We start from the raw sequence: 72,089 nt of genomic DNA, 5'->3' as shown, positions 1-72,089 counted from the left end.
GTACTACGTTGTTTCATGTGGCACACGGAAGATGGCAAACTTGAACGACGCTCTCGGTGGGAATCAGCAAAGCTTGTACTGCAGAAAGTGACACCATTTTATGGCAAGGCTAATATTCCTATCATCTCTGAACGCAAGGCTATTGAGAAAATTATCAAACTTGCAGATGATAATTCCAAGCTTAGATCAATCCCTATCAACCGAAGAACAACTCCAGCAAGCATCACAAAGGTGAATCAAATGGAGATGAAATTTATGGAGACATTTCCCTTGTGGCCCAATGATGCTAGTTCTCACATCAAGAATCCTGAAGACTTAGCATTCCTGGAATCTATGAAGACAGATCGCTGTGCAACATTTGGCTGCCAAGATAAACTGTTGGCAGATAAGATGCAGCGTAAAGTGAACCGCGAGGAAAAAGAATCAGAGAGGCGAGCAAGTATGGAGCTGGAGTTCAACATAAATACTACAACCACTGTGTATAATATTAGTGACAGTGATGAAGAAGTAACTCTTGGACTTTCAACAAGCACACCAACAACCTCAAGAAGTCATCATCGTTTAGTTAGACCTGGCACATCAGTTTTCATTCCACATGACATCCTGAAGAGGCCCAGTCTTGTTTCACTGGCAACAAGGATGAAGATGACACCAACCCAACAGGCTGCTTTCACAGAAGCTCTTATTGAAGAAACAGGAGGGGATGTAGCGAAGGTGTCAACATCATTTGCTACAGCAGATAAATCAAGACGCAAAATTGGACAGCATATTACTACTACCTGTAAGGACAAATGGATACCTCCGAAGCTTGCTACGTTGCACTGGGACTCAAAGCTGCTTCCATGCTTAACTAACCAAAACACTTTTGAAGAACGCCTGGCTGTGCTTTTGGGTTCTCAAACTGATATGAAGCTGCTGAATGTTCCATCCTACAAGCCTGGAACAGACCGTAAATCTGGAGATATAATTGCTCAGCTGACTAATAACCTACTTGAACCATGGAACTGCCAAGAGAATGTTGTCAACTTGACATTTGACACAACTGCATCTAACACCGGCCACATCAGTGCAGCTTGTGTAACAATTCAACAACGGCTTAACAAAGCTCTTCTGTGGTCAGGCTGCAGACACCACATTGGTGAAGTCATTCTTACGCACATTTTTACTGATCTTAAAGTTGAAGCATCTAAGTCACCAGATATCTTCCTCTTCTCAAGGTTTCGCAAGAACTTTGAAATGTTTCCACACACATTCAATGAACCACTTTCACGATTTGATCCATCTCAACTAAATGAAGCAGCAACAAGTTTGACAAGTGACTGGCAAAATAATGTTCTCAGACTCTGTCACACCGAGCAATCTCTAAGACGTGATGATTATTTGGAATTTGTTGATCTGTGTACTGTATTCCTTGATGGTGAAGTAGCTGAACATCAAATAACCTTCAAGCGTCCTGGTGCACTGCATAAAGCCAGATGGATGGCGAAGCTCCTCTACTCAATCAAATTATGTCTCTTCGAAAAACAAATCGCTGATCTTCCAGCAGGTACAATTACCACAGAAAAACAAGTGCCAAAGATCAGAGAATTTGTCATGTTTGTCACTCTAGTATACAGCTCCTGGTGGATGACATGTACCTCTGTCACCGATGCCCCATGGAATGACCTGCAGCTCATCTCCAAACTGAAACAGTATGAAGTTGTCAATGCTGGAATCTCAAGAAGTGCCCTGAAAGCCTTCCGACATCTCTGGTACCTCACAGAAGAGATGGTTCCACTTGCCCTCTTCAGCTCAGTTGTTCCTCATGACCATCGCCGTGCTCTGGCAGACAGACTTCTGGAGGTTCAGCCAGATTTTCCAGTAACCAACCCACAAGGACGGTTTGGTACTGGGTTTGGAAAGCCCAGATTTCCTGATGACTTGACTGAGAAGACCACTCTGGCTGATTTTGTTGGACCAGATTCATGGTACCTATTTCATCATCTGAAGCTTGACTGGGCATTTCTAGTTACCGATGTTCAAGAATGGACTAACTCTGCAGCCTACCAGACATCCTGGACTAATGTTGAAGCCTTGAATGTGGTGAATGACTCTGCAGAAAGGGGAGTTAAGCTTAGCTCTGACTTCCTTTCAGCAGCCAGAAGTGAAGACCACTACCAAAATGTGCTACAAGTTGTTGAGCACAACCGCAAGGAGAAACCGAATCTTCAAAAGCGAGCAGCTCAAGACTAAACTGTCAGAAATATCCATGAAAACTACAGTATCTTTGTTTTGTTTCTATTTTCATGTTCATCCATAGTCAGATGTACTCGTATTAAGATGATAAATGCTAAGATTGTGTATATATTGTTGCGGATATGGGATTTGCATCCATCCATATCCGCTTGTAAATATTCCCCTATTTCCTCAATACTTCCCAACTATCCCCAATCCCCCATTCCCTAGTCCCATTTTCTGTAAACAACACTCTGTAGACCCGACCTCCCCCTATTTCCCCCATTAAATGTCGCATCCAGGTCCACCGCATCTCACGTAGACAACTATAGGACATCTTGCTAGTTATTCTTAGTCTATGTCAGTTAAGGACTCGTTTCCATTAATTCTGACCCTTCGTTGCACCAGAATGTGATTGTATGGCACCGTTAGGAAGTTTAGGTCCTCCCAATACCTCCCCGCAGCTCTTCCTCACGGTTCAGCAACAACAACAACAACAACAACAACAACAGCGGCGGCGGCGCGGGGAGTGTGCGTCCTCACTCCGGCTTGGTTGGTAGGGGGTGTTGGGAAGGCACCAGGCCTTTCCAACGAGCCGCCATCGAACATGTGCTCGACGGGGTTACCAAGTAGGGGCTCGCTGTCAGCTCCTCGTCAAGGGCGGAGCCCGGTAACCCCCGCACCCAATAGAAGTGGCGGACCGGTCCCATCTGGGGCGGAGCCAACCAGCCGAGGGCGTGTGACTCCCCGCTGAGCATGCGCAGAAAGAGGGAGGTGACGTGAGATGCGCGCTGAGCTTGGAGAGAGGAGGACGCCACCTCCGAGCGCTGTGACACCTCCCCGCATCTCTGGACTGGACCGCGCTTTATCCTGTCCCTGAGCCAAGGTGCACCTTGTGCTATCGACTGCCTGTCCTTCCCTGCCATCAATCCCTGTGTAAGTCAGCCTTGTTCCGTTTGTCTGTGGTCTGTCTGGGATAGATAAGATTGTATCTAAGTGCCTATCTCTTCTGTGTCTTTTACCTCACTCTACCTTGTAATCTACCCCTTTTCTCCACCACTAATTATATCCTCCTCCGGAGGTCTTGAGAACTGTACCCCTTGCGTCGTTTCATCTATCCCAGTCGTTGTGTCCTTTCCAATCATTGATTTAGCATAGCGCGATTTGGTCAACGTCGGGTGGAATCGGGTGAGTTGGGGGTAATCGGGTAAACTGTGCGAACACGGCGGCCATTCCTCTCGGTCAAGCAACATCTTTAGCCGTGTCCGTAACAATTGGTGTCAGGAAGTGAGATTGGAACCGAAGCGCGCTTCACGCGCTCGAAATTATTAACGGTGAAATTTGTTTTGTTTTAAAATAAAAACCCGAATTTTGAAAGTCGCGCTATGGCAGATCAAGACGGCTGGGTTCCGGTAGAGGAGAGTGAGGCAGGGTCGATCCAGGACCAAATTGAGGGACAAGAGGAGAGCAAAGCAGTGAGGGCGGCAGGTTCGCAAAATGGCGTCCTCGCGCACGAGGTTACGGGCACGCAAAATGGCGCCTCGCACATGGCTACGGCGGCCGCACCCGCTGCACAAGTGGGAGGGATGGCCCAAATGCAGGCCCTCATGGAGCAATTTATGGTACAAATGCAGGCGTCCCTCAACCTGCAGAAGGACGAGATGAGGGCTGATAGTGAGCGATTGGGTGAGCGATTGGAGGGCCAAATGGGGGTAATGGGGAACCGGATGGATGCTCAGGGTGAGCGATTGGAGGGCCAAATGGGGGTAATGAGGGACGAAGCGAGGGGTACCGGTGAGGGGTTAGACAATGGGATAAAAGAGGTAAAGAATGGGTTAACGGGGGTAGAAAACAGAATGGCCGCTCAAGAGAATCAAATGGAAGGGATGAAAAAGGGGTTAGAGGGGTTAGAAAACAGTATGGAAGGCAAATTGAGGGACATGAGGGACCAAGCGGAAAGGGAAGTTAAAAAAATGGGGCAGCAGATAGAGGGGGTCAGAATGGGGGTAGAAACTAAATTGGATGCTCACAGGGAGGAAATGGAGCAGATGAGGGTGGCATCTGGGCAGGAGATGCAAGTGATGGGAGAGGAGATCAGAAGAGGTGTGAGTGAGGAGGTCGGAGGAGTGCGCGAGGAGGTGAGGCACTGTAAGGAGCGCATGGAGAAGGAGGTGAGAAAGGGGACTGTAAAATTGCAAGGTGGCAAAGAGGAGTTGACGCTGGGAGTAGAACAACTGACAGTGGGACAAAAGGAGTTGGGGGCCAGGTAAAGAAGAACACAGCGGTAATAGAGGGTTTAAAATCGACACAGAAGGAGATGGAAAAGGACGTAGGGGTAATTAAAAAAAGAGTGTCAGACGGTACATGAGGACCTGACGAGGAAAATGAACAAGGTGGTAGAGGTGATGGAGACGAAGGACCGGCAGGTGAGGACACACATAGAAACGGTCAAGGTGGCCTTAGAGGACGAGCTTGAGGAGACGCACCGGGAAATAAAAGAGGTGAAGCAGAAATTAGAAGAAGTGGAAGAAGGGGTAAGCGAAATTAAGAAGCGACGGAGAGGGGATAAGAAAGAGATAAAGGAGGAAGTAAAAGAATTGGTCCAAAGTCTGTGTTCGGATCGTGATGATGTGCTCATTAACCGGATGAGGGATTCGCAGGTGATGGAGGAGAAGCGAAGAGAAAGAGGACCCGGTGTAAGTGGTGACCAATATGGTCGTGCGTATGATGCGCCAGGTGATTTAATAAGCTTGGGGGTCGAGATGGACCCGGGTGTTCGTGAGAGGCCGTTGGTGAAGTGTGCGACAGGTCTGGTGTGCGAAAAAGGAGGTGTGTGAGAAAGTCCGACTCTGGGGTGTGTGAGGAAAAAGTGCGTGCCAAGGAGTGAGGGTGCTGTCGAGAGTGAGTCGGTCGTAGCGCGTGTGCGAGGGAGCACATGGAAGCGCGTAGTGAGGAGTGTTACGGAGGGTGTAAAGGGAGAATGCACGCCTGTGGTGAGTGTTACAGAGGATGTAACGGGAGAGGGTGCGCGAGAAAGATGTGTGATGGACAGGTGCATGGGGAAAGAGTGCGCTGTCAAAAGTAAGGAAGAATGCACGCCTGTGGTGAGTGTTACAGAGGGTGTGACGGGAGAGTGTGCGCAAGAGTGTGCGCGAGAAAGGTGTGTAACGGACGGGTGCATGAGGAAAGAGTGCGCTGTCGAGAGTAAGGGTGAGTGCGCTGTCAAGAGTGGAGGTGAGAGTAGTAAGAGTGACACGGAGCGTGAGTTGGTTGTGACAGGTGAGCGAGGATGTACACCTGGAATGGAAGGATGCACACCTGGAATGGTAGAGCGTGTGTGGGAATGCACACTTGAGTTGGTCGTGAGGCACGTGGTTGGGTGTGCGAGTGAAAGCACACCTGTGATTGTCACAGAGGAGGTGACCGAGGAGGGGGCGCGAAGAGGTCTGTTGGTGAGGTGTGCGAGCAACGAATGTGTGCCAAGGTGTTCGGTGGTCAGGTGTGTGACCAAGTCTGTGAGTGGAATGAGTGTACCTGGGTGTGTAAGAGAACGTGCAATGACCAAGAGCAGGGAAATGGCTGGATGTATGAGCAAGAAAGGGGTAGCGTATGCGTGTAAGCATGCAGGTGAGGCATCGACGGTAACCGGGTTAGCGGTTAGAGCGACTTAGAGCCGAATCGGGCCCTCGGTGCGTGCCGGGCTTCGCGTGCCGCGAGAACCAGCGGGGATCCGAGCCATGGCGGGTTCGAAAGGACTGCCGTACGCGATCCACGCTGGGCCTCGCTTGGAACGGCCGCGTCCGTGCTCCACTAGGCGGAGCTGGCAGCCCGATAGGAAGGGTCGTCATGGCGACCACTTTTTGTTGAGGCATTCCGGCAGGTCGAGCTCGGGCCATGGGATGGCTCCGTGCCGAGATGGTGCGTGGGACCTCGGCCCGGGTAAACCTCCTTCCCTGCACCGAATGTGGGACGTATCCAGCCGCTGGCACCAAACAACCCGCATTCATGGCTTGGCTGCACGAAGCCGAGCTTTAGAAGTTAATTGGCGCACCGAGAGGCATTAGTAAGTAGACTGTAATGACGAGGATAGTGTTTTGGCCCCGAAATTAGAAAAACAAAATTTGATGATTGGCAAAGGATTGGCAGTAATGATTGGCAGATGATGAGTAGTGATTGGCAAATTTTTGATTTGTTGAAATTTGATGTGCAAAATTGGTAGTGGGAGATGCCCGATGTGGTGGGATGGCAACTCTGTCATCCCTCACAAAATGGGGCAAATGCGCTATAGATTATGGGGTGTATGGCAGTGAAAACTAGCCCGGGTGGGTTAGGATATTGTGTGTAGGGATCTAGCGAAGATGACATTAGGTAACGTTAAGGTTAGTTAGTGACAAGGATACCTGTAGAGGGGACGCAGGTAGATTAGAGTGGATGATAATGACGAGGGAGCGCAATAGTTTAAAGGGACGACTGGGAAGCGCAAGTTTCAGAGGGGAGTAGTTAGATGAGAGGATGCTGTGTGAGAACTGGACAGGTGTGTGGAGCAGTGTATGAGTAGTGAGTGTTGTGGATCAGCGCAAATGCGCTTGGGGGAGAGAAGGGTGCAGGCGGCACCAAGTATGAGAGCACAGGTGTGCAAGTACAGGTGTGTGGAATACATGGAGTAAGTGGTACGGAGTGGTGTGCATGGTGCGAAGGTGTGGATGGGGGAAGAGTGGACCCCTTTTCAAGAGTACCCGGGGAGGGTAGTTTAAAGAATAGTTAGAAGGTATAGGTAAATTGTGGTTGGATATTGGCATTTGTGGTGCGGATGCAGAATGGTATTGTGGATGGGTGCATTGGTGTGGTGAAATTGGCTGGTCGTGTGGCCTGTTAGTATGAGTGTGAATGGTTGGGCACTCCGCCACTGTTAGATGTCGGCCAGGTGAGGCCGCAGGTGGGCTCTGGGAGCCGTTAGTGTCAGTGGGTGCCTGAGGATCCCGGGTGTGGATCGGGCAGGCCGTGCCAGAGAGGGCACTGAGGGGGTGAGAGTGCGAGAGGGCCTTCCCCAGTTAGTTAGGTTAGGGTGAGGAGCAGGTGAGCTCGGTAGGCAACAACAGTGGTGGAGGTGTGCAGGTGGGCGGACCAACTGGGAGCGTCACACGACCCAGCCACCGAAATTGTGCGGGGGCACCGAGTGATGAATCGGGGGAGTGAGACCCCAACTTGAGAAGCACCACAGTTTGGTCAATGGGAATTGGTTTTTAGAACCCATAGTGTAAGTTGGCCAATGGATTGGCAGGGAAAGACCCCGGGTAATGTAAAGTTGTTAAAGTCATTTAGGAAATAGTTAGGATTGATGAACCTGTCGCACCATACGCAGCCACTTACCTGAGGTGATGATGATGACTCCACACCTGTGTTCCTTTGTTCTGTGTTGCAGGAAAGGAGATTTGCTGTGTGGATTTGTGAGACGCATCACGACGTGGATGAGACATTGGGGTGATTCCATCTCTCCCTCCTTAGGAGGGACTGATGATGAATTGGTGATGGCAAATTTTGATGAGAGTTGGAAATGGCAAATTTGATTGGTTAGGAGGGAGAGAAGACGAATTTGGTTTATGGGAGGAACGGGGAAGACAGTAGGGACGTTTGTTGATGTGTAAAGTAGATGTTTATGGGTAGTGTTGTGTTTTGTGGATACAGTAAGGGGTAAGGGAGGGGCAATGTAGGTTACCTGGTGGGGGGGGGGGGGCGTACGGTAGGAACGTACCTGTCTCACCTGGTTCCCATGTGCCCCCAGTGTGCATTACTTATATTGCATGCACTTTTGCGCCTTTACCACCTTACTCACTTGTTTTCTTTTGTCTCCCACCTCCGAGGATCTGGCTTTGGGGCAGAGAGAGAGGAGAGAGAGGTGCTGGCTCGGCAGTTGTGGGCCTGTACTTTCGCTGCTTGCTGCCTGGATCGATACACCATATGGACCGCAATTTTTGTGGCCGCCCACAATGGACCGCAGTTCTTTTGCGGGCAAGCACCACCCGTTGATGGACCTCTGGGTCAACGTGGCACCTATGCCATACAGGTGAACCATTTTTAGTTGGCCCCCCTGAAGGCCACAATTCAGAAATGGACGTGGTTGGCGCCTTTCTTTATTTCTAAAGAAGCCAGAAGGCCAAGTGCGCTCCATGAAGGCAAGACCAGCGGCAGAACATCGGCCGGCTGCGACACCACCGGTGACTATGAACACTTTATTGGTGCACCGGATGGTGCTGACTGTGTGTATGGGGTGGTGCTTTTGGTGCTTGGACGGGGTGCTCTGCACATTATTAAAGGCCGTAGGGCCACAGGGCACTCGTGGGTTGGTGTATCGATGCTGGCATGCGTGCTCTCTCTCTATGCATAACATCTGCATGTGTTCCTCAAAGAACAGGTCCTGGATCGTAGTGTAAATATCAGTGTAGTGTTGTATAAATGATGCTCCCTACCAGCTGTATGTTTAGTTTGAGGATGCTTTCCGCGATTCGGTTATGCTGTGGGTGTGTTTCTGTTAGGAGAAGGGTGCAACGTCGCAGGGGGACATATTTACTCATTTGTGAACATCTGTAAAACTGTCGCACTCAGGGTTGAGTTAATAGTAGAGGGAACTACATCTGAGTGCCACACTAACGTAGGTAAAAATTTATCGGGTCGGGACGCCCCGAGGTAGAGAAGGGTGCAATGTTGCGGATATGGGATTTGCATCCATCCATATCCGCTTGTAAATATTCCCCTATTTCCTCAATACTTCCCAACTATCCCCAATCCCCCATTCCCTAGTCCCATTTTCTGTAAACAACACTCTGTAGACCCGACCTCCCCCTATTTCCCCCATTAAATGTCGCATCCAGGTCCACCGCATCTCACGTAGACAACTATAGGACATCTTGCTAGTTATTCTTAGTCTATGTCAGTTAAGGACTCGTTTCCATTAATTCTGACTCTTCGTTGCACCAGAATGTGATTGTATGGCACCGTTAGGAAGTTTAGGACCTCCCAATACCTCCCCGCAGCTCTTCCTCACGGTTCAGCAACAACAACAACAACAACAACAACAGCGGCGGCGGCGCGGGGAGTGTGCGTCCTCACTCCGGCTTGGTTGGTAGGGGGTGTTGGGAAGGCACCAGGCCTTTCCAACGAGCCGCCATCAAACATGTGCTCGACGGGGTTACCAAGTAGGGGCTCGCTGTCAGCTCCTCGTCAAGGGCGGAGCCCGGTAACCCCCACACCCAATAGAAGTGGCGGACCAGTCCCATCTGGGGCGGAGCCAACCAGCCGAGGGCGTGTGACTCCCCGCTGAGCATGCGCAGAAAGAGGGAGGTGACGTGAGATGCGCGCTGAGCTTGGAGAGAGGAGGGCGCCACCTCTGAGCGCTGTGACACTTCCCCGCATCTCTGGACTGGACCACGCTTTATCCTGTCCCTGAGCCAAGGTGCACCTTGTGCTATCGACTGCCTGTCCTTCCCTGCCATCAATCCCTGTGTAAGTCAGCCTTGTTCCGTTTGTCTGTGGTCTGTCTGGGATAGATAAGATTGTATCTAAGTGCCTATCTCTTCTGTGTCTTTTACCTCACTCTACCTTGTAATCTACCCCTTTTCTCCACCACTAATTATATCCTCCTCCGGAGGTCTTGAGAACTGTACCCCTTGCGTCGTTTCATCTATCCCAGTCGTTGTGTCCTTTCCAATCATTGATTTAGCATAGCGCGATTTGGTCAACATCGGGTGGAATCGGGTGAGTTGGGGGTAATCGGGTAAACTGTGCGAACACGGCGGCCATACCGCTCGGTCAAGCAACATCTTTAGCCGTGTCCGTAACAATATGATTCTACTGTAATAAAAATTATATCATTCTGGTATCTATAATACATATGATTATACCAATAAAATCATGATTTTGACTATTTGTGTATAAGTGAATTATATCCCTATCCCTATGATGATTATATATTGCTACAGAGCACAATAATACCTTTCCAAAGAGCTATTGTATGTAGCAATCGGTCAATCCTTTCATTTTTATTTATGGGCCTCAAAACAGCTGCGTGTCAAATTTCTGACTCTGATACAACCGACTCAAAATCTAATTTGCTGAGGTGGACCCAGAAGATGATATCAAAACCTTACCAAATTTTGCATAGGAACTTTATTTTATGACTGGAACAAAATAAAATTGGGGACAGATTGTTTTCTTGACATAGGGGCGTTTGATGCACCCTAATGGCCGCCCATAGCAACTCGGTAAAAAATTTCCCACGATCATAACTCAGAAACTATTTGGCCTGGACTAGAGGGATGAATGAGGTGTCTTTCCCCACTAAATCAAGGTTCCCTGAGTGATGGAAGGGGGTTTCAAGGTTGCCTGAGGTGTAGGTCACCTGAAACCCAAGATGGCAGCCCATAGCAACTATGTCACATTTTCCCATGGACCACGGTCATAACTCGGACACTATATATTTGTCCGAGACCTAGTGGGATGAATGAAGTGTCCATTCCCATTAAATTGAGAGTATCCTATTCAATAAATGTGTTTGGATGTGGTCTGGAGTCAAAATCAACAGAAATTGATGAATATGATATTTAAAGATATTTATTAAACATTTTTGGTTTTAGAAATATATGGTTTTAAAATGAATATTTTCCATAAGAACCTTGAAACCCCCTTCAATCAATTCGGCAACCTTGAAGCAACAACCCGATTTCATGTTGGTACCCAGGCATTGAGTGCCGAAAGCTCCCACCTGGCCACTGGAAGTCAATGAAGCTGTGCTATTACATGGAGGTATCTCCGTGGATAGCCACTCTAACTCTGCTTATTCACTGCCTTGAATGTTTCACGAGGAATTTGAAGAAGCGAGGTGGTTTCAAGAAAAGACGAAAAGCTGAATTAGGACTAATAAATATCACAAAAAGGTCTGCACAATCAACAGGCAACTACTGTTCACGATCATTAGCTCCACCAGCAAAGGTGGACAAAGGTTACCTTTTCACATCTGTCTGTTTGTCTGTTTGAGTGCATGATATCTGAAAAGTTGTGGACTGATTCGGATGAAATTTGGTGGACAGGTTAGGAGTGCGACAAGGCCGAATTGATTAGATTTTGGTGAAGATCCGGATTCGGATCAGGATACTAGAATTTTAAAAGTGATTCTTCACCATTGAGAGATCCAGCCAAAGCGATATGTAGCGCGATATCTCAAAAGGTTGCGGACGGATTCGGACAAAACTTGGTGGACAGGTTGTGAGTGTGAAAAGGAAGAAGTGATTAGATTTTGGTCAAGATCTGGATATGATGATTTTTTTTACTTTTAAAATAATTTTACTTTTAAAATTCACCATTTGATTGAGAGATGGGGCCAAAAACGATGTGTAGCTTGATATTTCAGAAGGTTGTGGAAGAATTATGACAAAAGTTGGTGGATGAGTTGGTTAGGCGACAAGAACAAAACAATTAAATTTTGGTTCAGGTCCGGATCCAGATCCGGCCTCTCAGTGGGATCCAAAACGTAAATTGTTCAATCTGGCGGAGGTATATACGCTCTACTGAGTGCCGTTTGATTAATGTGTCAAGCAAAGAGTATACTTTACCAGACTTTCAAACTTTCATCTTATTTTCAACATTTTTTTTTCTGTAGAAAAAACTCATCAAAACAGCTGTGAATGAAACGTCATAATGTCCGACATTACAGCTTTCTTGGGTGAATGTCCTCAGACACTCTGATGAGGCCAACACTTTGCTCGTTCCCATCCCAGACTCATCATTTTTCGAAAAAAAACGACTTGAGATGTCTTTACACTTCCACATCAATCTTTTAATGATCTGCCCCAGTCAAATATGGATGCTCTCACCGATATTAACATATTCTGCAACAAGTTGTAAATAAATTTCAACATCCTCAAGGTGTTTATTTTGTTCAGACATGATTACATGGATATTGTTGACCAATGCTGTAAAAACAAATACCCACAAAAATTATTAATCTGCATTCATTACTCAAAGTATTATAAAGTATTATAAACAAAGGTCTGAATCAAATTTGAACCAAAGCATAAAACATTGCATAGATATAGATAAAAATGGATCATGCATAAGCAGCCATGCCGATAGTAATATATTTCTGCTTTTTGAAAAAGAAATCAAGAAATTTTTATGAAGTGAATGAATTAAAGGATTGTAACGCAAAACGATGCAAATTATTGTTGCGGTTTTGAGAACCCACACTTGTAAATATAGCATCATTAAAGATTAAAGGTTGCACCCCATAGGTAGGCCACAAGCAACACGTATGTCACCTTAGGACGGTAGTTATTTCTGAGTATGTGTTTAGATAAGGCCCTGTCCAGTAGTTGCATCTGCGTTGTGTCAAACAAATAAGAGTAGGCCCCCATCCGTCCATTTTTACAACCTCCCTTCCATCGACGCCATTAAGCGCTGTGCAGTCTGTACCCCATCGCCCCTCCCAATTTGCCACACTCCTTGGCCAGCAGCGTTCCCAACCTCGCTGGGCTTCCGCTCAAACCAGCCCAAAGGCCACGATACTGAGATTTCTTTTGTAACCAATACCAAGTGTAAATCAACATTTGTCTGAGATGCTCATCTTATTCAAAACATCATGCATTTATGAGTAGGTATACAATATTTCTCTCCCAAAACGAAGAGATGAGTTTGAAAACAGTAAAATGGTATTTTCTGCATTTGCAACAAATTGAAAAATTGCTTCCACATTCTGTAACATGTATCAGATTACTTCATCAAATAAAAAAATTAAAAAACTCGTGCAGTTCGAGTAAATGTAATCAGTATGTGGGGTGTTGAATATAAAAACGAGTAAGATTGGAAAGATACACAAATAAAGAATCGAGTTGTATATTGTCAAATTTATTATATGGTACTTGTATATGTAGTTGTGTCTAAGACTATTGTGAGCATCACATTCATTGAACGTTATGAACAGGACGTCCAATACTTGTAGTTATATATAGTTATATATGAGGTTATACTAGTAGTTATATACGAGGTTAAATGCGGCCATGTGACCATTGGTGAGTCAGCCCACAGGACGCAAGCAGCAAAGCTACGCCTCCAAGAGAGGGGGAGGGCTCAATTAAGCCACACCCACAAGGCACGCCCACTCTGGGTTATGGGTGGTTTAAAAAAAAAGAAGATTATGGAGCAGTTAAAATACTAATGCAATATTTACTTGGGATACAGAACAGTGTTCCAATGCCAATTGTGTAAAAGTAAATACTTCATTAACAATCTGCACAGGAATAAATTAATAAAAGGAAATTAACTTTGTCTTATATTATCATTAACACACAGGCCTTAGCTGTACATGGGGTTATGACAACATCTAATAAGATAAATGCAAGATTTTTGAGAGGATATCTTCATCCATTGTAGGAGCTGGAGTGAAAGTGAGAGAGAGGGAGAGAGGGAGAGAGGGACAGAGGGACAGAGGGAGAGAGGGAGAGAGAGAGAGAGAGAGAGAGAGAGAGAGAGAGAGAGAGATAGATAGATAGATAGATATAGAGATATATATATATACACATATATGACAATTCACGAAAATTATCTTAGCATATAGAGCAGTAGTGGCAGTCTTAACCACATTCCGTGGCCTCTCTTTTTACCACCTCTTTCATTCTCGCTCTGGTCGATGGCCTTTCTGTGTTCAACTGCTTCCTCACTGCCCTACTTTGTGTTCATACCCTCTGTCACCTAACTCTTCAATGAGCTTCGATCTCCCGTGAGTGGAGAAAAGTTTTTTAAGCTACAATAAAAAACAGCATCAATATATCATCAGTCATAACATGACATTCCCCAACAAGACCAGAGCAAATTATCAAAGAAAAATTCCTCTTTTTGAAAGATTAAAATGGAAAAGATATACTGTTGGTCATGATTATTAAAGTACACAACTACCTCAACAATAAAGAAAAAAAAAGATGACAGAAAGATCTGCCTCACAAACGAAAATAATTATGTATGGAATTTGCAAAACAAAAAATTTCAGATGATTCAGAAGTAGAAATAATGAAACAGAAATGGGTTTTAGCTGCCATTGCCAGCAGAGATTAACCAATTGGCTGCACATCATAAGCAAGAAATCCATCCATAGAAAATCCCATGAAAAAGGAAACTCTCTCGATGCTCCGGCCTCTGCGAAGTTGCCCTTTGCTAACAGGGCGAATTAGGATCTGTAACCGATGGTCTTCACCTGCGGGGAATCCAAAATTCACACAGATGTGCTGCCCTTCCTCACTGGTTACACCATTAACTCGGAGGAGGAGATCCTGAACCTTGCTGTCCTTCAAGATTTCTCCACTTTGCCACAGCTGTTTCAGCGACTTTCCTGACTTTTTCAGCTCTGAAACTTCGTTAATTTTGCTCCGCGGTAAGATTCTGTTCAAGCCCTCTCCTTTTCCAAGAAAAAACATGGCCAGTGCTTGTCTGGTGTGCAATCTGGAGCCAAACTTGAGACGATAAAGACGGTGCATCATCTCGGTGCAGTCTTTGAGGAGAATGATGTCATCCTTCTTTATGGGATGATGTTTGTCTGGTGAAAAGAACATGGAACCAAGGAAAAATGGATCTGGATAACTCCAGTCTTTCTGTTTTGCATCACTCACCACGCTTTTCACCAACGGCACAAGTTGCTGATAAGGAGGCAGGTGTTTTGATTTTTTATTCAAGCATTGAAGAATGACACAAGCAAAAACGTAGTTTTGTTTTTCACGGATCGCAGAAGTAGTAGTTATGCCTATATTTTCATACTCTTTTACAATGGCCTCCACATCTGTTGCTTTCCCAGAAAGCAAGAGCTTGTAAAGACCAGAAAATCTGTCACCACTCATTTTCTCAATTTTGTTGTGGGAAGAGTATTTGGCAGCAATGCCTTTTGACTCAGACAGGTCAATGTCACTGATGAAAATGTCCAGGTACCGACGAAAGTACTTTCTTATTGTGTTATAGTTCTTGTTTTCTTCCAATTCATTTTCACTTTCCCTTGCCTTAGAAAATGTATGAATGCTTTCCAGCAACTCCAGGTTTTCCTTCAGGCCCATCTGTAAGCTCCGCAGATATGATTCATGTCTTTTCAGAACCTGCACAGTTTCTTTCGTTGCTTCCTCCTCATCAGGACCCATAGGGATTCTTGAGAGATCACATTCCCCTTTGAGATACTTCACCAATGTCATCTTCTTAATTGGATTGGTTTTGTCAAACACTTTATTGTAACTCAGCAATTCGATGAAATGCAAAGATGTCTGAACTTCACCGTTAAATCCAGAAGTGTTCAAATCATCATCCTCTTTCTTTGCCAGTTCTTGGGCTTTTTTGAAGAAATGTGATGCTTTTGTTGCCAACTCCAGTGCTCTTTTAAGTTGCTGCGCTGACAGTCCTTCACGTTCAATTTCTTTGAGGTTGCAGGTTTTCTGAAGCTGATGCTTGAAGATTTGTCCATTGGTGTCCATAATGTATGAATTTTGCGGACTCAATTCCATTGCTTTTTTGCCCCAAACCTGGGCTTCTTCAAAATCATTTTCTTCAATGTCACAGTATCTTGCAAGAGCTTGGGCAAGAAATGCATATTTTGGAAACCTGTGTGTAGCAGCAATGAACAGAATTTTGCTTCTGTTTTCATTAATTGGTCCTTGGTAGCTCTTCACCTCCTCAATCAATGGTGAGAACGAAGTGCCGTTGTCATCTCTTAGCTGTTTACGCTGTCTTGTTATCATCATGCGTCTCACGTCGCGCTCAATCAGGCTTCGTCCCATTCCTGATTCAAACAGGCAATCTTCCTCCAAGAGATCTTTCGCAATATCATCTTGCCAAATCGCAAAATCTTCTTCGAGGATCTTCAGGATTTGCAATGCAACCGAAGGATGATTTATCTTCATCGACTCGTACGTTCCGTTCACTTCATCCATCCGAAACCTTATGAGTAGCAACCTGGCCTGGGAAATGAGAGCCTCTTCCAGAGTTTCTTGTCCCCAAAATGATTGCTTCACTGTTGATACACCAAGGAGAGCTTCACACTTGGACACTGAAATGCAGGAATTTTTCACATAGTGGTTTAACAGAGCCAGGTAACTGATCAGTTTTGTGTCTTTGGTCTCTCTTTCAATTCCCTTCAACATGTTGCCAACAGCCTTCCGAATGTACTCTTCACTGAAACTTTCTTTCATAATCAAGAAAGATAGAAACGTTTCGATTTCTTTATGCTCCTTCTTGATTTCTTTCAGTTTTTCTTCAAAAATGTGTTTCTCATTTGCTGACAGCTGCTGCTCCAAATGCACACTCTCCAAAATGCTTTTCTTTTGGCTTTCAATTGGGTCCTGTGAGCGCATGCAGTTCAGTATGATCACCACAGGAGTCTCAAAATGGACTTTGCTCTCGTAAACGGATGATCGAATGTGATAGGCCAAATTATTGACATTCTCCAACTCTTCCAAGTCATCAATGAGCAGCACAACTGGAGTGTAAACATCTGGATCAGATTCCCCAAATGTAAGCAATTTGACCACATGCTTACTGATCTCTTGGTAATCATGTTCATTGTCTTTCACAGCAGCGCACCTGTACTTCTTTTTCAGATGCCAAAGAACATGCCATGCCAGCGTTGTTCCCCCACATCCTGGGTGATGGAAAAGATTTACCGTCTTCACTGCAACATCACATGTCATTGCTGATTCAATACACTCCACCAATGAATCAAACTGGTCTCTTTTAATGAATGCCTTTCCAGTTTTCTCTGCAAAGTAAAAATTCCAAGGACTGACCTTATCACCTCGATAAAAGGCCTCTTCACGTGTCCTTCTGAATTCCTCAAATTGTTCTTTCTGCAATTCTACTGCTGTGCCTTCACACTCATTTGAACACAAGATTTTTATACTTGATAAAAACTCTTCATCTGCCGCTTTCAATGTGCAATCGGTTCCAGAAGATGTGCGCAAGTAACGCTTGTCACTTCTTGTGGCTGACTTTATTTTCTGAATTGTACAGTTCACATGCTGCAAGCTTGACCTGCTTATTGACCTACATTGTAACTCTTCTTTGGTCAACCGAGGCTTTGCAATGTTTGTCCAACTTTGAAAAGTCTCAGCACTCCCCGTTATGACCAGCACATCTTCCAGGCCACCCAATTCCTGGAAGAAATGCATAAATATTTCCATAAAAGGATCAATTGGGTCCTGGACTTCAAACAAGACAAGAAACACCACAATAACTCTACCACTTGGTGTAATATCTTCATGGCAAAGAAACTGCACGAGGTTCCGGAGCTCCTTGCTGCGTTTCTTCAAGAACTCCTTTGGATCCATTGGCTTGTCTCTTGTGTCAGTCATGTCTGCCCGTCCATTGCAAAAGATCCAACTTGTTTGCTTGTACAGATGCAAGTCTGTAACCATAGTTTCTTTGTCTTTGTTGTTATTTTCGACATATTGACGAGGAAAGTGAAGGTTGACAGCTTTCTCAGGTCGAACAATGCTGCAAAGACCTGATGCATTTGATTCTGGATCAAAGTCCAACACAGCGAGCCAATTAATATCCTGAACAAATTCAAGATCTTTCAGCTGATCTTTGGTTGCTTTATTTACAACCAAAATGTGTGTTTTGTACCGTGAATTGTCCAAAGTGCCTTTTCCTCCTGTTAACAGGATTGCCAACTTTCTGCCTTCATCTTCCCTCTTTACTGGAACCTTTGGCATATCATCCTTGCTTTGCCTTTCTTTTGTCCATTTCTGAACATCATCTTTGAGCTTTCCAACACTATCAATGCGAATTCTTTCATTTTGATTTGCCATTATGTCTGTGGTAGAAGCTCCATCTCTGAGATAGATATGACCATTATCAGCTTCCCATTTTCCTCCTGCAAAGACCATTTGCTTTGTGTTGTATACTTTATTTCCACATGTTGTACCTTTTGGGACAATATCAACCTCAATTACATGTTTAGTGACGGTCACATAAGCTTGTGAGTTCACTTCAACAAATCTTGGGGGCCTCACACAATCTTTGGCATCATCTATGTCATTTTTATCAAAATACTTGGTGAAGTTCTTTTTCAAACAGTCTCCAAACTTGTCTCTGCTTCCATCATCCTGAACACCAACCACTTCCCCATGTACATATCGTGACGTTTGCTTTCCAGGCACCTTATCTCCCACCCCAAAATGAATTGTACCATTTGTGCGTCTGTTCATGCATCCTCCTGCAAACCTGAACACCTCATTGCAAAATTTCTTCATTTCTGATTCATCATCTGCACCAAGACATTCAAACAGCTTGTATTCGTGTGCTGGCTCCAAGTAATTAAATTTGCCAGACTCTGGGGGCAGGACACCACCCTGAATGTACCTTTTTCGAGAATACATTTCATCAAATGGGTGAGGAGAACAATAGAAATGATGAGAGCTTGGAATCTCAGAATTTAAGCTTTCTTTGGAAACTTGAAGAATGTTTTTGTCGACTTGATGCTTCGTTGAAGACCAAACCTTTGCTGTTCTTGAGGCCAACATTTCATTCTCATCCATCGAGAAATCTGAACTTGGCCCCACTAAAGAGGTACCACTTCCATTTTTGTCATCATCTGTGCTCTCATTCAATCCTTCTTGTTTGTTGTCGCTCTCATTCAATCGTGAATAACACTTCCTTGTTTTTGACTTCTCTGGCTTGTTAAACTTTTGACTGTTTCCACTCTTTTTTGCTTTTTCTCTCTCTTTAGCTTCCATTTGTTTCAGGAATATGTCCCGTTTTTTAATCAAAATCAAGCTTGAAACAAGAGGAAGTCCAAACGCTTTCAGATCATCTTTGTCCATAACCTCTAGTAATAAACCTTGGCATTCTTCATTGTATAACTTGTTGATGTCCGCTTGGGCAATTCGCACCTCAGTCATCAGCCAATGTTGCACATCATTCTTGTCCCAGTTCTCCATGTTTGCAGGCAGGAACCATTGGTCAGCAACAGCTGATGATTCCCCTTCTGCTCCAGATCCTGTTTTCTGGCCTGCCAAAGAAAACAGGCTGAGATGTAGAAAAAGACGCTTGGTTCATCATGCCAGTATCAGAGCCACATCACATTTTCAAAACAAAATTAACCACCAACTCGTATAGATTAGCTACCCAACAGACAAGGCTCAGATCTAATGTTATAAACACTAAGTGGTGTTTTCTGGGATTGTGCAGGCAACGCATGCTCTGTAGCAAAGTCTCTCCAAAGGGGATAGCTTAAAGGGTGGAGAAATGGCTTGCAGTGATCGTCGGGAGTCAGGGAATGGCTGCCTCCATGGCTACACATGCCGTTTGATGCCATCTCCTATGGTGAACAACTAACTATCTCCCAAACTGTAATGTACGACATCTTATTAGAATTACCAATTTCACCTACTCCTACCTCTTCATAACCTGCTTTTCAACATTCCCAACATCTCCTTTCACCCCATAAACAATATAGGTAGCAACGAGAATCTCTCGCGAGAACAATTATCCAAACTTCCTTCAGTCCCATTCACAACCTCGCGAGATATATCCCACGGAAAATTCATGTAATTTCCATTCTCAATTAAATGTGAGTAGCCTAATTTTTAAATACAGTGCCTTCCATAAGTATTCGAACAGTGAAGTCAAATTTGTTATTGCTATGCACTCAATAAATTTCGATTTGAGATCAAAAGATGAATACGAGGCAATAGCACAGAAGATCAGCTTATTTATCTTGGTATTTTCATGCCTACATGTTTACCATTGTAGAACAATAGCATTTTTTATGATCAGTCCCCTCATTTTAGGCAGGCATAAGTATTAGAACAGATTAACTTAAAGTAAAATAAAGTAGTATAATAGTTAGTATTTGGTTGCATATCGCTTGCATGCAATAACTGCATCGAGCCTGTGACCCAATACCATCACCAAACTATTGGTATCTTCCTTTAAGATGTTTTGCCAAGCGTTTACTGCAGTCTCATTTTCAGTTGTTGTTTGTTTTGGTGGTTTTCTGACTTCAGTCTCAATCAAATCAAATTTCAGTTGAATTGAAAAGATCTAGAACAAGTAGTTAAAGGACGAAAAGAATTCAGTTCCATCAAAGTGAAATACAATAAAATTGTACAAAAAAATATATTATGCATATACAAGACCACTGCAAATAATAATCATACAATAAAATCAAACGAGATAATATCGTAAACTAGAACGACACTCTTTGACGTCACGATGTCGACCGATATGCCTCTGCCCACATTATTACGTCATTATAATACTTGCACGACGTTTGCTTTAAATCCATTCAGTTGTTCTCAAGTTATCACATTTTTACCTGACATGACCTCTTGACCCCAAAATTGAATCAGTTCATGTTTACATCATTATACACACCTGCACCAAGTTTTAATTTGAATCCTTCCAGCTGTTCACAAGTTTAGTTGAGACCAAATTAGAGCTTTTTGGTGAAGCACATCATCTCTATGTTTACAGAAAACAAAATGAAACCTTCAAAGAGAAGAACACTTTCCCTACAGTCAAACATGGAGGAGGTTCAGTGATGTTTTGGGGCTGCTGTGCTGCCTCTGGCACGGGGTGCCTTGAATGTGTGCATGGCATCATTAAATCAGGAGATAACCAAGGCATTTTATTGCGCAATGTTCAACCCAATGTCAGAAAGCTGAGTCTCCATCCAAGGTCATGGGTCTTGCAGTGGGACAATGACTCCAAACACACCTCAAAAACCATCCAGGAATGGTTCAAGCCAAAACGCTGGACTGTTCTGAAGTGGCCAGCAATAAGTCCAGATCTGAATCCCATCCTCTTGGTAAGCCGTGACGTAACGCGCGCGTTTGGACCCGGAAACAGAATTATGACGCGGCACGTTACGTCACGGCTTACCAAGAGGATAACAACAAGACAGGAAGTCTAACAGTGGCGAAGCCGGGCTTGTAAAATATTATAAACCATAAACATATTATTAGCTTTTTAAATAGTCGCTAATGCCGTTTATAACATTAAACAAAGAAATTTGGAGGAATCCCGAAATCTGTGAGGTAAGTTTTACTTACAGAACTGAGCAAAGATCTACTGTGATGAATATACCCCACAAGGGTTGGGTAATAACATGATCCTTCTGCCGGGCCTATAAGTACTGTGTCATTGGAAGACCAGTAACGCCGATGCGTTCGATATTTGATAATCATTTTAACAATTGGTTTGTTTGTTTTTCACACTGAATGAAAAACCTAAAGGTAGAGCATATCGATTGTGCTATCCTCTTGGTAAGCCGTGATGTAACGCGCCGCGTCTTAGTTCTGTTTCCGGATCGAAACGCGCGCGTCACGTCACACTTATCAAGAGGATTGAACACCTGTGGGGAGATCTGAAAACAGCAGTTGGGAGAAGGCACCCCTCAAATCTGGGAGAACTGGAGCAGTTTGCACAAGAAGAGTGGGCCAAACTGCCAGTAGAGAGGTGTAGGAAGCTCATCATGGCTAGAGGAAGCCCTTGACTGCAGTTATTTTGTCCAAAGGCCATGCGTGCTGCCAAATATTAAGTCGAGGGTGTCAATAATTTTGTCAATGCCATTTCTTTTTATTTTCTGATTTAAAAGGATATATTAAGCTCTGAATCAAAACCAAAGTTCTGTAATATTAACAATGAAATAAGGAATTGTGGAGACCAAATACTTTCAACTTATTTTTCATAAAAATTGTGAGGGATTTGAAAAAAGTGCACGGGTGCCAATATTTTTGGCAACGACTGTACCAGCTGAATCATGAAAGGAACGGATGGGTTTTTTTTGGTTTTGGTACACCAAGTCGAGGCTCGTGTAAGAGCTAACACATAGAACGGACAATAAAAGTGGCGGGAGACAAGAGGGGGAGAGAGAGGGAAGCACAACAACAGTGGAGAACAGGGACATCGGAAGATCTGTGGAAGGGAGAGGGCTTGGGGTGGGGTACATGGGATAAACAAGATGGACACCACAAGGACTTTCAGGAAAGAAAACGGAATTTGAAGGAGGTGGATTTGGGGTATATTAACGGGGGTAGAAACACTCATGGTTTTGAATGGGGGAAGATAAGAGATGGTGATGAATAGCTGTTTTAAAGACCTGGAGGTAGGTGTGGGATTGAAGAGAGTGCGGGAGTTTGTTCCAGAGGAACGAAAAAAGCACCAGCGAAAATTGGGAAGAGGGGCAATGCCCCCACCTTCGTTTTTTTCAGTAGTTTATAATTAAGAAAAAAACATCCCGTATTTAAACGCGAGTAACAATAACGAACGTAACTGTATTTGGGATTTTATGTACACTGTAAGTACACTAACGAAGTAATGTAATGTAAGTACACATTAATTTTGGAAGTCAGACCTTGCTACCCATTATTAATATAAAGCCCTTGCCCCCCTCCCACCTCCCCCCACCCCCACCCCCACACAAATAAAAAAGTCAAACCGAGTATGGAAAAAAGAGGAATGAAAGAGTGAAGGTGAGCAGAAAGTCCTCTTTTTGGTAATTTCACCAGAAGAGGGTTACTGGCAGATCTTGTGCGTCCTGCAGGAATATTTGAGGGACAGATCACAGACAGAGCTGGGGGAGCTAGGCCGGAGAGGAGTCGGTGGAAGACAGAAAGACCACCAACCTGCCTGCTTTAAGAGAGAGAAAGACCCTCAATTTATTGTATGGTTATAATTGCTTGTATTCTCACAACTTCTTGACTTGCTAGCTGCAATTAAACCTGTGTGGTATAAAGAACGCTATCTTGACTTGTCCTGTTCGAGTTTGGGTAACTTATCCTGGGGGTAATTAGCCGAAGCGGTTTATTCCTCTCTGATATAAGACATGGTGCAGCACGTAATGTTGGTTTGTGGGCTAATTCACATCTGTTGCGTGGCTGCCGGCATGGTTCCCCATCTGCTTCAGTGATCTCACAGGTACGGTAAGCTGACACAGGGCATGAGCATCCGGTTAGAGGTGAGTGTTGTGGATGGCGGCTGTGATCTTTTTATAGATGCGGGGGCCTTTTAGAGTTATCTGTGATGACATCCATCACAATATAAACTTGAACGGCACTCGGTATAGCGCATACCTCTGCTAGACTGAACAGTTTATGTTTTGTATGCCACTGATAGGCCAGATTTGGAACCGGAACTGAACCAAACTCTAATCGGCTTGTCACCTACCATGGTCATCCACCAAGTTTTGTCAAAACCTATCCACAACTTATTGAGATATCATGCTATGTATTGTTTTTGTACCCATCTCTAAGAGTGAAGGATCACTTCAAATATTATCGTATCTGGATCCAGATCTTCCCAAAAATCTGATCAATTCGTCTTTGTCACATACCCACCCAACTTGTCCACCAAATTTCATCCCAATCCGTCCATAACTTTTTGAGATATCCTGCTCACAGACAAACAGACTGGGATGAAAACATAACCTCTGGCCACCTTCGATAATAACAGGAAATCTAAATACCTGTGCTCGTCGACGTGGTCAAGTGGCTGCTTGTGGTGTGCTTCAGATGGCGGGGGACAGGCTTGCTGAGCGTCGTCTTGTTAAGGATTTCTTGAGCTGCCATGTGCTTGGCTTTCTTAACGGTGTTTGTTGTTTTCTCGCAGCATTGCTCACCTAGCACCAGCTGCACTGTGAAGAGCTACATCAGGGAAGACGACAATAAAGAGTGTTATCAAGGGGGTAAAATAAATGGATGCCAGACCATAAAATGGACCGTTGATGCATTGAAATACAGAGTGGCCCAAAATGTATTACATGAGATACAACAAAACAACAACAGGCATTTTAAGGCCATTTTCCCTGCTAGAGCGGGGGTTAGCCTTGCGGTCCCCATGACAATCTTCTCCATATTGCCCTATTTTCTGCATCTCCCCTTGTTAACCCCCTTGCCTGCATTTCTTCTTCGACCATCTTCAGCCAAGTCTTTCTCGGTCTTCCCTGTCCTCTACTTCCTTCTACATTCATTTCCATCACTCTTCTCAACCAGTCACTTTCATCCTTCCTCAACACATGACCAAACCATCTCAACCTGTTTCTCTTCACAGCATCCATCACAGGCTCTATTCCCATCATCTTTCGCAATTCATCATTTGTCTTCCTCTCTCTCAACGATACTCCGCACTTCCACCGAACCATTCGCATTTCCACCCTTTCCAGCCTTCGTTGCTGCTCTACATTCATTACCCATGTCTCGCTCCCATAAATCATAACACTTCTCACACATGCAGCATACACCTTTCCCTTCAGCTTCAACGACACTCCCCTCTTCGTCAGCACGCCACTCAGTTCCCGAAACTTCTTCCATGCACATCTCACTCGAGCAACCGCTGCCGAGTCTGATCCACCTTCTCCATTCAGCATGTCTCCTAGGTAACAAAATGTTTTCACACCTTCCAGCTTCACGCCGTCTCCAAGATCCAACTCAACATTTCCTCCATCTGCAGCTCCCTCTGTGCACACCTTACACTTGAATGTAGCGGCCACACTGGTTAATGACCCTCTCAGACCACAACATTTTTGATGAACCCACTCAGTGCACATTGTACATTGAATGGAATTCACTCCGACATCCTTCCTGCACACAGCACACGGCCACTTCCCAGTTCTTTCCACCTCACCACATGCTTTACCACTTGCCATCACCTTCGTTTTTCAGGATATTCACCTTCAGACCTTTTGTCTCCATACATTCCTTCCACTTGTTCATCTTCTCCTTCAGTCCATCCATACTTTCTGCAATCAACACCAGATCATCTGCATACAACAACTCCCACGGTAAACCCTCCTTTACGTTCCGAGCCAGTACCTCCATCACAGCTACAAATAGTAGTGGACTTAGTACCGACCCCTGATGCACTCCCACCTTCATCTCAAACTCACCACTGTTCCCGTCCCTCGTCCTTACAGCTGTGCGTGCTCTTTTGTACATTGCGATCACCACTCTGATCAACCATTCCTCCATTCATAACTTCCTCAATGCCCATGTCACGACTTCATGTGGAACCCTATCGAATGCTTTCTCCAGATCAACAAACCCAAGAAACAACTTCTTCCTCTTCTCCATGTACTTTTCCTGCAACTGCCTCACAATAAAAAGCGCGTCTGTCGTTCCACTTCCTGGCATAAATCCAAACTGCATTTCGTCAATCTCCACTTTCTTCCTTATCCTCCTCTCCAACACCCTTTCCAATACCTTCATTCCATGCTCCAATAACTTTATCGCTCGATACGAGCCACAGTCCAGAGGGTCACCTTTCCCCTTGTATAGAGGGACGAGGGTACTCAGTTCCCAATTCACTGGAATGCGGCCTTCTTTCACCACCAGATTACAGATCTCTGTCATTCTCTTCACACCCCAATTTCCTGCTGCCTTCAACATATCTCCCACAACTCCCGTCGGCCCTCCCGCTTTTCTACTCTTCATTGCTTTTATCGCTTCCTCAACTTCCTTCTCGGTTATCTTCTCTGCCGGTCCTAAAACTGGGTTACTCTCTATGTTGCCATCCCATTCATTCTCTGTATTCAACAGTATTTCCATATATCTCTTCCATCTTCCTTTAATTCCATCTGGGTCCACAACGATTTGTCCCACTTCATCCTTCAAGCAACTCACCCCCATCACATCACACCTCTCTTTCGCTATCTGCTTTGCAATCCTGAATACCGCTCTCTGACCCTCTTCCAAATCCAAGCGTTCTCCGAACTTTTTCCTACATACCTCCTGTGCCTTTGCTACCTCTTTCTTTGCAGCATTCTTGGCTGCCTTATAACTTTCATGCTCTGCCTTTTCTGCCCCCGTACCCTTCGCCTTCTGCTACTCCTTGAACTTCTTGCTCTTCTCGTCAATCTTCTTTCCAACTTCATCATCCCACCACCATGTTTCCGAGTGCCTCGGTGGTCCTTTTGTCCATCCACATACCTCACCAACGGCTCCCAACAGACTATCTTTCATTGACATCCAGCCACTTTCAAGCTCAACCACATCATCCTCGACCATACTCAGCCTCTCTTTTAATGCCTCCCTCACTGTCACCTCTTTCAACCTCCACACCTTCATTCTCGGTTGGTACTTCACCCGCCGAGCTCTCCTCGCACCTTTCACCCTTATGTCACAGACAACCAAGTGGTGCTGTGAAACAGCCTCTTCCCCCGGGATCACCTTTGTGTCCCGGAGGTGCCCCCTATCTCGCCTATGCACCATCAGGTAGTCAACGGTTGTCGTCGACCCACCTGACGTGTATGTAACAAGCTTATTATCCTCTTTCTGGAACTGAGTATTACAAATCAACAAAATTATTACATGAGATACGAATTTATAATATCATGGAAATATTTGCACATGAGACAACATGAAGATAAACTTGGCCAGAAACTTAAAAGCAAAATGAAATAAATTATCACAATGATTGCTTCAAAAAAAAAATTGAAACAATACGCAACTGGAACAAAATAATCGATGACACATTTTCTCAGTAAACTGTTTTGAGGCACCATATATTTATTTATAAAGGACTTTCAATTCATATGGATCAAGTGGGCCAACTTTCATTGCTGACCTTGGCATGATGAGGACCCTCTTCCTTGATGACCTTGTACTGTGGCTTCAGATTGTTGAAATGAGCAAGATCGTTCAGCAGACTCATTGGTGTCTTCTCCTTGAGGTCAGCCTGGATCTCTGGCAAAGAACCTGCTGACAAGGCCCACGAGTCTTAAGGCGAGATGAAATTCATGCCGGACTACAATTTGTTTTAAACCCCAGTGCCATATAGAATACTAGAGTTTCTGAACTTAACAACAGGCACCATGTTAAGTGCGTGAATTACGATCTCCTGGCATGTACCGTTGAGACCTTAAGGACTTTTAGATTCCTTAGACGTTACAGACCTTGTATTTTAGACCTTCGACGTGAGACCCTTTGAACTCTCAGACCCCTTACACCCTTTGGATCTTTACAAACCTTTGACTGTCGACCTTTCAGATATTTAGACTTTTTAGTCCGACGTGGAGATCGGTTTCTGAGGTTTGGGACATGGAATGTAGGGACAATGACAGGGAGATCAGGAGAAGTGGTGGAAGTATTGGTCAGAAGAAGAGTGGACATACGGATATGGTGTGAGAAATTGAGAAGGTGAAAGGATTTTGGAGTTTGCTGATGGAGCTGATTTGTTGATTTGTAATACTCAGCTCCAGAAAGAGGATAATAAGCTTGTTACATACACGTCAGGTGGGTCGACGACAACCGTTAACTACCTGATGGTGCGTAGGCGAGATAGGGGGCACCTCCGGGACACAAAGGTGATCCCGGGGGAGGAGGGTGTTTCACAGCACCACTTGGTTGTCTGCGACATAAGGTTGAAAGGTGCGAGGAGAGCTCGGCGGGTGAAGTACCAACCGAGAATGAAGGTGTGGAGGTTGAAAGAGGTGACAGTGAGGGAGGCATTAAAAGAGAGGCTGAATATGGTAGAGGATCATGTGGTTGAGCTTGAAAGTGGTTGGATGTCAATGAAAGATAGTCTGTTGGGAGCCGTTGGTGAGGTATGTGGATGGACAAAAGGACCACCGAGGCACTCGGAAACATGGTGGTGGGGTGATGAAGTTGGAAAGAGGATTGATGAGAAGAGGAAGAAGTTCAAGGAGTGGCAGAAGGCGAAGGGTATGGGTGCAGAAAAGGCAGAGCATGAAAGTTATAAGGCAGCCAAGAAGGCTGCAAAGAAAGAGGTAGCAAAGGCACAGGAGGTATGTAGGAAAAAGTTCGGAGAACGCTTGGATTTGGAAGAGGATCAGAGAGCGGTATTCAGGATTGCAAAGCAGATAGCGAAAGAGAGGTGTGATGTGATGGGGGTGAGTTGCTTGAAGGATGAAGTGGGACAAATCGTTGTGGACCCAGATGGAATTAAAGGAAGATGGAAGAGATATATGGAAATATTGTTGAAAGCAGAGAATGAATGGGATGGCAACATAGAGAGTAACCCAGTTTTAGGACCGGCAGAGAAGATAACCGAGAAGGAAGTTGAGGAAGCGATAAAAGCAATGAAGAGTAGAAAGGCGGGAGGGCCGACGGGATTTGTGGGAGATATGTTGAAGGCAGCGGGAAATTGGGGTGTGAAGAGAATGACAGAGATCTGTAATCTGGTGGTGAAAGAAGGCCGCATTCCAGTGGATTGGGAATTGAGTACCCTTGTCCCTCTATACAAGGGCAAAGGTGACCCTCTGGACTGCGGCTCGTATCGAGCAATAAAGTTATTGGAGCATGGAATGAAGGTATTGGAAAGGGTGTTGGAGAGGAGGGTAAGGAAGAAAGTGAAGATTGACGAAATGCAGTTTGGATTTATGCCAGGAAGAGGAACGACAGACACGCTTTTTATTGTGAGGCAGTTGCAGGAGAAGTATATGGAGAAGAGGAAGAAGTTCTTTCTTGGGTTTGTTGATCTGGAGAAAGCATTCGATAGGGTTCCATGTGAAGTAGTGACATGGGCATTGAGGAAGTTAGAAGTGGAGGAATGGTTGATCAGAGTCGTGATGGCAATGTACAAAAGAGTACATTGTTCACAGCTTACAGAGACACAGCTGTAAGAACGAAGAACGGGAACAGTGGTGAGTTTGAGGTGAAGGTGGGAGTGCATCAGGGGTCGGTACTAAGTCCACTACTATTTGTAGCTGTCATGGAGGTGCTGGCTCAGAACGTAAATGAGCGTTTACTGTGGGAGTTGTTGCATGCAGATGATCTGGTGTTGATTGCAGAAAGTGTGGATGGACTGAAGGAGAAGCTGAACAAGTGGAAGGAATGTATGGAGACAAAATGTCTGAAGGTGAATATCGGAAAAACGAAGGTGATGGCAAGTGGTAAAGCGTGTGGTGAGGTGGAAAGAACTGGGAAGTGGCCGTGTGCTGTGTGCAGGAAGGGTGTCGGAGTGAATTCCATTCAATGTACAATGTGCACTGAGTGGGTTCATCAAAAATGTTGTGGTCTGAGAGGGTCATTAACCAGTGTGGCCGCTACATTCAAGTGTAAGGTGTGCACAGAGGGAGCTGCAGATGGAGGAAATGTTGAGTTGGATCTTGGAGACGGCGTGAAGCTGGAAGGTGTGAAAACATTTTGTTACCTAGGAGACATGCTGAATGGAGAAGGTGGATCAGACTCGGCAGCGGTTGCTCGAGTGAGATGTGCATGGAAGAAGTTTCGGGAACTGAGTGGCGCGCTGATGAGGAGGGGAGTGTCGTTGAAGCTGAAGGGAAAGGTGTATGCTGCATGTGTGAGAAGTGTTATGATTTATGGGAGCGAGACATGGGTAATGAACGTAGAGCAACAACGAAGGCTGGAAAGGGTGGAAATGCGAATGGTTCGGTGGATGTGCAGAGTATCGTTGAGAGAGAGGAAGACAAATGATGAATTGCGAAAGATGATGGGAATAGAGCCTGTGATGGATGCTGTGAAGAGGAACAGGTTGAGATGGTTTGGTCATGTGTTGAGGAAGGATGAAAGTGACTGGTTGAGAAGAGTGATGGAAATGAATGTAGAAGGAAGTAGAGGACGGGGAAGACCGAGAAAGACTTGGCTAAAGATGGTGGAAGAAGAAATGCGGGCAAGGGGGTTAACAAGGAGAGATGCAGAAAATAGGGCAAAATGGAGAATATTGTCCTGGGGACCGCAAGGCTAACCCCCGCTCTTGCAGGGAAAATGTCCTTAAAATGCCTGTTGTTGTTGTTGTTGTTTTCGTTGAGAAAGCAGCAATATTTGTCATACAAAAGTAGCATTCAGAGTGATGATTCGTTGGCTCACGCCATATCATTGGCACAGCAAAAGGCATTCCCTTCCTTTTTCCACTGAACCACTCACTGCATAAGGCCCGAGTTACACACGGTGCAGAAAACATGAGGTGCTCAGCTCTTGTCTTGGTCTCCAACTTTACATTCAAAATAATACTTGAAAGCAGCTTTCACCCTCTTGGTAAGGTTCTTGCACTGGCTACGTGGAGTGTATTCCCCACAGATATAACAAAAGTTATCAGGGTGATTCACACAGCCTCACATATTCATGATGCCTGCAGTAACATATGCCTAACCTGAAAATATACAGAAAAGTTTATTGGGTTATAACCTGAAAATATATAGATACTATTGGCATGATATGGGGGAGGGGTGGGAGGGACACAGTGGGTGAACAAGATGGATACAGCCACAAACATTCTATCACAGAATGGAAGGAAAAGCTGGAAATTTGGAAAGCGGTGGATTTGGGGAAGGTTAATGGAGGTAAAAAATATCATAGCTGTTACTTATTACAAAGTCAATTTTTCATTAAAAAAATGTTTGGAAAAGCTGATGACTCTCATTGTCTGAATAAAATATACATCACGACTCCCACCCCACCCCATCCCACGCTGCCTCCCCCCAAGCCCTCTCCCTCCCACACATTCCCGATGTCCCTCACAAATGTTGTGTTTATGTGTTTCCCCTTCTCTCCCCATCTCGTCCACCGCTCCCCTTTTTATATACTTTGGTTGTTTGTCTGTTTGATGTGTTTGTGTGATAAGTGTTAGCTATTTCACGAGCCTCGATTATGTATACAAAAAAAACAAAAACAAAAAACACGACAAGGCAGATTATATATGGACTTTTTATATTCTCAGCTCAACTTTTTATAGACATCAGGACAAAGTTTATCTTGGAAAGAGGTGTTGGGTGCTCTACCTGCTACTTCTGTGCCTACTTCTGTGGCCAGTCTATTTGTTGCAGGTTTCCCAGCCATCGATGCTGGACCACTTGTAACTCCTTTTTTCCCCATCAATGCTGGGTCACCGTTTGCCGCTTTGTTAGCCATTGATGTCGGACCACCGGTCGCTGCATTGTTCACCACCGATGACGGGCTACTGGGCACTGATTTGTTGCTCAACGATGCTGGCCTTGCAGCTGTTGATTTGCCAGCCATAGATGCAGGGCCACTGGTTGGTGTTATAACGGCCACTGGTGCCAGGGTACTGGTCGCTGCTTTGCTGGTCACAGATGCTCGGGCCAGGGTACTGGTCGCTGCTTTGCTGGTCACAGATGCTCGGCTATCGGCTGCTGCTTTGTCGGACACAGACGCCTGTTCACCAGCCCCTGCTTTTCTGGCCAGAGACACTGTTCCAACAGCTGTTTCTTTGCTGGCCAGAGAGACCGTTCCACCAGCCCCTGTTTTGCTGGCCAGAGAGACCGTTCCACCAGCCCCTGCTTTGCTGGCCAGAGAGACCGTTCCAACAGCCCCTGCTTTTCTGGCCAGAGACACCGTTCCACCGGTATCTGCTTTGCTGGCCAGAGACACCGTTCCACCGGTCCCTACTTTGCTGGCCAGAGAGACCGTTCCACCGGTCCCTGCTTTGCTGGCCAGAGACACCGTTCCACCGGTCCCTGCTTTGCTGGCCAGAGACACCGTTCCACCGGTCCCTGCTTTGCTGGCCAGAGACACTGTTTCTCTGACCGTTGCCTTGCCAGGCACAGATTCTGTGCCACCAGCTGTTGATTTGCCAGCCACAGATGCTCGGCCAGAGGCCACAGCTTTGCTGGCCATATACGTGGATTTTCTGGTCACAGGAGTTGAGCCAGCAGCCACAGATTTGCCGGCCATAGACACAGATTTGCCGCCCACAGGAGTTGGGCGAGAGGCCGCATCTTTGCCGACCACAGGCGTGGATTTCCCAGCCACAGACAGGGCATTGCCAGCCCCTGCTTCTCCAGCCACAGATGGTGGGCCACCTGCTTTGCTGGCCATTGATACTGGATTACTTGGTTAAAACTCTTTTCTTCACCTGAAGATAATCCACCTTTTTTGCTTCAGCAGCCAGTAAAGGAGGAGTACTCGTCGTTCCGATTGAGCCACCCACCAGGCCTACTTAATTGGCACCAACAGTGGTTGCAGGCTTTGCATTGGCACCACCTTGCAGGTGGACATTGTGTTGCGACATCCTCAAGTCTAGGAAATAAAGGACAAAAACACACCACCAAATTGTGTTAATCCTCCGCAATTATTTTAAACATTTTAAATTTTTAAAATTTTTCTTTTGTGAAATAATTTGGTGTTGTGTAGCGTAATTCAGATTCATAATGGTAATATTTATCAGAATTATAAAATAATTGACATTAAAAGAGTTTTTAAAAGTCTTTAATTTAGATTCCACAAACGTGTCCAAACAAAACTACTAAGTCTAAGCCTTTAACGGCCAAAATATAATCCACAAGCTTGGCCGAAGTCTTTCACAACCTTGCTGGCCAGGCCTGATGTTTGAGTAAGAATTTTGATTCCTTCTTGGTGCTGGTAATAACTCGACCAGTTTTCGCGAATGGCAGATGAGTCACACAGCTCAATGGTGCACTTTGCAATTCAACACTGTGCCCGTTAAGCACCAATCCAAAATGATATAATCGGGTCAGGAATTGCGTCCTATCGAAATAGTTATACAAGGAATGGAGATGCAAAAACAATCAGGCAACCTAAATTTATATATACTGTATACTCGCAAGGTTCAGCTCGCTACGCTCGACTCACCACACGTTGCTGCAGAGGCACGGACTTGTTTAAACTGAGGATAATGACTTTATTGAACTTGAGTTTCTATGATTTACACCAATCATAATACAAACATTTCATAATACAAACATTTGTTTTGTATGAATGTATTTGTAATATTGATGATATTATTTATTTGTAATTTATTTGCAATCAAAAAATGTCCAAGTGTTGCAAAGCTCCAACGTCTAAATAGCCAAGGGTCCAAGCTGTATAATCGGTCTGAAAGGTGCAAGGGGTCTAAATGGTGTTGAGGTCTAAGTGGTCGAAAGGGACTTAAGGGGTGTAAAGGCTTAAAGGGTATATAAGGTTGGAATGGTGAAGGGATCTCAAGGTGTCTAAAGTATTGAAAGGGTCTTCAAAGTAAAAGTGGTCTTGAGGATCTTTAGAGTCTTGAGGATCTTGGGGTTTAATGGGTCTAAAGGGTCTTTTGGGTGTTACAGGTCTTCAGGGACTTTTGCGTCTTCTGGGTCTTTTGGTTGTGGTGTTGTATCCCTGTTCTTAATTTTCCCAGTGTGTACCCCAGTTTAGAATAGGTACACCGTATCCCCGCATGTCGTTATAGGCGACGAAAAGGATTGGCGTCAGGAAGGGCATCCTGCCATAAAACATTGCCTCAAAAAGGGAACCATGACAATTCAATTACATATGGGCAGGGTACAGCCCGAAGTACCCCGTGGGGGTCCTCACCCCCTCTTGTCAAAAAGCAAGGTGGGGAACCCGATCGAAGCAAGGGTGGAAATCACTCCAATTATGACGACGAAACGTCTGATGCCCCACGTGGAGATCGGTTTTTGAGGTTTGGGACATAGAATGTGGGGACAATGACAGGGAGATCAGGAGAAGTGGTGGAAGTATTGGTCAGAAGAAGAGTGGACATATGTTGTGTGCAGGAGACGAGATGGAGGGAAGTGGTGTGAGAATGGTGAAGGGTAGGCAGGGACAGAAACACAAGTGTGTGTGGCAAGGGTGCCCGGAAGGTGTGAATGGTGTTGGTGTCCTGTTTTCTGAGGAGTAGACAGTGTGGTGAGTGTGACTAGAGTAAGTGAAAGGTTGATGATGGTGAAAATAATGATTGGAAAGCTCTTGGTGAACGTCATCTCAGGATATGCTCTGCAGGTTGGTCGGAGTGATGAAGAGAAGGACAAGTTCTGGTGTGCGATAGAGAAGCTGATGGAAAACGTGAAAGATGAGGAAGTTGTTGTGGTCAGAGGAGACCTAAATGGACATGTGGGAAGGAGTATGGACGGTTTTGAGGGAGTTCATGGGGGTTGCGGATATGGTGTGAGGAATGGAGTAGGTGAAAGGATTTTGGAGTTTGCTGATGGAGCTGATTTGTTGTTTTGTAATACTCAGTTCCAGAAAGAGGATAATAAGCTTGTTACATACACATCTGGTGGGTCGACGACAACCATTGACTACCTGATGGTGCGTAGGCGAGATAGGGGGCACCTCTGGGACACAAAGGTGATCCCGGGGGAGGAGGCTGTTTCACAGCACCACTTAGTTGTCTGCGACATAAGGGTGAAAGGTGCGAGGAGAGCTCGGCGGGTGAAGTACCAACCGAGAATGAAGGTGTGGAGGTTGAAAGAGGTGACAGTAAGGGAGGCATTAAAAGAGAGGCTGAGTAGGGTAGAGGATGATGTGGTTGAGCTTGAAAGTGGTTGGATGTCAATGAAAGATAGTCTGTTTAGAGCCGTTGGTGAGGTATGTGGATGGACAAAAGGACCACCGAGGCACTCGGAAACATTGTGGTGGGATGATGAATTTGGAAAGAGGATTGACGAGAAGAGGAAGAAGTTCAAGGAGTGGCAGAAGGCGAAGGGTACGGGGGAAGAAAAGGCAGAGCATGAAAGTTATGAGGCAGCCAAGAAGGGTGCAAAGAAAGAGGCAGCAAAAGCGCAGGAGGCATGTAGGAAAATGTTCAGAAAACGCTTGGATTCGGAAGAGGGTCAGAGAGTGGTATTCAGGATTGCAAAGCAGATAGCAAAAGAGAGGTGCGATGTGATGGGGGTGAGTTGCTTGAAGGATGAAGTGGGACAAATCCTTGTGGACCCAGATGGAATTAAAGGGAGATGGAAGAGATATATGGAAATGCTGTTCAATGCAGAGAATGAATGGGACGGCAACATCGAGAGTAATCCAGTTTTTGGACCGGCAGAGAAGATAACGGAGAAGGAAGTTGAGCAAGCGATAAAAGCAATGATGAGTAGAAAAGCAGGAGGGCCTACGGCAGTTGTGGGAGATATGTTGAAGGCAGCGGGTAGTTGAGGTGTGAAGGGAATGACAGAGATCTGTAATCTGGTGGTGAAAGAAGGCTGCATTCCAGTGGTTTGGGAACTGAGTACCCTCGTCCCTCAATACAAGGGGAAAGGTGACCCTCTGGTCTGTGGCTCGTAGCGAGCGATAAAGTTATTGGAGCATGGCATGAAGGTAATGGAAAGGGTGTTGGAGAGGAGGATAAGGAAGAAAGTGAAGATCGACGAAATGCAGTTTGGATTTATGCCAGGAAGAGGAACGACAGATGTGCTTTTTATTGAACGCAGTTGCAGGAGAAGTACATGGAGAAGAGGGCGGAGTTGTTTCTTGGGTTTGTTGATCTGGAGAAAGCATTCAATAGGGTTCCACGCGAAGTAGTGACATGGGCATTGAGGAGGTTAGGAGTGGAGGAATGGTTGATCAGAGTGGTGATGGCAGTGTACGAGAGAGCATGCACAGCTGTAAGGACAAAGCACGGGAAAAGTGGTAAGTTTGAGCTGAAGGTGGGATTGCATCAGGGGTCGGTACTAAGTCCACTACTATTTGTAGCTGTGATGGAGGTGCTGGCTCGGAATGTAGAGGAGGGTTTGTCGTGGGAGTTGAATGCAGATGATCTGGTGTTGATGGCGGAAAGTATGGATGGACTGAAGGAGAAGATGAACAAGTAGAAGGAATGTATGGAGACAAAATGTCTGAAGGTGCATATAAGAAAAACGAAGGTGATGGCAAGTGGTAAAGCATGTGGTGAAGTGGAAATAACTGGGAAGTGACCACCTGCTGTGTGCAGGAAGGGTGTCGGAGTGAACTCCATTCAATGTTCAATGTGCGCTGAGTGGGTTCATCAAAAATGTAGTGGGCTGAGAGGGTCATTAACCAGTGTGGCAGCTACATTCAAATGTGAGGTGTGCACAGAGGGAGCTGCAGATGGAGGAAATGTTGAGTTGGATCTTGGAGACAGCGTGAAGCTGGAAGGTGTGAAAACATTTTGCTACCTAGGAGACATGCTGAATGGAGAAGGTGGATCAGACTCAGCAATGCTTGCTGGAGTGAGATGTGCATGGAAGAAGTTTCGGGAACTGAGTGGCGTGCTGATGAGGGGGCGGGGGGGGGGGGAGGGGGAGTGTCGTTGAAGCTGAAGGGAAAGGTGTATGCTGCATGTGTGAGAAGTGTTATGATTTATGAAAGCAAGACATGGGTAATGAATGTAGAGCAGCAACGAAGGCTGGAAAGGGTGGAAATGCGAATGGTTCGGTGGATGTGCAGGGTATCGTTGAGAGAGAGGAAGACAAATGATGAATTGCGAAAGATGATGGGAATATAACCTGTGATGGATGCTGTGAAGAGAAACAGGTTGAGCTGGTTCGGTCATGTGTTGAGGAAGGATTAAAGTTACTGGTTGAGAAGAGTGATGGAAATGAATGTCGAAGGAAGTAGAGGACAGGGAAGACCGATAAAGACTTGACAAATGGCGTCAGAGCAGTGTGTACAAAGTAGTTGGAGCGGCAGACATTTTCCCTTCTCGTTCTGGATGCCATAGCGAACGATCGTTGTTGCTCCTCTCCTCCCCCTTCTCGGATTTGGGACTGGCAGTGATGGTTGTATGCCGGCATCTTCTCCTCGTCCCCTTGTTCGTCTGGCGTCTGGGCATTGAGAGCGAACGTTCCCTCTTGAGCCTCTTGTTACCCAGCGCTCACGAAGCGAAAACCAGGATGAAGCATTCTTGTGCGTACATGTGCCGTGTGCTGTGTCTGCATTTTAAAAATTCATTTTCTCGGCAACCGTTGGTCCGATTGACATGAAATTTTCACCATAGGAGGGCCTCCTCCTGCAGAATATTTTAATGATTATTATGATGTCATATCTCATGTGGTTCAGGCGCTATCTTGGAAAAACGTCGCACCTCTATATCTCTGAAACCACTCCATGGAAAAAATTGAGACCTGGCTCATTGTCAACTACTCCCCATGGGGAATAAGATATGTAATGATGATGTCATCGGTGCCTTCGTTATGACATCTTAATTTGACAAATACAATACTTATCCATCCGATCATTATAAAAAAAAATTCAGCAACTGTTGGTCTAATAGACACGAAAATTTCACCATAGGAGCGCCTCCTCCTTTAGAATATTTTAATCATAATCATGACATCATAGGTCATGTGGTACAGGCGCCATCTTGGAAAAACCGAAAAATGTTGCACCTCTATATCTCCAAAACCGCTGCATGGAAAAAATTTCAACATGGCTCATTGTAAAGAACGGGAAATAGGTGTTGTTAACGATGACATCATTGGTTCCATAATTATGATGTTTTAGCGGTTGCCGAAGACGATAAGAAGAGGCCATTTCGTTGGGTACAAGAGGTAGTTTATTGTGCAGAAATCTCCAGCAACTGCTAGCGAACGGAAGTCGTAACGGCTTATATAAAACAAGCACCCTCTTCGGAGGGCATGGCTCCAACAGCCGCGCATGCGTCACGACGACACAACCAAACGCCCGTGTGCGTGGGTTAGAACAAACCCATCGTAATGGTAACCGTCACATGCGGATAAGTGAATAAGGTAACCGCGACATGTGCATAAGGTAACCACTACATGCGCCCCCCCAGAAGGCACGCCACGGGCGTGTACGTAGTTCGCGGGTGGAACAGAGCTGGGCCGTGGGTGGAACCGAGCCAGGCCGCGGGTGGAACAGAGCTGGGCCGTGGGTGGAACAGAGCCGGGCCGCGGGTGGAACAGAGCCGGGCCGCGGGTGCTGAGCACTGGTAGCAGTTGTAGGTGCAGCAGTAGGAATTGCGGGAGTGGCGAGCAGCAGCATCAGCCTCGGGATCCGTCGTAGGAGCAGTAGTAGGAGTTGCGGGAGTGGTGGGCGGGGCGAGGCGGCGCCCACGAGGTGTGCAGCAGCATCAGCCTCGGGATCCGCCTTAGGAGCAGTTGTAGGAGTGGCGAGCGGCAGTACTCGGCCTGTGTGCGCGGAGGCGATGAGCAGCGGTGCTCGGCCTGTGTGCGCGAAGGCGACGAAGTAGCAGTACTCGGCCTGTGTGCGCGAAGGCGACGAAGTAGCCGTGCTGCCAACGCCCCGTAATGGCATCCTTCGGAGGGTACCGGAGCTGGTTCGCCCCTCCAGTGTGGAAGAAATAGCGGTCGCAATCCTGCCGTGTTCATTCGGCCCCCGAATACGTTCGTGGGCAACGGGGTCACCAGTTTAGCGGTTGCCGAAGACGATAAGAAGAGGCCATTTCGTTGGGTACAAGAGGTAGTTTATTGTACAGAAATCTCCAGCAACTGCTAGCGAACGGAAGTCGTAACGGCTTATATAAAACAAGCACCCTCTTCGTAGGGCGTGGCTCCAACAGCCGCACGTGCGTCACGACGACACAACCAAACGCCCGTGTGTGTGGGTTAGAACAAACCCATCGTAATGGTAACCGTCACATGCGGATAAGTGAATAAGGTAACCGCGACATGTGCATAAGGTAACCACTACAATGTCATAATTCGACAGGGAAAACGCTTATTCTGATCAGATTGAAATGTATTGAGCGTGATCTCTGCAACAATTATATTTGAGAATATAAATTTATGATGTCATCGCTCACGTGGTCTTGCAGCCATATTGGATCAAAGAAAAAAAAGGTTCAAAAACAGAAGAGTTGGCTCGCAACAAGTTGACTGCGCAGCGTAAGTATTCTATGAATACCATCTAGTTCCAAAAAGAGATAGTGGACGGTTGTGCTTCGGTCTCTGCACGGGGAGGATTCATCGCGAGCACCGTGTTCCGGCATCGGGCTGGTGTTCGTGAGGCGGAAGAGCCACGGACGGAGAGCTGCGGTTTTCCCCAAGCAAGAACGACGAGCTGCGTGACAATTCCTGTTTGTTTCGCGCGCGAGGCCCGGAGTGAGCGCGACACACCTCAAGGCCTGGTTTTTACTGCCCACGCACTGTGCGGAAGAGCGAGCGCATTTTACTGCGAAGGCCTGAGACGACTTTGACGATTCCTGGCAAGACGCACCCATCAGTGAGTTAAGTGCACACAGATGCATATTTATTTCCGGTTATTTTATCCTTCGTCTGTTTTCAAGTCTGTTTGTGGGGACGTCCCGTATAGGAATTTAGTTTATTGTGCATTTTCTTTGTACCGGCATTTATTTAAATAAAGCTGTTATTTTTTGACATTTTAAATCCGTTTTCGTTTGAGTTATGTTTTGCAGGTTTGGGGACTGGCAGTGTGATCCGTGATGGTAAGCGCTCCGGTCTCCCCTCCGTCTTGCTTCCCCCGTCGCTTATTATCCGCCACTGGACTGAACGCTTCGGAGTTAAAGCTCGTTTGGCCCTCCGTGCTACCCAAAGGTGTTCACCAAGGGTAGTCACGTGACAATATGCTTCAATTATTGAATGATAAGGCAAGGCAAGGCACGTTTGAGTAGGCCGAAACAAAATGGCGGCTTAAGAACCCAGCGAGGTGCAGTGGGATGACCAAGAATGTGGGCCGCCATATTGGTAAGCCACCACATCGGGTTTTTTTCTTATGAGTACCTCATGAATCATCTTCAAAAATGGTGTTATAACATACCCAAACACCCAGTTTTCATCCTGGCAATCTGTTGGAGTTCCAGGTGTATGCATGCAAAGTTTAGGGCCGCTAGGTTTTATGATTTTGGAGTTATGGAGGAGACGGACGGACCGACAGACACTGCCTTTTATTATTATAGACTAGCAAAAGTACCCGGCGTTGCCGGATAACAACGAGTCGTTTCCTGATGGGAATATGATATACGCAAGCTGGGTCCATCATCTTGAGGGAATTTTAAAATTCCCTCTACAGTGGGTGCAGGTACAGTGGACTCTGATGGAGTGGAGTGACACCCTATTCCCTGCAAGTGGGAATGAAGTTAAAAATTATTTATAAGTTTAGGCTGGTTAAAATTTTTTCCTGTTTATCATTGCCGCCCGCCCCATAAAAGTAGTCCGCCCATAAAAAAGTTTTTTTTTTTTTTTGTTTGCAAAGTCAGTACCCGCTCAGTGGAAAACAGGTTCGAATTTTGTATGTGCTCGCGTACAAAGCCAAGTCTTTGTGTATGTGCTCGCATACAAAGCCAGTCTTTGTGTATGTGCTCGTGTACAAAGTCAAGTCTTTGTGTATGTGCTCGTGTACAAAGCCAAGTCTGAGCCAAGTTACATGTGCGCGACAGTTTGAAAGAAAATGGCGTTCGTTGTTTGCCAAATTCGGCGAACGTGCAGTGTTCTAAAGGCCTGGGTTGGTGTCAAAGTGCCAGAAAATATCATTCTGGACGAACTGTATTTTGAGCTCGTGTCAGGAACGCTTGATGGTAAGAAATATAACAGTTTTAATGTACGTTGTTGTTGTTGTTGTTGTTGTTGTTGTTGAATATTTTAGTGTGCGGGTTTTCCCTCTCGCTCGCCATTTACATGGACCGCTATGAAGACCGCTATGCTGGCTATGAAGATGTGTGCTATTTCTGTGGCTGTGTTGAGGCGCTGAGTACCACAGATGAGTCATATCCGATATGCAGTACCTGCGGTAAGACTCTAAGAGTCCTACTGCCGAGAAGAGGCCCACTCGGAAGTTCAAGAAGTTGTTGCAGTTGGTATTCTGAAGGAGAAGCCAAATAACATCGGCAAACGGGAGAGCCTCACGTGATAATCATTGCTGTGGATTTCTAGTCAAAAATTAAACGAGCGCTACACTACATGTAGTAGTAGGTGATGATAGATACATGAATAAACGGCAACCAACATTCTCTTGGTGTTGAACTCTACTCAACATCTATGAATGCTATAATAGCAGTAGCTGCTGATTGATAAGTGTATAAACACGAATGTGGAACGCTGGTTAGTAGCTGCTGATAGATAGATACATCTATGATTGCTATAATAGCAGTAGCTGCTGATATTGAAGGAGCTGTGCTCCAACGCGAGTCGAAAGAATTGACGCGACCAAAGACGGAAATTCGTCCGAGTTGCTTTATTACACGTATCAAACTCGGGTACTCTGAAAAGCCCGTTTATCGGGCAGCAATATATTGTTGCGGATATGGGATTTGGCCTCCATCCATATCCGCTTGTAAATATTCCCCTATTTCCCCAATACTCCCCAACTATCCCCAATCCCCCATTCCCTAGTCCCATTGTCTGTAAACAACACTCTGTAGAACCGACCTTCCCCTTTTTCCCCCATTAAATGTCGTGCCCAGGTCCACCGCATCTCACGTAGACAACTTTCGGACATCTTACTAGTTATTCTTAGTCTATGTCAGTTAAGGACTCGTTTCCATTAATTCTGACTCTTCGTTGCACCAGAATGTGATTGTATGGCACCAGTAGTGAGTTTAGGACCTCCCAATACCTCCCCACAACCTCATCTCCGCATCCTCCCATCATCTCATGGAACTATAACAACAACAACAACTACAACCACAGCGGGGGCGGCGCGGCGGCGGTGCGGGGAGTGGGCGTCCTCACTCCGGCTCGGTTAGCCGCCATTGACCATGTGCTCCAGGTTACCTCCAGGTTACGGGGTTACCACGAAGGGGCTGACTGTCAGCTCCTCGTCAAGGGCGGAGCCCGGTAACCCCCCCGCACCCAATAAGAAGCGGCGGGCCGATTCCATCTGGGGCGGAGCTAACGAGCCGAGGGCGTGTCACTCCCCGCTGGATATAGGCAGCGACTTACCGGAGGTGACGTGAGATGCGCCCCCAGCTTGAAGAGAACCAGACGCCACCTCCAGCGCGACGATACCTCCCCGCATATCTGGACCGGACCGTGTGGATCCTGTCCCTGAGCCAAGGTGCACTTTGTGCTGTCCATCGACTACCTGCCCTTCCTTGCCATCAATCCCTGTGTGAGTCAGTCTTGTCCTGTTTATCTGTGGTCTGTCGGGGCTACTATAAGACCGTGATTAAGTGCCCACCTTCCTATGCTGTACCTCTTGTCCTTGTAATCTAAACGTTCCGCATACAAATATTATAACCTCCTCCGGAGGTCTTGAGAACTGTACCCCTGGTGTCCTGTCATTTAATCCCAGCCGTGGTGTCCTTTCCTTAATTGATTTAGCATAGCGCGATTTGGCCAACGTTCGAGTGGAATCGGGTAACTTGTGCGAACACGGCGGCCATTCCGCTCGGCCCATCATAACATCTTAATAAGTCGTGTCCATAACAATTGGTGTCGGGAAGTGGGATAGGTCCCGGAGCGCGTTTCACGCGCTCGAAATTATAACGGCGAAATTTGATTTTGTTTTACAAAAATAAAAACCCGAATTTTGAAAGTCGCGCTATGGCAGACCAAGACGGCTGGGTTCCGGTAGAGGAGAGTGAGGCAGGGTTGATCCAGGACCAAATTGAGGGACATGAGGAGAGCGAAGCAGTGAGGGTAGCAGACGCACAAAATGGCGTCGTCGCGCACGAGGTTGCGGGCGCTCAAAATGGCGCCTCGCACATGGCCACGGCGCCCACGCCCGCGACCGTAGTAGCGCCGCTGGTAGATTTGGACCTTTTTTTCATACAAATGAAGGCCCTTATGGCCCAGAATAGCGAGAAAATGAGGGAGGAAATGAGGGCTCAGAGTGAGCAATTAGGGGTAATGGGGAAGCGGATGGATGCTCAGGGTGAGCGATTGGAGGGCCAAATGGGGGTAATGAGGGACGAAGCGAGGGGTACCGGTGAGGGGTTAGACAATAATTTTAAGGGATTTGACAAGAAATTTGGGAAATTAGATAATAGATTAGGGGAAATACAGGAGGGGTTAACGGGGGTAGAAAACAGAATGGCTGCCCAGGAGAATCAGTTAGAGGGGGTGAAAAATGGGTTAGAGGGGTTAGAAAACAGAATGGAAGGCAAATTGAGGGACATGAGGGACCAAGCGGAAAGGGAAGTTAAACAAATGGGGCAGCAGATAGAGGGGGTTAGAATGGGGGTAGAAACCAAACTGGATGCTCACAGGGAGGAAATGGAGCAGATGAGGGTGGCATCTGGGCTGGAGATGCAAGTGATGGGAGAGGAGATCAGAAGAGGAGTGAGTGAGGAGGTCGGAGCAGTGCGCGAGGAGGTGAGGCACTGTAAGGAGCACATGGAGAAGGAGGTGAGAAAGGGGACTGTAAAGTTACAAGGGGGCATAGAGGACCTGACGCAGGAAGTATAACAACTGACAGAGGGACAAAAAGAACTAACGGACCAGGTAAAGAAGAACACAGCGGTAATAGGAGGATTAAAAGCGACACAAAATGACCTAAAAAATGACTTGGTAGCGACGAAGAGGGAATGTCAGATGGTACGTGAGGGACTGACAACGAGGTTGGACGAGGTGATAGAGGTAATGGAGACGAAGGACCGGCAGGTGAGGACGCACATGGAAACGGTCAAGGTAACCTTAGAGGACGAGCTGGAGGAGACGTACCGGGACATAAAAGAGGTGAAGCAGAAATTAGAAGAAGTGGAAGTAGGGGTGAGCGAAATAAAGAAGCGACGGAGAGAGGATAAGAAAGAGATAAAAGAGGAGGTAAAAGAATTGGTCCAAAGTCTGTGTTTGGATCGTGATGATGTGCTCATTAATCGGATGAGGGATTCGCAGGTGATGGAGGAGAAGCGAAGAGGAAGAGGACCCGGTGTAAGTGGTGACCAATATGGTCGTGCGTATGATGCGCCAGGTGATTTAAGAAGCTTGGGGGTCGAGATGGACCCGGGTGTTCGTGAGAGGCCGTGGGTGAAGTGTGCGACAGGTCTGGTGTGCGAAAAAGGAGGTGTGCGAGAAAGTCCGACTCTGGGGTGTGTGAGGAAAAAGTGCGTGCCAAGGAGTGAGGGTGCTGGCGAGAGTGAGTCGGTCGTAGCGCGTGTGCGAGGGAGCACATGGAAGCGCGGTGTGGTAAGTGTTACAGAGGGTGTGACGGGAGAGTGTGCGCAAGAGTGTGCGCGAGGAAGGGGTGTGACGGACAGGTGCATGAGGAAAGAGTGCGCTGTCGGGAGTAAGGGTGAGTGCGTTGTCAAGAGTGGAGGTGAGAGTAGTAAGAGTGACACGGAGCGTGAGTTGGTTGTGACAGGTGAGAAAGGAAGCACACCTGGAATGGTAGAGCGTGTGTGGGAATGCACGCTGGAATTGGTAGTGAGGCACGTGGTTTGGTGTGCGAGTGAGAGCACACCTGTGATTGTCACAGAGGAGGTGACCGAGGAAGGGGCGCGAAGAGGTGTGTTGGTGAGGTGTGCGAGCGACGAATGTGTGCCAAGGTGTTTGGTGGTCAGGTGTGTGACCAAGTCGGTGAGCGGAATGAGTGTACCGAGGTGTGTAAGAAAAGGTACGACGAGGAGCATGGGAACAGCTGGATGTATGAGCAAGAAAGGGGTAGCGTATGCTTGTAAGCATCCAGGTGAGGCATCGACGGTAACCGGGTTAGAGGTTAGGTCGACTTTTAGCTGAAGCGGGCCCTCGGTGCGTGCCGGGCTTCGCGTGCCGCAAGAACCAGCGGGGATCCGAGCCACGGCGGGTTCGAAAGGACCGCCGTGCGCGATCCATGCTGGGCCTCGCGTGGAGCGGCCGCGTCCGGGCTCCAATAGGCGGAGCGGGCAGCTGGATAGGAAGGGTCGTCATGGCGACCACGTTTTGTTGAGACGTGCCGGCAGGTCGAGATCGGGACATTGGATGGCTCCACGCCGAGGTGGTGCGTGGGATCTCGGCCCGGGTAAGCCCCCGTCCCTGCACCGAGTGCCGGACGCGTCCAGCCGCTGGCACAACAGAACCCGCGTTCATTGCTCGGCTTTACGAAGCCGGGCTTTGGACAGGAATTGGCGCACCGAGAGGCATTAGTGAGTAGACTGTGGGATGAGGTTAGTGTTTTGGCCCCAAAATTAGAAAAAAACAAAATTTGATGATTGGCAAAGGAATGGCAGTAATGATTGGCAGATGATGGGTAGTGATTGGCAAATTTTTGATTTGTTGAAATTTGATGTGCAAATTGGTAGTGAGCAATGGGCCCGGTGGGTAAGGGTGGCATCCCTGCCACCCTTCCCATATAGGTGGGGCAAATGCGCTATAGATTATGGGGTTTATGGCAGTGAAAACTAGCCCGGGTGGGTTAGGTTATATTGATAGGGCCCTAGAAGATGACATTAGGTGACGTTAAGGTTAGTCAGTGACTGATACCTGTAGAGGGGACGCAGGTAGATTAGTGTGGATTATAATGACGAGGGAGCGCAATAGTTTAAAGGGACGACTGGGAAGCGCAAGTTTCAGAGGGGAGTAGTTAGCTGAGATGATGCCGTGTGTGTGAGAACTGGACAGGTGTGTGGAGCAGTGTATGAGTAGTGAGTGTGTGGATCAGCGCGAATGCGCTTGGGGAGAGAAGGGTGCAGGCGGCACCAAGTATGAGAGCACAGGTGTGCAAGTACAGGTGTGTGGAGTACATGGAGTAAGTGGTACGGAGTGGTGTGCATGGTGCGAAGGTGTGGATGGGGGAAGAGTGGACCCCCTTTCACGAGTACCCGGGGCGGGTAGTGTAAGTGTTAGGTAGAGGGTATAGGTAAATTGTGGTTGGATATTGGCATTTGTGGTGCGGGTGACAGAATGATATTTGGATGGGTGCATTAGTGTTGTGGAAATGGCTGGGCGTGTAGCCTTTTAGTGTGTGTAGTTGGTTGGGCACTCCACCACTGTGAGGATGTCGGCCAGGTGAGGCCGCAGGTGGGCTCTGGGAGCCGGTAGAGTTGTGGATGGGGCCCGAGGATCCGGAGGACGGACCCGGGTAGCCCAGTGCCAGAGAGGGCACCGAGTGGGGAGAGCGCCAGAGGGCCTTCCCCAGGTAGTTAGGGTAGGGTAAGGAGCAGGTAAGCTCGGAGGCAACTGCAGTGGTGGAGGTGTGCAGGTGGGTAGACCTGCTGGGAGAGCTACACGTCGCGGCCCAGAAATTGTGCGAGGGCACCGGGAGATGAATCGGGGGAGTGAGACCCCAAATTGAAAAGCACCACAGTTTGGTCAATGGGAATTGGTTTTTAGAACCCATAGTGTAAGAGGGCCAATGGTTTGGCAGGAGAAAGACCCCGGGTAATGTAAAGTTGTTAAAGTCATTTAGGAAATAGTTAGGATTGATGAACCTGTCGCACCATACGCAGCCACTTACCTGAGGTGAGATGATGACTCCACACCTGTGTTTCTTTGTTTTGTGTGCAGGAAAAGAGAATTGCTGTGTGGATTGGTGAGACGCATCACGACGTGGATGAGACATTGGGGTGATTCGATCTCTCCCTCCTTAGGAGGGACTGATGATGAATTGGTGATGGCAAATTTTGATGTTGAGTTGGAGATGGCAAATTTTGATGAGAGTTGGAAATGGCAAATTTGATTGGTTAGGAGGGAGAGAAGACGAATTTGGTTTATGGGAGGAACGGGGAAGACAGTAGGGACGTTTGTTGATTTGTAAAGTAGATGTTTATGGGTAGTGTTGTGTTTTGTGGATACAGTAAGGGGTAAGGGGGGGGCAATGTAGGTTACCTGGTGGGGGGGGGGGGCGTACGGTAGGAACGTACCTGTCTCACCTGGTTCCCATGTGCCCCCAGTGTGCATTACCTTGTATTGCGTGCACTTTTGCGCCCTTACCACCTTACTCACTTGTCTTCTTCTTTTGTCTCCCACCTCCGAGGATCTGGCTTTGGGGCAGAGAGAGAGGAAAGAGAGGTGCTGGCTCCGCAGTTGTGGGCCTGCACTTTCGCTGCTTGCTGCCGGGATCGATACACCATATGGACCGCAATGGTTGTGGCCGCCCACCATGGACCGCAGTCTTTTGCGGGCAAGCACCACCCGTTGATGGACCTATGGGTCAACGTGGCACCTATGCCAGACAGGTGAACCACTAATAGTTGGCCCCCTGACGGCCACAATAAAGAAATGGACGCGGTTGGCGCCTTTCTTTATTTTTTAAAGAAGCCAGAAGGCCAAGTGCACCACACGAAGGCAAGACCAGCGGCAGAACATCGGCCAGCTGCGACACCACCGGTGATTGTTGAGCACTTTATTGGTGCACCGGATGGTGCTGACTGTGTTATGGGGTGGTGCTTTTGGTGCTTGGAAGGGGTGCTCTGCACATTATTAAAGGCCGTAAGGCCACAGAGCACTCGTGGGTTGGTGTATCGATGCTGGCATGCGTGCTCTCTCTATGCATAACATCTGCATGTGTTCCTCCAAAAACAGGTCCTGGATCGTAGTGTAAATATCAGCGTAGTCTTGTGTAAATAATGCTCCCTACCGGCTGTATGTTTAGTTTGAGGATTCTTTCCGCGATTCGGTTATCCTGTGGGTGTGTTTCTGTGAGGAGAAGGGTGCAACGTCGCAGGGGGACATATTTACTCATTTGTGAACATCTGTAAAACTGTCGCACTCAGGGTAGAGTTAATAGTAGAGGGAACTACATCTGAGTGCCACACTAAAGTAGGTAAAAATTTATCGGGTCGGGCCGCCCCGAGGGTAGAGAACGGTGCAATGTTGTGGATATGGGATTTGGCCTCCGTCCATATCCGCTTGTAAATATTCCCCTATTTCCCCAATACTCCCCAACTATCCCCAATCCCCCATTCCCTAGTCCCATTGTCTGTAAACAACACTCTGTAGAACCGACCTTCCCCTTTTTCCCCCATTAAATGTCGTGCCCAGGTCCACCGCATCTCACGTAGACAACTTTCGGACATCTTACTAGTTATTCTTAGTCTATGTCAGTTAAGGACTCGTTTCCATTAATTCTGACTCTTCGTTGCACCAGAATGTGATTGTATGGCACCAGTAGTGAGTTTAGGACCTCCCAATACCTCCCCACAACCTCTTCTCCGCATCCTCCCATCATCTCATGGAACTATAACAACAACAACAACTACAACCACAGCGGGGGCGGCGCGGCAGCGGTGCGGGGAGTGGGCGTCCTCACTCCGGCTCGGTTAGCCGCCATTGCCCATGTGCTCCAGGTTACCTCCAGGTTACGGGGTTACCACGAAGGGGCTGACTGTCAGCTCCTCGTCAAGGGTGGAGCCCGGTAACCCCCCCGCACCCAATAAGAAGCGGCGGGCCGATTCCATCTGGGGCGGAGCTAACGAGCCGAGGGCGTGTCACTCCCCGCTGGATATAGGCAGCGACTTACCGGAGGTGACGTGAGATGCGCCCCCAGCTTGAAGAGAACCAGACACCACCTCCAGCGCGACGATACCTCCCCGCATATCTGGACCGGACCGTGTGGATCCTGTCCCTGAGCCAAGGTGCACCTTGTGCTGTCCATCGACTACCTGCCCTTCCTTGCCATCAATCCCTGTGTGAGTCAGTCTTGTCCTGTTTATCTGTGGTCTGCCGGGGCTACTATAAGACCGTGATTAAGTGCCCACCTTCCTATGCTGTACCTCTTGTCCTTGTAATCTAAACGTTCCGCATACAAATATTATAACCTCCTCCGGAGGTCTTGAGAACTGTACCCCTGGTGTCGTGTCATTTAATCCCAGCCGTTGTGTCCTTTCCTTAATTGATTTAGCATAGCGCGATTTGGCCAACGTTCGAGTGGAATCGGGTAACTTGTGCGAACACGGCGGCCATTCCGCTCGGCCCATCATAACATCTTAATAAGTCGTGTCCGTAACAATATTGTTGTGGATATGAGAATGTTTTTTTATTTTGTTGTGGTGGTAAAATGTTGTTGTAAAAGGTTGTTGTAAAATACCACCCCTCCTCCCTCCGTTGTGGTTGTATAAAGGTCAAAGGGCGTTCCCGTAGTTAGTCCATAAAACATACATGCAGGACACGATATATCTTTTTTTTTGACAGTTATATCCTTATTATGTGTATTAGCGTAAGGCTGTGTCTTCCATTAATTGAAATACTCCATTGCACCAGTGAAAGAGAATAGATCCCCTTTCCTTCCCATCCCCAAAATCTCCATTTCATATTACATCCCCCTCTCGTCATTGCTGAGCCCTCGATTCCCAATCACCTCCCCTCCAATAACCACCATTGACCACGAGGCTCGAGTCGGGGAAGAAAGGCGTGTCTCCACCTCGTCATAGAGGGGAGGAGGGGCGAACCCGCCCGTCGTCATCGAGGGCGGAGCCCGAGGGTCGCGCGACCAACCAGGGCCGAGGTGAGCACCCCGATGGGCGTGTCCGGAACGCCGGCGGCTTAATCGCCGGAGGCGCTATAAGAAGGCGCGCACGGAAGTGAGTAGAGAGGTGGTTGCACAGTTGGTCTGAGCTGGTCTGAGTCGGTTGCCAGAGGGAGTTGGTCGTCAAGAGAGAGTCGTGAAGAGTCAGTCAGTGGAGTCGGTGGTCAGTTGGTTGCGGTGAGGAGTCGGTGGTGAGGAGTGAGAGAAACAAGAAAGAGTTGAGGGTTTGGACCAGACAAGTCCTGGGAACGCAGCGGACGGAGGCCGCAGCAGCAAGAACACCCAACCGCCAAAGGGGGCCTGAACGGCGGTTTGGAGCAGGGCCGAAGAGGAACGGCGGCTGCTAAACGCGCTGGTGGTGCTGCGGGACCCCCTTGGACCTCCCTCTCCCTCCGGCCATCCACCTCCTGCCTTTCCACCCTTCTTGTATACGTGAGTTTGTTTTGTTTGTTCTGTCCCTGGGTATTTAATTAAGTCTGTAGGTAAGCTAGTATTTTCCCTGTGTCACCTGCGTCTTGTGTTGTAAATAAAACTTGATTGCTCCTTTTTGCTTGTGTGTGTAAATAATAAACCCCATTACTCGTCTGTACGTCTTCTCGTTTTAATTCCTTTTCCTCTTGCATTGCGTCGTTTTTGTCTTTTCCCTCATTGAGCAGCTACGGTGCGATACGGCCAAAGTTCTGGGTGAATCGGGTGAGTTTTGTTAGGTCGCGGTCTTACACCACCGCTCGGTCTATAACATCTGTCCGTGACCTGTAACAATATATACACATATATGCCGGAGCGTTTGCCCGGGAAAAGCGAGACCGGGCATGCCCGGGTGTCAAGGGCGAGTCCTGGAAAGGCGAGTCTGGACATGCCCGGGCGTCCTGGACGCGGCCTGGCAAGTCGAGGCTGGGCATGCCCGGGCGCTCTGGGCGAGCCCTGGAAAGGCGAGAGCGGGCATGCCCGGACGCTCTGGGCGAGCCCTGGAAAGGCGAGAGCGGGCATGCCCGGACGCTCTGGGCGAGCCCTGGAAAGGCTTCACATGCCTTCGATACAGTCTGGCACCCCGCTCTGCTCACCAAACTCTCCTCTTTTGGTATCCATGGAAATCTCCACGCATGGCTGGCGGACTTCCCCTCTAGTCGTAGTCAACGTGTGGCCCTGAATGGGTTTCTCTCATCTCCTCTTCCTGTTCAGGCTGGAGTTCCCCAAGGCAGTGTTCTGGGCCCTGTGCTTTTTCTGGTCTTCATCAATGATCTCTCTGACTCTCTTGAAAATCCTCTCTATCTCTTTGCTGACGACTCTACTCTCTGTCGCTCCATTCTTCATCCCTCAGATCGGCAGTCTGCAGCCTCCTCACTCTCTGCAGACCTTGACAAAATCACAGACTGGGCAAACAAGTGGAACATGTCTTTCAATCCTGACAAATCTCACACTCTTACGATGTCTCTCTGAAAAGACCGACTGGACAACCCTCCCATCCACTTTCTGAATAATCCTCTCCAAGAAGTTCTGTCACTCAAGCTTTTGGGTCTCACTATCTGCCATGATCTTTCCTGGAAAAACCACATTTCAAATCTGGCCTCCAAAGCCAGTCGCCGACTGGGCATCCTCCGTCGTGCGAAGTCCTTCCTTGGCACACCTGAGCTCCTCACCACATACAAGGCTTTCATCCGCAGCTCAATGGAATACTGCTCTCCCCTCTGGGCTGGTGCTCCTGCCTCACACCTAGCTCGCCTTCGCGCTGTTGAAACCAAAGCATTCAGAATCATTGGAATCTCCCGCGATGAAGGTAACTCCAAGGGCCTCACACTCACTCACCGCAGGCAGGTTGGTGGTCTTTCCGTCTTCTACCGACTCCTCTCTGGCCTTGCCCCCCCAGCTCTCTCTGGGCTCTGTCCTGCAAATATTCCTACAGGTCGCACAAGATCTGCCTGCAACCCTCTTTTGGTTAAACTGCCAAAATCAAGACTCTCTGCTCACCTTCACTCCTTCATGCCTCTTTTCTCCCACCTCCGGAACAAACTCCCTCACTCTCTTCAATCCCACTCCACCCTCCAGGTCTTTAAAACAGCTGTTCACCACCATCTCTTATCTTCCCCCATCCAAAACCTTGATCTTTTCTACCCCCGCTAATTTCACCCCAATTCCCCTTTTTGAAATACCAATTTTTGTCCTGGAAGTCCTTGGTGTCCATGTGCTTTATACTTCTCCCTCCCCCCCCCTTCCCATGCCTCCTCCCCCCGGGCCCTCTCCCTTCCACACATCTCCCTGCTCTCGGATGTTGTGTTTGTGTGCTTCCCCTTTTCTCCCCCATCTTGTCTTCCGCTCCCTCTTTTTGTGTATTTTGTTTGTCTGGTCGATTTGTTTGTGAAGTAAATGTTAGCTCTTTCACGAGCCTCGATTCAGTATACAAAAAAAAAAGAAAAAAAAGAAAAAAAAAGGAAAAAAAAGGGAAAAAAAGGCGAGAGCGGGCATGCCCGGGCGTTCTGGGCGAGCCCTGGAAAGGCGAGAGCGGGCATGCCAGGGTAAGACGAGACCGGGCGTGCCCGGGAGAGGCGCGTCTGGGCCCGTCCGGATGAGCCCGGCATGGCGATTGCGCCCTGGCCACGTCCTGGCAGGTGCAAGGCGATTGTGTACATCCAGTGGAAACCGCTACACACGCCCCTCCAGAATCGACCTGCACCGGCAGGCTCAATTTAAGGGGGGTCCGGATGACCCGGCCGAAGCGACCCCTGGAGGGTCGTGAGGGGGGGGGGGTCCGATGTGGTGGTGGGTGGTCGAGCGGGGGGATCTGTGGACGGGGGGCGGCGTCGCCGCGGAGGAAGGGCCAACCGTGGTGGTCGGTCGACGTCCACGTGCGCCGGTTTGAGGCGGTCCACCGAAATCCGGTCCGACCGGCCGCCGAAGTCGATGACGAATGACTTGTCACCCCGTCGCAGGACCCGGAAGGGCCCGTCGTACGGCGGCCGGAGTTGCCCCCGGTGTGCGTCATGACGCACAAAGACGTACTCCGCTGTGCGAAGCACCGGGGGGACGTAGGACTGGGGGCCACCGTGGCGGGACGTTGGCACGGGGGCAAATCGCCGGGCGGCCTCCTGGAGGTCCGAGCGCTGGTGTGCGGCGGACCAGGGACTGGTAGCATCGGGCACGAACTCGCCCGGGACGTGGAGCGGCTGGCCGTAGACGAGCTCGGCGGCGGATGCCCGGAGGTCCTCTTTGGGGGCCGTGCGGAGGCCCAAAAGGACCCACGGCAGCCTGTCGGCCCAACCGTCGTCCTGAAGGCCGGCCATGATTGCGGCCTTCATGGAGCGGTGAAACCGCTCGCACAACCCGTTGGCTTGGGGGTGGTAGGCCGTGGTGCGGTGCAGCATGACCCCCAACGAGCGGGCGACCGCGCCCCAAAGTTCGGACGTGAACTGTGGGCCGCGGTCGGACGAGATGTCCGCCGGTGCGCCGAAGCACGCGACCCAGGTGGCGATGAACGCCTGCGCCACGTCGGCGGTGGTGGTGGAGGTGAGGGGCACGGCCTCCGGCCACCTGGTGGTCCTGTCCACCATGGTGAGCAGGTGGGTGAACCGGGGATGGGGGCCGGGGACCCACCAGGTCCACGTGGACAGGGTCGAAACGCCGTTCAGGCATGGTGAAAGGTGCCAGCGGGGCCTGGGTGTGGCGGTGGACCTTGGCCCGCTGGCAGGCCGTGCAGGCGTTGGCCCAGTCGCGGATGTCCCGTCGAAGGCCGTGCCAGACGAAACGTGCCGACACCAGCTTCTGAGAAGCTTTCCGGCCCGGGTGAGAAAGGCCGTGGATGGAGGCGAAGATGCGGCGCTGCCAGGTAACGGGCACGATGGGGCGAGCCTGGCCCTGGGAGACGTCGCAGAGCAGGACAGTGTCCGCGAAGGGGATGTCGGCCAGGCGGAGGCCCGTGTCCGCCACCCGGAGGGCCTGCACCGAGGTGTGGGTGGTCTGGTCGGCCGCCATGAGCGCGAAGTCCACGCCGAGGTGGACCGCGTTCGCGCTGGCCCGAGAAAGACAGTCGGCCATGGCGTTGTCTTTGCCGGCGACGTGCCGGATGTCCGTTGTATATTCGGACACGGCCGAGAGGTGACGCTGCTGCCGGGCCGACCACGGCTCGGTGACCTTGCCCATCGCGAGGACCAGTGGCTTGTGGTCGACGAAGGCCGTGAACGCACGGCCCTCGAGCAGATGGCGGAAGTGCCTGACCGCCAGGTGAAGCCCGAGCAACTCACGGTCGAAGGTACTATAGCAGCGTTCGGGCGGGCGAAGCTGCCGGCTGAAGAACGCCAGCGGTTGCCAAGAACCACACACCCATTGCTCGTGCACCACGCCCACCGCGTAGTCCGAGGCGTCGGTGGTGAGGGCGATCGGTGCATCGGGCGCCGGGTGCGCGAGCATGGTGGCGTTAGCCAAGGCGAGCTTCGTGCCTGCGAATGCCGCGTCCATCTGCTCGGTCCAGGTAACGTCACCTTTGCCCGGCTTCCCTCGGAGGGCCTCGTGCAAGGGGCGCAGGAGCTGGGCGATGCGGGGCAGGAACCGATGGTAAAAGTTTACCATGCCCAGGAACTCCTGGAGCCCCTTGATCGTGCGGTGGCACGGAAACCGCTTCACTGCCTCCACCTTGGCCGGTAGGGGGACGGCTCCGTGCCTGGTGACACGGTGCCCCAAAAGGTCGATGTCGGCGACGCCGAACCGGCACTTGGCGGGGTTCACGATGAGGCCATGCTGGCCCAGACGTTCGAAGAGCGTGCGGAGATGGTGAAGGTGCTCTTCGCGGGACGCGCTGGCGACGAGGATGTCGTCCAGTTACACGTACACGAAATCCAAGTCGCGCAAGACGCTGTCCATTAGTCGCTGGAACGCCTGAGCCGCATTCTTCAAACCGAAGGGCATCCGAAGAAATTCGAAAAGTCCGAACGGCGTGATGACCGCCGTCTTCGGGATGTCCTCCGGCCTGACGGGGACCTGATGGTAGCCGCGTATGAGGTCCACCTTCGAAAAGAAGGACATGCCCGCCAACCGGGCAGAGAAGTCCTGGATGTGGGGGACGGGGTAGCGGTTGGGGGTGGTGGCATCGTTGAGGCGCCGGTAGTCCCAGTACGGTCGCCATCCCCCGCCGGGCTTTGGCACGATGTGAAGCGGCGACGCCCAAGCACTCTCAGAGCGCTGCACAATGCCGAGCCGCTCCAGCGTAGCGAACTCCGCTTTAGCTACCGCGAGCTTCGTCGGCTCGAGGCGGCGTGCCCGGGCATAGACCGGTTGCCCGGCGGTGGGGATGTGGTGTTCCACCCCGTGCTTGATGGCCCCCGCCAAGAAGGTGGGCCGTGTAAGGGCCGGGAAGCTGGCGAGGAGGCGGGTGAAGTCGTCCGCTGCCGGAAGCGTACAAACTAACCTCGCTGGGACCGAACTGCTCAGCAAGCCGCTTGGCGAGCCGCTCGGTGAGCCGCTCAGTGAGCCGCTCAATGAGCTGCTCAGCGCGCAAGCCAACGAGCTGAACGTTTCAGCCTGGACGAGACGTCTGTTCTCCACATCTACCAACAACCCGTGTGCACAGAGGAAGTCCGCACCGAGCAGTGCCATGGGGACACTAGCGGTTACGAATGTCCACGCGAAGCGTTGCCTTCTGAACCGCAGGGAGAGGCAGCGCTTCCCGAATGTGCGTATGGGTGTTCCGTTCGCGGCAAGCAACGCGGGGCCCCGGCCCGCGGTGTGCTTGTCGGACGTAGAGGCAGGGATAACGCTCACCTCTGCCCCCGTATCGCATAGGAAACGGCGCCCGGACAAGGTGTCCGTTATAAAAAGAAGGCTGCCGGAATGGCCGACGCTCAGGGCCGCTACCGAGCGCTGGCTTTGTAGTTTCCCGACTTGCCGAAGGAGCACGGCGGGCAACAATTCCTCGCCTTGTGGCCAAACCTGGCGTGGAAATGGCACCAGGTTTGCGGCGAAGGCGGAGGCCGCGGTTTTCGCGGTGGTGGTGGGCGTGGCGTGGCGGTGGCCACACGGCGTGTATCAGCCTCGGGATCCCCAAGGTTGGTGCATCAGCACCAGGGTCAGCCTCGGGATGCGCGACGGCCGCACCAAAACTCGCCTGTGTGTCCAAAGCCACGAAGAACCTGTCGGCCTTGGCAGCGAGCGCTCGGGGTTCCGTCGTCACAGAACCGGCCAATGCGAGGCGGACTCATGCCGGCAGCTGGCGTCGAAATAACGCCCGGAAAAGAGCGTTCGGGGTTTCGTCGCCTATCAATGACAGCATATGGTCCATGCGGACCGACGGTCGTGTGTCACCGAGCTCGGGGAGGTCCAGGAGGCGGTCGGCCCGTGCGCCCACCGTGAGGCCGAACGTGGCGAGGAGGAGACGCTTGATCGCCTCGTACCTGCCGTCGGCCGGTGGGTTCCTCAGGACTGACACGATGCGAGTGGCTGTGCCGGGCCCGAGGGAGGCGACCACGTGGCAGTACCTGGTCTCGTCCACCATGATGCCTCGACGTCGGAAATGGGCTTCTGCCTGCAGGAACCAGACTTCGGCTTGCGTCTCCCAGAACTCGGGGAGTTTCATTTGGACCGCGTTGTTTGCCATGGCGATGGCGTATTCGGGTGGTCAGCGACGGCTGACCAGAACGTCGGAGGGTCACCAATGAAGTGCGGTGCTACATGCGCTTACTTGTACAACAAGAAGGAAGTGGACAACGCGGTAAGTTCAAGAGTCTTTATTATCCGAGCTCAACTATAGCACTGGAGTGCTCCGGGCTGCGCGCCCGATGTATATCCCACGGCCACGCCGACCCCTCGGGCGTGGCTGCCGCCCACTTGGTGCGTGGAATGATGCCCTCATGCTAGTGAGCTTTCGTGTCCGCTACACATCTATGATTGCTATAATAGCAGTAGCTGCTGATATATAGATACATCTATGAGTGGGATAATAGCAGTCGCTGCTGATATATAGATACATCTATGAGTGCGATAATAGCAGTAGCTGCTGATATATAGATACATCTATGAGTGCTGTAATAGCAGTAGCTGCTGATAGATAGATACATCTATGAGTGCTGTAATAGCAGTAGCTGCTGATATATAGATACATCTATGAGTGCTATAATAGCAGTAGATGCTGACAGATAGATACATCTATGAGTGCTGTAATTGCAGTAGCTGCTGATATATAGATACATCTATGAGTGCTATAATAGCAGTAGCTGCTGATATATAGATACATATATGAGTTCTGTAATAGCAGTAGCTGCTGATATATAGATACATCTATGAGTGCTGTAATAGCAGTAGCTGCTGATAGATAGATTCATCTATGAGTGCTATCATAGCAGTAGCTGCTGATATATAGATACATCTATGAGTGCTGTAATAGCAGTAGCTGCTGATATATAGATACATATATGAGTGCTGTAATAGCAGTAGCTGCTGATATATAGATACATCTATGAGTGCTGTAATAGCAGTAGCTGCTGATATATATATACATCTATGAGTGCTGTAATAGCAGTAGCTGCTGATAGATAGATACATCTATGAGTGCTGTAATAGCAGTAGCTGCTGACAGATAGATACATATCTGAGTGCTATAATAGCAGTAGCTGCTGATAGATAGATACATATATGAGTGCTATAATAGCAGTAGCTGCTGATAGATAGATACATCTATGAGTGCTATAATAGCAGTAGCTGCTGATAGATAGATACATCTATGAGTGCTGTAATAGCAGTAGCTGCTGATAGATAGATACATCTATGAGTGCTATAATAGCAGTAGCTGCTGAGTGCTGTAATAGCAGTAGCAGTATAGTAGTAGCAGTAGCAGTAGTAGCGTTACGCGCGCTACTTGCGAGCAAGGAGGAAGCGGACAAGCGGTAACTTATAAGCGTCTTTATTTGAGGAGCTCACTGTAACACTAGCGCGCTCCGGGCTGCGCGCCCCGTGTATATCCTCAGGCCACGCCTACCCCTCGGGCGTGGCCGCCGCCCACTTGGTGCGCGGAATGATGTCACCACGCCAGTGGGCTTTCGTGTCTGCCACACGCGCCCCCCCAGAATTCCCGCGCACCTGGAGGGCCAGTTTGCGGTAAACGGATGACCCGGCCGAAGCGCCCCCTGGCGATCGGTGGCGTCCGGGGTGCAGGGATGCCAGGTGGGATGCCCCTGGCTGCACCTGGGATGGGTGCAGGACTGGGGGGCGGCGTGGCGGCGGGGCTGGGTGGTGCCGGGGGTCCGCCCGCAGGGGGGCGGCCCCGACGCGGGGGTCGGGCCACTGGCGGTGGATGGTCCACGTCGAGGTGGGCCGGCTTGAGGCGGTCTACATAAACGCGGTCAGGAGTACCGCCGATGTCCAGGGTGAAGTGCTTCGCCCCGGTCTCCAGCACGTGGAAAGGCCCGTCATACGGGGGCCGCAGTGGTGTCCGGTGGGCATTGTGGCGGACGAAGACGTACTCCACCGTGCGAAGCTCCGGGGCGACGTGTGTCGGTGGGTGCCCGTGGCATGCCGTTGGCACCGGGGCGAACCTCTGGGCGGTCTCTTGCAGAGCGGAGCGCTGCTGTGCCGCGGACCATGGTGCAGTGGATTCGGGGAGGAACTCACCCGGCACCCGCAGTGGTTGCCCGAAGACCAACTCCGCCACGGATGCGCGCAGGTCCTCCTTGGGCGCCGTCTGGAGGCCCAGCAGGACCCAGGGGAGCCTGTCGACCCAGCCGCCGTCGCGGAGGGTGGCCCGGAGCGCGGCCTTCAATGAGCGGTGAAATCGCTCACACAGGCCGTTAGCCTGGGGGTGGTAGGCCGTGGTTCGGTGCAGCCGGACCCCGAGCCCCTGCCTGACCGCCCCCCAGAGCTCCGAGGTGAACTGGGGGCCGCGGTCGGACGAGATGTCTGAGGGGGCGCCGAACCGGGCGACCCAGGTGGCGCTGAAAGCCTGCGCGACGTCCGCCGCCATCGTCGTCACCAAGGGCACGGCCTCCGGCCACCGGTGGTGCGGTCCACCATGGTGAGGACGTGGGTGAAACCCCGCGAGGGGGGCAGAGGTCCCACCAGGTCCACGTGGACCTGGTCAAACCGGCGTTCTGGCACCGTGAACGGGGCCAACGGGGCCTGGGTGTGCTGGTGCACCTTGGCGCGCTGGCACGCGAGGCACGTCCTGGCCCAGCCGCGGACGGCCTTCCGGAGGCCATGCCAGACGAACTTGTCGGCGATCAACCTTTGGGAGGCCCTCGCGCCCGGGTGGGACAGGCCGTGGATGGCGTCAAACACCTGGCACTGCCAGCCCACGGGCACGATGGGACGAGGCCGCCCGAGGGAGACGTCACACAAGAGGGCCGCGCCCGCGCCGTCAAACGGCACCTCGGTGACGCAGAGGCCCGTGACAGCGGTCCGCAAGGCCTGGACGTCGGGGTCAGCGGCCTGGTCCGCTGCCATCCGGGCATAGTCGATGCCGAGGTGGACTGCGTGGGCGACGGCCCGGGAAAGGCAATCCGCCACCGGGTTGTCCTTCCCCGCGACGTGCCGGATGTCCGTCGTGTACTCGGACACGGCCGAGAGGTGATGCTGCTGCCGGGCCGACCACGGCTCGGTGACCTTGCCCATCGCGTAGATCAGCGGCTTGTGGTCGACGAAGGCCGTGAACGCACGGCCCTCGAGCAGATGGCGGAAGTGCCTGACCGCCAAGTGAAGCCCGAGCAACTCGCGGTCAAAGGTACTGTAACGGCGTTCGGGCGGGAGAAGCTGCCGGCTAAAGAACGCCAGCGGTTGCCAAGCTCCACGCACCCATTGCTCATGCACCGCGCCCACCGCGTAGTCCGAGGCATCGGTGGTGAGGGCGATCGGTGCATCGGGCGCCGGGTGCGCGAGCATGGTGGCGTTAGCCAAGGCGAGCTTCGCGCCCATGAACGCCGTGTCCATCTGCTCGGTCCAGGTAACGTCGCCTTTGCCCGGCTTACCTCGGAGAGCTTCGTGCAGGGGGCGCAGGAGCTGGGCGATACGGGGCAGGAACCGATGGTAAAAGTTCACCATGCCCAGGAACTCCTGCAGCCCTCTGATCATGCGGGGGCGCGGAAACCCCTTCACCGCCTCCACCTTGGCCGGCAGGGGGACGGCTCCGTGCCTGGTGACACGGTGCCCCAGAAAATCGAATACGGCGACGCCGAACTGGCGCTTTGCGGGGTTCACAATCAGGCCATGCTGGCCCAGGCGTTCGAAGAGCATGCGGAGGTGGCGTAGGTGCTCTTCGCGGGACGCGCTGGCGACGAGGATATCGTTCAGGTAGACGTAAACAAATCCAAGTCGTGCAGGACGCTGTCCATCAGTCGCTGGAATGCCTGAGCCGCATTCTTCAGACCGAAGGGCATCCGCAGGAACTCGAAGAGTCCGAATGGCGTGATGACCGCCGTCTTTGGGACGTCCTTCGGCCTGACAGGGACCTGATGGTAGCCGCGTATGAGGTCCACCTTCGAGAAGAAGGACATGCCCGCCAAACGGGCGGAAAAGTCCTGAATGTGGGGGACGGGGTAGCGGTCGGGAGTGGTGGCGTCATTGAGACGGCGATAGTCCCCGCACGGTCGCCATCCCCTGCCGGGCTTCGGCACGATGTGCAACGGCGACGCCCAAGCACTCTCCGAGCGCCGAATGATGCCGAGTCGCTCCAGGGTAGCGAACGCCGCTTTTGCCACCGCCAGCTTCGTCGGCTCGAGGCGGCGTGCCCGGGCGTAGACCGGTGGCCCGACGGTGGGGATGTGATGGGCCACCCCGTGCTTGACGGCCCCCGCCGAGAAGGTGGGCCGCGTGAGGGCCGGGAAGCCGGCGAGGAGGCGGGTGAATTCGTCCGCTGCCGGAAGCGTACAGATCAACGTGGCCGGAACCGAACCGTTCGGCAAGCCGCTTGGCAAGCCGCTCGGCGAGCTGCTCGATGAGCTGGGCAGTGCACAAGCGAGTGAGCTGAACGTCTCGGCCTGGACAAGACGTCTGCGCTTTACGTCGACCAGGAGCCCATTGGCGCACAGGAAGTCCGCGCCAAGCAGTGCCATGGGCACGGCGGCGGTGACGAACGTCCATCGGAAAACCTGCCCTCCGAACCGCAGAGAGAGGCAGCGTTTTCCGTACGTACGGATGGGCGTCCCGTTCGCGGCAAGCATCGCGGGGCCCCCGCCCGCGGCGTGCTTGTCTGACGTACCGGCGGGAACGACACTCACCTGCGCTCCCGTGTCGCACAGGTAACGGCGCCCGAATAAGGTGTCCGTTATGAACAGCAGGCTGCTCGAACGGCCGGCGCTCATCGCCACTATGGAGCGCCGGCCCGGGCGTTTCCCGACCTGTTGAAGGAGCATGGCGGATGACACTGCCGAGCCTCGTGGCCGAACTTGGTGTGGAACCAGCACCAGGTGGTGGAGCTGGAGGAGTGCGGCTGGCTCCGCCAGGCCGGTGGAGTTGGCGGTTTTCCCCGTGGTGGCGGTTTTCCCCGCGGCGGTGGGCGGGGCGTGGCGGTGGTCACGAGGTGCGTATCAGCATGCTGCGTATGCTGTGTAAGCTGATGCTGTGGATCAGTATCATCAGCAGCATCAGCTTCGAGGTCCGTGACGGCCGCACCGACTCTCGCCCGCGTGTCCGAAGCCGCGAAGTACCTGTCCGCCTCGGCTGCCAATGCTCGGGGTTCCATTAGCATGGTCCCGGCCAACGCGAGGCGAACCTGCGCTGGAAGTTGGCGATGGAAAAGCGCCTGGAATAGAGAACCGGGGGCTTCGTCGCCCAACAGTGACAGCATATGGTCCATTCGGACCGACGGGCGCGTGTCGCCGAGCTCGGGGAGATCCAGGAGGCGGTCGGCGCATGCGTCGTCCGTGAGGCCAAACGTGGCTAGGAGTAGCCGCTTGAGTGCCTTGTACTTGTGGCCGTCCGGTGCGTGGCGAAGGACGGACACAACTCGAGCGGCCGTGCCGGGCCCGAGGGAGGCGACGACGTGGCAGTAGCGCATGTCGTCGTTGGTGAGGCGCCGAAGCTGAAATTGGGCTTCGGCTTGGACGAACCAGACTTCGGCCTGGGCCTCCCAAAATTCGGGAAGTTTAATCGACATTGCGTTGTGGGCCATGGCAACGGCGTCATGTGTGGAAGGATTGCTCCGGCAGATCCAACGTCGAGGGTCACCAGTAAAGCGCGGCGTTACGCGCGCTACTTGCGAGCAAGGAGGAAGCGGACAAGCGGTAACTTATAAGCGTCTTTATTTGAGGAGCTCACTGTAACACTAGCGCTCCGGGCTGCGCGCCCCATGTATATCCTCAGGCCACGCCTACCCCTCGGGCGTGGCCGCCGCCCACTTGGTGCGCGGATTGATGTCACCACGCCAGTGGGCTTTCGTGTCAGCCACACTATAATAGCAGTAGCTGCTGGTAGATAGATACATCTATGAGTGCTGTAATAGCAGTAGCTGCTGATAGATAGATACATCTATGAGTGCTATAATAGCAGTAGCTGCTGATTGATAGGTGTATAAACACGAATGTGGAACGCCGGTCAGTAGCTGCTGATATATAGATACATCTATGAGTGCTATAATAGCAGTAGCTGCTGATAGATAGATACATCTATGAGTGCGATAATAGCAGTAGCTGCTGATATTTCGATACATCTATGAGTGCTATAATAGCAGTAGCTGCTGATATATAGATACATCTATGAGTGCGATAATAGCAGTAGCTGCTGATATTTCGATACATCTATGAGTGCTATAATAGCAGTAGCTGCTGATAGATAGATACATCTATGAGTGCTATAATAGCAGTAGCTGCTGATAGATAGATACATCTATGAGTGCTATAATAGCAGTAGCTGCTGATAGATAGATACATCTATAAGTGCTATAATAGCAGTAGCTGCTGATATATAGATACATCTATGAGTGCTATAATAGCAGTAGCTGCTGATATATAGATACATCTATGAGTGCTATAATAGCAGTAGCTGCTGATAGATAGATACATCTATGAGTGCTATAATAGCAGAAGCTGCTGACATATAGATACATCTATGAGTGCTATAATAGCAGTAGCTGCTGATAGATAGATACATCTATGAGTGCTATAATAGCAGAAGCTGCTGATATATAGATACATCTATGAGTGCTATAATAGCAGTAGCTGCTGATAGATAGATACATCTATGAGTGCTATAATAGCAGCAGCTGCTGATATATAGATACATCTATGAGTGCTATAATAGCAGTAGCTGCTGATAGATAGATACATCTATGAGTGCTATAATAGCAGTACCTGCTGATAGATAGATACATCTATGAGTGCTATAATATCATTAGCTGCTGATAGATAGATACATCTATGAGTGCTATAATATCATTAGCTGCTGATATATAGATACATCTATGAGTGCTATAATAGCAGTAGCTGCTGATATATAGATACATCTATGAGTGCTATAATAGCAGTAGCTGCTGATATATAGATACATCTATGAGTGCTATAATATCATTAGCTGCTGATAGATAGATACATCTATGAGTGCTATAATATCATTAGCTGCTGATAGATGGACATATAAATGCGAACCAGACATTCTTTTGATGTGGTTAATGTCCTCTTCCATGTCTGCCAAACTGCTCAATATGCATGTACCCGGTACCATGAAGTGATATTTCGTGGCGACGAATTCTAGTCAAATATGTATGAATGCTATGGCAATAGCTGCTGATAGATACATGTATGGCAACCGGACATTATTCTTAAAAGCCAAAGTTTTAAAGCAAATATTAAAAGTAAACATAACTCAATGTGACATAGGTTTCTTTATTTTCTTTATTTGAATCGTATTGTTGGAACCCATCTGTGGATCGGTCCCATCGGCCCATGGGTCTGACCCGTTTGCGGATCCAGAGATGGGTCGCCCATCGGCCGATGGGCGACCCATCTGTGGATGCACGAGAAATGACAATGCAGACCCATCGGCCGATGCAAAGCAAAGTACCAACTTCTAATCTGGTGTTTGGGTGTATCGAGGCACAAGGAAGAAAGCTATTGAAAATTGGGTCGCCACGTCAAAATCAAGATTGTCGCCGCCATGTATGTCTGAACCTTGTGAGATGAATATCTTGAAAAATAAGCGAAGTACCAACTTCTAATTTGGTGTATGGGTGTATCTCGGCATAAGCAAGACGGCTATTGTAAATTGGGTCGCCACGTCCAACTCCAAGATGGCCGCCACCATATATATGTCTGAACCTTGTGAGTGAAATATCTTGGAAAATAAGCAAAGTACCAACTTCTAATCTGGTGTGTGGGTGTATCTAGGCATAAGGAAGAAGGCTCTTGAAAATTGGGTCGCCACGTCAAACTCCAAGATGGCCGCCACCATATATATGTCGGAACCTTGTGAGCGAAATATCTTGAAAAACAAGCGTTACGCCTAGGTCCCCCGTCGGTGAAGTGATGTGAGTTGACAAAGTGGAAGACGCAGAAAACATGCTATGATATGATATTTCGCTCACAAGGTTCAGACATACATGGAGGCGGCCATCTTGGATTTTGACTTGGTGACCCAATTTTCAAGAGCGTTCTTCCTTATGCCTAGATACACCCACACACCAGATTAGAAGTTGGTACTTTGCTTATTTTCCAAGATATTTCACTCACATTGTTCAGAGATACGTGGCATCAGACATACATGGCGGCGGCCATCTTGGATTTTGACGTGGGTTGCACCCACACACCAAATTCGAATGCGGTCCTTCGCTTCCGCACGCACGCACGGACGGACGGACACACGGACGGCGGGGAAAACCATAGTCCCCCTTTCGCTCCGCAGTGCGACGGGGGACAATAATAATCAAGAAATAGGGACAGTTTGGAGAAACTTTTTATCCCATATTTTTTTTCATTGGCACCGTGGTTTAAATTGTGGGTGCATATTATGTGCATCCATCTGAGCTATCAATTTAGCAATAATTTGGAAACTCAGGATTGTTTCTTGATTATTATTTTTTTGTATTAGTGACTGTCTCTATTCACCCGTAAAGCGGGGTGAATAGGGACAGCCATAAAATTCCTGTTAATTCCTACTTAACCCATATATGAGGTTAATAGGGACTATAAGTTGCTTTTTTAAAAAACAAGAGAACACTTTCAACCCAAATATCAACAAATCAGTATGGTTATCAATTTTCAGCGAAAAAAGTTTCCGAACTTTTTTTCAGTTTGTGTCCCTATTCACCTTGCTGTCCCTATTCACGCCATTTCACGGTACCTGATTTACCACCTATTTACTCAAGATACGACGCACACCAACTTTTTGTTTGCAGGATATCTCAAAAAGTTATGGACAATGGGGATGAAATTTGCTTGACAGTTTTGGTGTGTGACAAGGACGAAATCATTAGATTTTGGTGAAGATCCAAATCCGGATACTATAATTTTGTCAACGAATCTTCACCATGGAGAGATAGGGACAAAAACTATATATAGCACGATATCTCAAAAAGTTATGGACGGATTCCGCCGAAACTTAACGAACAGGTTGTGTGTGTGACAAGGAAGAATTGACTCCGTTTTGGTGAAGATTTGAATTAGAATCCGTACACGAGAATTTTAAAAGTGATTCTTCACCATTGAGTGAAAGGGTCAGCAGAAACGTTATGGAGCATGACGTATAAAAAATGGTGCACGAATGATGAGAAAATGAAACTATTATTTAAATTATTAATAAAAACCCAACATTTTATCGTATTTTAAAGTTTTAAACGCTTAAATTAACTTCAACGTATAAGATCATGTACGTTGTAGTAACTACAACGTACGTACATCATGAACGTACGTACATACACCATACACGTACGCACAACGTACGTACACCATCAAACATATTTTTCAGCGTCGACTATCATCACAATCCGTTCCAAGGATCTTTTTTTTTCTCTGACACTCACAGTTCATGTTGCGACGACCATGTACGGAGCAACCAGGTATCTGGACGGCCGAAGAAACCAAAGGGGACGATTAAAGTGTTTCCAGGAAATAGCATATTTTGTGACTTTGAGTTGTGACGTATGAACAAGAAAAACAAGTCAATGCATGGGCGGCCACACCCCAGGACCATGCGAATCATTTCTCATCAGTGACGTCGATGGGTTTTCTTCCTTTTTTTTCCCCCCCAATTTCAAAATGTCTTCAATCTGTGTCTTGTCCAAGATGCCTTCGTTTTGACACATTGTTGAACTTTGTCACAATATTATACACATTTGCAAATTCAAAATTGATATTAATTTAAAACTTGCTTCATTACAGGTAATCATATATTCGTCACTATTGTAAGTTCACAACTACTGTACTGTAATTTGATCAACAATGCAACACGAGATATGAAGATTATCATATTATTACCTTCTAAAGAGGAAACGAATTGTCAAGAGGCATCAACTCCCTTCGTTCTTCATGTAATTGAATATAATTTGTGTGTTCTGCTTATTCTTTGATGACCTGCACCATTATCCCACCTTTTCGACTTGGGTCGGCGGGGGAAGCTTGACCAGTCTTCACAAACTGTCTGGCCAGGCATGACATTCGACATGGCCAGAAATTTGGAAATGGTGCCGGCGATAGCTTGCCTTCTTTTCGGAAACACGTCGTGGGATATTTAACGTCCACCAACTCAGGCTGGCAGACAAGATGCCAGTTTGATGCCCATCCGAGGGACGGCACACACACTGAGGAATCAACCTCCTACCTGTGAAACACCGGGATGACAGTTTATAACTGCGTCGGGGATCGAACCCCGAATGGACAGCAATCTCTCTTAACTACATACACTATATGGCCAAAGGTATGTGGACACCCGAACATCACACCCGTATGTGCTCGTCGAACACCTCTTTCCAAAATCATGGCCATTAATACGGAGTTGGTCCCCCTCTCCCACTTTGCTGCTATAACAGCCTCCACTCTTCTGGGAAAACTTTCCACTAGATGTTGGAACATTGCTGCGGGGATTTGCTTCCATTCAGCCACAAGAGCATTAGTGAAGTCAAGCACTGATGTTGGGCGATTAGGCCTGCCTCGCAGTCTGTGTTCCAATTCATCCCAAAGGTGTTCGATGGGGTTGAGGTCAGGGCTCTGTGCAAGCAAATCAAGTTCTTCCACACCGATCTCGACAAACAATTTCTGTATGGACTTCGTTTTGTGCACGGGCGCATTGTCATGCTGAAACAGGAAAGGGCCTTCCCCAAACTGTTGCCACAATGTTGGAAGCACACAATCGTCTTTAATGTCATTGTATGCTGTCGCGTTAAGATTTCCCTGAAATGGAACTAAAGGGTCGAGCCCGAACCATGAAAAACAGCCCCTGACCATTATTCCTCCTCCACCAAACATTACAGTTGGCACTTTGCATTCGGGCAGGTAGCGTGCTCCTTTCATCCGCCAAACCCAGACCTGTCCATCAGACTGCCAGATGATGAAGCGTGATTCATCAATCCAGAGAACGAGCTTCCACTTATAGAGTCCAATGGCGGCAAGCTTTACACCACTCCAGCTGACGATTGGCATTGTGCATGGTGATCTTATGTTTGTGTGCAGCTGCTCGGCCATGGAAGTCCATTTCATGAAGCTCCCGACGGACAGTTGTTGTGCTAACGTTGCTTTCAGAGGCAGTTTAGAACTCGGCAGTGAGTGTTGCAACCGAGAACAGAACGATTTTTACACCCAACGCGCTTCAGCACTCGGTGGTCCCGTTCTGTGAGCTTGTGTGGCCTACCACTTCATGGCTGAGCTGTTGTTGCTCCTAGACGTTTGCACTTCACAATAACAGCACTTACATTTGACCGGGGCAGCTCTCACAGGTCAGAAATTTGACGAATTGACTTGTTGTAAAGGTGGCATCCCATGACGGTGCCACGTTGAAAGTCACTGAGCTCTTCAGTATGGCCCATTCTACTGCCAATGTTTGTCTATGGAGATTGCATGGCTGTGTGCTTCATTATATATTGTCGTGTGCCTGCCCTGTGGTTCACACCGCAGGTTGACACGGAGGACCGAACGAGCTTTAAATCGGAGGCGTTCAATTCAATGGCAGACCTTCGTTATACCCGCAGGGAGCAAGTGGGGGAGAAGCCGTAAGCACTTACCTTCACGGATCCAACCGGCAGTCTTCAAACTTGAAATAATTAATTCCACCGTCACGGAATTAAAATGGACAAAAATACCGGATTTATTTAAAAACAAGCGTTACGCCTAGGTCCCCCGTCAGTGAAGTGATGCGAGTTGACAAAGTGGAAGACGCAAGGCGGCCATCTTGGATTTTGACGTGGCGACCCAATTTTCGATAGCGTTCTTCCTTATGCCGAGATACACCCACACACCAAATTAGAAGTTGGTACTTCGCTTATTTTTCAAGATATTCATCTCACAAGGTTCAGACATACATGGCAGCGGCCATCTTGGATTTTGACGTGGCGACCCAATTTTCAACAGGGTTCTTCCTTGTGCCTAGATACACCCACACACCAAATTAGAAGTTGGTACTTCGCTTATTGTCCCCCGTCGCACAGCGGAGCGAAAGGGGAACTATGGTTTCCCCCCCCCCCCCCCGTCCGTGTGTCCGTCCGTCCGTCCGTCCGTGCGTGCGACGTGCGTGTGTGCGTGCGTAAGCGAAGGACCGCATTCGAATGTGGTGTGTGGGTGCAACCCACGTCAAAATCCAAGATGGCCGCCGCCATGTATGTCTGAAACTTGTGAGATGAATATCTTGAAAAATAAGCGAAGTACCAAATTCTAATTTGGTGGGTGGGTGTATCTCGGCATAAGGAAGAAAGCTATTGAAAATTGGGTCGCCACGTCAAAATCCAAGATGGCCGCCACCATATATATGTCTGAAACTTGTGAGCGAAATATTTCGAAAAATAAGCGAAGTACCAACTTCTAATTTGGGGTGTGGGTGTATCCAGGCAGAAGGAAGAACGCTGTTTAAAATTGGGTCGCCACGTCAAAATCCAAGATGGCCGCCGCCATGTATGTCTGAACCTTGTGAGATGAATATCTTGAAAAATAAGCGAAGTACCAACTTCTAATCTGGTGTGTGGGTGTATCTCGGCATAAGGAAGAATGCTGTTGAAAATTGGGTCGCCACGTCAAATTCCAAGATGGCCACCGCCATGTATGTCTGAACATTGTGAGATGAATATCTTGAAAAATAAGCGAAGTACCAACTTCTAATTTGGTGTGTGGGTGTATCTAGGCACAAGCAACAAGGCTGTTTAAAATTGGGTCGCCACGTCAAATTCCAAGATGGCCACCGCCATGTATGTCTGAACATTGTGAGATGAATATCTTGAAAAATAAGCGAAGTACCAACTTCTAATTTGGTGTGTGGGTGTATCTCGGCATAAGGAAGAACGCTATTGGAAATCGGGACGCCACGTCAAAATCCAAGATGGCCGTCAACATATATATGTCTGAACCTTGTGAGCGATATATCTTGAAAAATAAGCGAAGTACCAACTTCTAATCTGGTGTGTGGGTGTATCCCGGCATAAGGAAGACCGCTATTGTAAATTGGGTCGTCAAGTCAAACTCCAAGATGGCCGCCACCATACATATGTCTGAACCTTGTGAGTGAAATATCTTGGAAAATAAGCAAAGTACCAACTTCTAATCTGGTGTTTGGGTGTATCGAGACACAAGGAAGAAAGCTATTGAAAATTGGGTCGCCACGTCAAAATCAAGATTGTCGCCGCCATGTATGTCTGAACCTTGTGAGATGAATATCTTGAAAAATAAGCGAAGTACCAACTTCTAATTTGGTGTATGGGTGTATCTCGGCATAAGCAAGACGGCTATTGTAAATTGGGTCGCCACGTCCAACTCCAAGATGGCCGCCACCATATATATGTCTGAACCTTGTGAGTGAAATATCTTGGAAAATAAGCAAAGTACCAACTTCTAATCTGGTGTGTGGGTGTATCTAGGCATAAGGAAGAAGGCTCTTGAAAATTGGGTCGCCACGTCAAACTCCAAGATGGCCGCCACCATATATATGTCGGAACCTTGTGAGCGAAATATCTTGAAAAACAAGCGTTACGCCTAGGTCCCCCGTCGGTGAAGTGATGTGAGTTGACAAAGTGGAAGACGCAGAAAACATGCTATGATATGATATTTCGCTCACAAGGTTCAGACATACATGGAGGCGGCCATCTTGGATTTTGACGTGGTGACCCAATTTTCAAGAGCGTTCTTCCTTATGCCTAGATACACCCACACACCAGATTAGAAGTTGGTACTTTGCTTATTTTCCAAGATATTTCACTCACATTGTTCAGAGATACGTGGCATCAGACATACATGGCGGCGGCCATCTTGGATTTTGACGTGGGTTGCACCCACACACCAAATTCGAATGCGGTCCTTCGCTTCCGCACGCACGCACGGACGGACGGACACACGGACGGAGGGGAAAACCATAGTCCCCCTTTCGCTCCGCAGTGCGACGGGGGACAATAATAATCAAGAAATAGGGACAGTTTGGAGAAACTTTTTATCCCATATTTTTTTTCATTGGCACCGTGGTTTAAATTGTGGGTGCATATTATGTGCATCCATCTGAGCTATCAATTTAGCAATAAGTTGGAAACTCAGGATTGTTTCTTGATTATTATTTTTTTGTATTAGTGACCGTCCCTATTCACCCGTAAAACGGCGTGAATAGGGACAGCCATAAAAATCCTGTTAATTCCTATTTAACCCATATATGAGGTTAATAGGGACTATAAGTTGCTTTTTTTAAAAACAAGAGAACACTTTCAACCCAAATATCAACAAATCAGTATGGTTATCAATTTTCAGCGAAAAAAGTTTCCGAACTTTTTTTCAGTTTGTGTCCCTATTCACCTTGCTGTCCCTATTCACCCCATTTCACGGTACCTGATTTACCACCTATTTACTCAAGATACGACGCACACCAACTTTTTGTTTGCAGGATATCTCAAAAAGTTATGGACAATGGGGATGAAATTTGCTTGACAGTTTTGGTGTGTGACAAGGAGCGAAATCATTAGATTTTGGTGAAGATCCAAATCCGGATACTATAATTTTGTCAACGAATCTTCACCATGGAGAGATAGGGACAAAAACTATATATAGCACGATATCTCAAAAAAGTTGTGGACGGATTCCGCCGAAACTTAACGAACAGGTTGTGTGTGTGACAAGGAAGAATTGACTCCGTTTTGGTGAAGATTTGAATTAGAATCCGTACATGAGAATTTTAAAAGTGATTCTTCACCATTGAGTGAAAGGGTCAGCAGAAACGTTATGTCGCATGACGTATAAAAAATGGTGCACGAATGATGACAAAATGAAACTATTATTTAAATTATTAATAAAAACCCAACATTTTATCGTATTTTAAAGTTTTAAACGCTTAAATTAACTTCAACGTATAAGATCATGTACGTTGTAGTAACTACAACGTACGTACATCATGAACGTACGTACATACACCATACACGTACGCACAACGTACGTACACCATCAAACATATTTTTCAGCGTCGACTATCATCACAATCCGTTCCAAGGATCTTTTTGTTTTCTCTGACACTCACAGTTCATGTTGCGACGACCATGTACGGAGCAACCAGGTATCTGGACGGCCGAAGAAACCAAAGGGGACGATTAAAGTGTTTCCAGGAAATAGCATATTTTGTGACTTTGAGTTGTGACGTATGAACAAGAAAAACAAGTCAATGCATGGGCGGCCACACCCCAGGACCATGCGAATCATTTCTCATCAGTGACGTCGATGGGTTTTCTTCCTTTTTTTCCCCCCCCAATTTCAAAATGTCTTCAATCTGTGTCTTGTCCAAGATGCCTTCGTTTTGACACATTGTTGAACTTTGTCACAATATTATACACATTTGCAAATTCAAAATTGATATTAATTTAAAACTTGCTTCATTACAGGTAATCATATATTCGTCACTATTGTAAGTTCACAACTACTGTACTGTAATTTGATCAACAATGCAACACGAGATATGAAGATTATCATATTATTACCTTCTAAAGAGGAAACGAATTGTCAAGAGGCATCAACTCCCTTCGTTCTTCATGTAATTGAATATAATTTGTGTGTTCTGCTTATTCTTTGATGACCTGCACCATTATCCCACCTTTTCGACTTGGGTCGGCCGGGGGAAGCTTGACCAGTCTTCACAAACTGTCTGGCCAGGCATGACATTCGACATGGCCAGAAATTTGGAAATGGTGCCGGCGATAGCTTGCCTTCTTTTCGCAAACACGTCGTGGGATATTTAACGTCCACCAACTCAGGCTGGCAGACAAGATGCCAGTTTGATGCCCATCCGAGGGACGGCACACACACTGAGGAATCAACCTCCTACCTGTGAAACACCGGGATGACAGTTTATAACTGCGTCGGGGATCGAACCCCGAATGGACAGCAATCTCTCTTAACTACATACACTATATGGCCAAACGTATGTGGACACCCGAACATCACACCCGTATGTGCTCGTCGAACACCTCTTTCCAAAATCATGGCCATTAATACGGAGTTGGTCCCCCTCTCCCACTTTGCTGCTATAACAGCCTCCACTCTTCTGGGAAAACTTTCCACTAGATGTTGGAACATTGCTGCGGGGATTTGCTTCCATTCAGCCACAAGAGCATTAGTGAAGTCAAGCACTGATGTTGGGCGATTAGGCCTGCCTCGCAGTCTGTGTTCCAATTCATCCCAAAGGTGTTCGATGGGGTTGAGGTCAGGGCTCTGTGCAAGCAAATCAAGTTCTTCCACACCGATCTCGACAAACAATTTCTGTATGGACTTCGTTTTGTGCACGGGCGCATTGTCATGCTGAAACAGGAAAGGGCCTTCCCCAAACTGTTGCCACAATGTTGGAAGCACACAATCG

General features: G+C 48.6%; 1 protein-coding gene across 5 annotated transcripts; it reads right to left on the bottom strand.

Annotated features, from left to right (window-relative positions):
• Window positions 1–12,021: 12,021 nt before the first annotated feature.
• On the bottom strand, window positions 12,022–65,189 carry LOC137438918 (sterile alpha motif domain-containing protein 9-like). Of its 5 annotated transcripts, none has more exons than XM_078767504.1 (6): window positions 65,095–65,175; window positions 31,786–32,186; window positions 30,929–31,167; window positions 26,794–26,945; window positions 23,699–23,876; window positions 12,022–19,240 (listed from the first exon to the last, which is right to left on the bottom strand). In XM_078767504.1, exons 2-6 carry the CDS (start codon window positions 31,983–31,985, stop codon window positions 14,310–14,312), a joined length of 5,700 nt encoding a protein of 1,899 aa, XP_078623630.1. In that variant the 5' UTR covers window positions 31,986–32,186; window positions 65,095–65,175; the 3' UTR covers window positions 12,022–14,309. The 5 variants fall into 5 exon arrangements, with proteins under 5 accessions (XP_078623630.1, XP_078623631.1, XP_078623629.1 ...); XM_078767505.1 differs by having other exon boundaries at window positions 26,794–26,927; XM_078767503.1 differs by having other exon boundaries at window positions 26,794–26,924; window positions 30,929–32,186; window positions 65,095–65,189.
• Between the last annotated feature and the right edge of the window lie 6,900 nt (window positions 65,190–72,089).

This window comes from Myxine glutinosa, chromosome 13 (assembly GCF_964187855.1).
Source record: "Myxine glutinosa chromosome 13, kmMyxGlut1.1, whole genome shotgun sequence".
Lineage (NCBI taxonomy): Eukaryota > Metazoa > Chordata > Myxini > Myxiniformes > Myxinidae > Myxine > Myxine glutinosa.
Note: the sequence above shows the minus strand (reverse complement) of the source record. Positions and strands in the feature narration are given on the sequence as shown.

Coding starts and splice junctions, on each gene's coding strand:
- LOC137438918 (XM_078767503.1), bottom strand. CDS start 31,985: ATGGCCAGCAAAGCAGGTGGCCCACCATCTGTGGCTGGAGAAGCAGGG. Junction 23,877..26,793: donor AGGGTCCTCATCATGCCAAG/GTCAGCAATGAA, acceptor TCCCTGATGTAG/CTCTTCACAGTGCAGCTGGT. Junction 19,241..23,698: donor GACCACGTCGACGAGCACAG/GTATTTAGATTT, acceptor TTTCTTTGGCAG/GCCAGAAAACAGGATCTGGA.